Source organism: Natator depressus, chromosome 8, assembly GCF_965152275.1.
Source record: "Natator depressus isolate rNatDep1 chromosome 8, rNatDep2.hap1, whole genome shotgun sequence".
Lineage (NCBI taxonomy): Eukaryota > Metazoa > Chordata > Testudines > Cheloniidae > Natator > Natator depressus.
Genome location: NC_134241.1, coordinates 85,831,970 through 85,890,008, shown reverse-complemented (window position 1 = coordinate 85,890,008; position 58,039 = coordinate 85,831,970). Strand labels below are relative to the sequence as shown.

At 44.2% G+C, this 58,039-nt stretch overlaps 1 protein-coding gene across 1 annotated transcript; it reads right to left on the bottom strand.

Moving 5' to 3' along the window:
• Positions 1–3,833: 3,833 nt before the first annotated feature.
• Positions 3,834–57,389, bottom strand: ANKRD13C (ankyrin repeat domain 13C). The gene is made up of 13 exons (XM_074961540.1): positions 56,778–57,389; positions 43,634–43,675; positions 40,061–40,165; positions 38,082–38,167; positions 30,418–30,463; positions 29,326–29,392; positions 25,237–25,381; positions 23,127–23,258; positions 20,565–20,726; positions 12,455–12,534; positions 10,720–10,818; positions 9,656–9,756; positions 3,834–8,152 (listed from the first exon to the last, which is right to left on the bottom strand). Exons 1-13 carry the CDS (start codon positions 57,136–57,138, stop codon positions 8,022–8,024), a joined length of 1,557 nt encoding a protein of 518 aa, XP_074817641.1. The 5' UTR covers positions 57,139–57,389; the 3' UTR covers positions 3,834–8,021.
• Positions 57,390–58,039: the final 650 nt, after the last annotated feature.

Here is a 58,039-nt window from a genome sequence, read left to right as displayed (position 1 = left end):
CTGCTCCAAGGGAAAATGTCTGCAACTCATTGGAAGATACCCTCAACACTGTGCCCACACCCCTGTATCCTAGTGGACACTTACCTGAAGATCTTACTCAGATTGGATCAGGAAAGAGCCCTCGTAGCATCATCCTGTCCAAGACTTGAACCTCCAGCTCAGACTTCTTCTCCAGAAGGATCTCCTGTCACAGAACTCAGGGACCATGATCCATCCCAACATTCTCTTTAAATCTGAGAGCATGGAACTAACCTGTTCGGAGTTCAGTCAATTATCCTATCTAGCAGGAAACCTAGTACTTGCAAAACTTACATTCAAAAGAGGAAATGCTTCTACGCCTGGTCTTCCATTCACTCTTCTGAAGCCTTAATGGTTCTGCTTTCCAAAATCCTGGACTACCTCTTAGATAAGCCTTGTCTTTAAATCCATGAGCCCAGAGTACATCTGGCTGCTATAACAGCTTTCTTCTCCCCCATTAAAGGCTTCAGTCTTTGCCCATCCTATTACAGCTAGATTCCTACAGGTTGCCTCCTGTACAGAAAGCAGCACCTCCCATGGGACCTCAGTTTGGTTCTCAATGCCCTGAGGAAATCTCCATTTTAACCAATGGCTACCTGTTCTCTTTCCTGCCTCTCCTATATGGCAGCTCAGCCCTAAGAGCACTGAGCTCTTTCTTCTAGCTGAAGTGATAGCTAGAAGAAAGAGCTCAGTGCTCTTAGGGCTGAGCTGCCATATACCACTTTTTATAAAGACATGGTTACACTGCATCCCCATCCTCATTTGCTCTCAAAGTTCTCTTCAGAATCCCACACTGATAAAGAGATTCATCTGCCAGCGTTCTACCCAAAACCTCAGTTCTCTAGAGAGGAGACCAGCCTACATAAAATAGATGCCAGAAGGGCCGTTGCCTTCTACCTTGACAGGACTAAGACCTGACAGGCACCTCCTATGCTATTTGTGTTATTGCGGGGGAGGATGAAGGGTTAACCTATTTCCACTCAGATAGTCAAATTGGATTTCAGGTTGCATCTTAACGTGCTATGAATCAACTGGGATACAGACCTCCCTCACAGAGTGACAGCACGTTCCACTCGAGCTCAGTCCACATCTATCTGTCTCCTGAAGGTGTTTCCATAACTTAAATTTGTAGGCCTGCAACTTGGTTTCCCATTTTTACCTTTGCTAAGAATTACATGATCTTACCTGCGTCTAGGGATACTACCATCTTTGGTGATGCAGTCCTCTAAACTGTCTTGGACTTACCTCCTCAGCAAGATACTGCTTGGGCATCTTCTGTGGTGAAGCAGCCACAGGGACATATACTCAGAGGAGAGGTTACATACCTTACAATAACTTGAGTTCTTTGAAATGTGTCCTCCTCCTCCCGCCCTCTTTCCCTTTTAGCTCTGGAGGCTCTGCTTTGCAGTAGTGAAGAAACTGAGTGGAAGCAGGTCTGTGCCTCCTTATATGCCCTTGTTCAGAGGCACAAAGTGCTGCTCTGCAAATGTGCAAGCCTGTGGACACTGCTTTGCATTCTCTGGTTGAGTGTGCCTGGGTGCACATATAGCCTACTGCAGAGCACCCATATAGGGACAAAAATTTCAATGAACTGTTACTTTTAAAGTAAGTAACCTCTCCTTCCCTGCCCCATTCCCCCCCCAAAATCTCTTCTATTCCTGTCCACAAATGAGGACTGAAGAAGAGATGTATTCTCTTTGTGGTGCCAAAAGTCATGTGCCATTGCATTGAGTAAAGAGCTGTCTTCTGCTTAAAAGAAAGCATAAAGTATACATAAGTGTGTGCAGTGATTCCTCTTCGTAGCTCTGCAAAATGCTCCAGTTGTAATAGTTAGATTAAAGGCAGGCCTTCATGTCACTTCGACACCTTTGCAATCGTTATCTGGATAGCATGGAGATTATATTTCGGAACTGCTGCTTGCAATTAAATTGGATGCACCTCAGTATAAGAAAATGGTGTAAAGAGATTATTTCTTGACCTCAAGTGTATATACTTAGTGATACAAAAATTGCAGTAGTATCAACCTTAACTTATATTTAATACAATCAACCTGTTCTGTGCATACCTGAGACATTCTGAATAGCACTGATTGAATTTTCCACTAGAACATCTGTAGGAAAATGCCATTTCATTGAAAACAAAACTTAGAACGCTTTGATTTCAGCAGTTTTGTTCGGGGAGGGAGGGGGGGAAGCATTAGCCAATCCAAATGTTTCAAACTCTTGAAATGAAACACTTGGTTTTGTGGGAAATTGTTTCCACTCCGATTCAAAACAAAGCCAAATGTGAAGTAGTTCTTGCACAGCTCTAATTCTGAATTAAATATAATTCACCACCAGGAACTGATGTGTAACTGACATTTCCCACATTCTCATTAAGGTAAGAGTATCTCCAACTTGTTCTGCCCTGCCCCTCCCAATAATCAATTCTGTTTATTCAGTGCTGTGCTGAAAAATTGTAAATGGATTCACTAGTTAATAAAAATGCATATTACAGATAGCCAACATGCAAGGGAGCTATTTACTAACCTTGCACTAACTAGTAAAATATTCAGATTAAGGTCCAACTTTAAGCATTTCAGGATAGTTATAGTTGCACTTTTCACTGCTATTTTAAAAAATACTTCTCATAATTAGCATTCCTAGGGTTACCATACGTCCGTATTTTCCCAGACATGTCTGGCTTTTTGGGTCTTAAATTGCCATCTGGGAGGAATTTTTAAGTATCTAAAAGCGTCCGGGATTTTGCCATTATTATTTTTCCCCAAAGAAGAGTTGATCATTCAAGAAAGAGAGTGAATGTTGATCACTCAAGAGAGTGCCCGCTTTTTCCCCCTAGCTCCCAGCGTTCATGCCACAAAACAGTTGTTTCGCATGGCTGGGAGGGAGCAGGAACACAGCCCGCTCAGGGGAGGAGGCGGGGATTTGGGGGAAGGGGTCCAATGGGGCAGGGAGGGGGTGGAGTTGGGGCAGGGACTTTGGGGAAAGGGTGGAGCTGGGGGCAGGGCATGAACAAATATCCCCCCCGTGGAGTGTCCTCTTTTTTGAATGTTCAAATATGGTAACCCTAAACATTCCAGCATTTTACCATAGTGTTTGACCTGCAAAGGATCATCTTGGTCCCTGCTTTTGCTGCTTTGATGTAAAGCTTGTAAATTGCCTGCTCTGTATGTGTGTGAGGTAACGCCTCTGGCTCCTTTAAGATGTTAAGGAATCAGATAGCCTTTCTCCAAAGTGGTGTTGAAATTTACATCTATAAAGTTTTAAGCAGTGTGACTAAAAATCATTTTTCTCCTCAGGCACTGTCGCTCTAGTCTTGCAATAAAATGGTTTCCCCTCGACATTCTAGGGTTAAGCTCTACATTTTTAATGTGGGTTTTGAAAAGACCCAGTTATAGGCTTCATGTCTTGAAGGCAAAAAAATCAAAGGAGAGGTGAGGGGGGACACGAGTCCATGTTCTCTTTCATCCAGATCCATTTTAAATGACATGCTTCCAGTCATTTGTGGGGGTGACACAATTGCATACACCTAAACAGGCTCTGAAAAAAAAAAAATCTGAAAAAATAATGGGAGGCCAGGGTTTCACATATTAGACTTCACTTTCCATTCACCTACTGTTGCTTAAGTGCAGCGGGTTGGACGCAGATCCTACAAACAAACTGACTTCAAGTGGAATTATATCTGCTCAAACTAATACAGGTGTTCTCAGGATCTGAACCTTACTTGTGAAGGTAACTTTTATTCTGAATACAGTATAGCAATAAAATTCCACATGAGAGATGGGAAGGAACAGGGTTATATTGAAAACTTCATATTTTATTTAAAAACTGACCAATAAAACATCCTTACAGAATGAGCTGAAGCACTCCAGCTTTTCAACTCAATCCTTCCTCAAACATGTACAAAGTGCCTACAATGTACACATTATGTAAAGTACTGTACAGAGTTATAGTTAAAGTTTTCACATGTTCAGTTTCAGAATCAAACAGCATCTTTTGGTCTTTATTCTAACAGATGATACAACCTAAAAATTTACTATTAGTGAAGGTGAGTTAAGAACACAGACCACACAAATAGTAAAATGCAAAAAAGTGACCTTAAGTTTCCATGATAATTACAAATATCTAAAGAAAATAAATGACTCTGCAGCATTACAGGAGATTTGTTAATAAAGTTTAAATAATGTAATTATCCTTGCATGAATTAAAAAATCAAGAACAAGTACATTTAAAAATTGACAGTTGCTTTGAATATATTACCAAACTTAAGGAGGGTTTCCAGGAAAACATCAAGTTTTGTAACCATCTGTTGATAAGTACATATATCAAGAACTGCAGCTATAAAAGTGAATAGAGTGACTGGAACAGCAGGTACTTAAAAATAAAATAAAATGCATTCCCTTTTACCACAAATTAAAGTGGTGTTTTGGAAGACCAGTAAAACTGAGTTTGGTTAAGGAACAGTTCTAGGACTTCGCAAACATTCTGTTTCAGTTTGAGAATTAATGGCTTTTTTTTTTTAATATTCTGAATCAAACGTTTCAGTCCAGATCCAACTGCTAATTTTTAAAAAGTACCTAACATTTAGGCTTTCTTCAGTCTTGCTGTGAGATTCCTCCTCCTCATGCAGTGAGGAATCTTGAAAATTTAAAAGCTTGACTTTCAAACGGACATGGAATTCTTCATAACTTGCATCTCTAAATCTTGTGTGTTTTAGAATGTCCATGATAGTGGAAGATGAACATTTTTGTTGTTTTCCCAGCAGTATTAAGCTCTAGTTGATATTATACAAATAGCAAACTTCCAAAAATGTCATGCTTTTTCAAACAAACAATCAGGTAACGGCCTTTTACATTCCAGTGTATCTTTTTGTAACAAATCCCTTTACATGCATATGTAAAGTTTTCAAACTATTACATGACATGTTCATTGTTATGCTGCGGAAGCAAGCTGTGCTATATGCGTTCTGTAAAAGTACTGTGGCTGCGTACTCGACAGGGGACAAAATTATCCTTTACATGGCAGGAAGGAAACGAAAGAAAGCTATGCCTGTTTACTCCTGCTACACCACAGATGCTGGTCTACAACACTGATCTCCTGTACTCACACCTCATCCCTCATTTGCTAAGACTTATGCCTTCTGTGTATTATTTAGGAAGCCACTCTTCAAAGTGCACATTTCACTAGCTGTGTTTTGAAATTCATCACTGGGAATGTCGAGACAGATTATAGTATCCCCAAAGGATTTGAGATGCAAGCAACTCTGCTAATTCTTACTTAAAATTTGATTGAGGCTGTCACTGGAATCTAATAGCAACTGGTCTGAAACGAAAGCTGGTTACAGTCAAATGATTCCTAATTGTATATCAGGAGACGTATTAATGAATGTAAGGCTTGAGCCAAAGCCCATTGATATCATGTTTCCATAGACCACAATGAGTTTTAAATCAAACAGTTCATTAGAGGAAAAGGTAGTCCTCTCTTCAGGCCCGCTACTGATCTCACCACAGGTGGATTGTACCCTCTATTTTGTCTCAAGGCTTATTTAATGCCCCCACCCACCCCAAATAATCCAGTTATATTGCCTTTAATATAAAACGCTCAGCTTCCAGCATCTCTTCCTATGGATGCAGCTTTTATGATACAGGTTTGTGCATTGGTTTGGTTTTTTACATCAAAGTACTAGTTCCTTTCTTGTAATACTAAGAAAGATTTGATCAACTATTGATGTCTGTCATTGAGAAATATCCCAATTTGTCTTTGCAGAAATTGCCATACAGTTAAGTTGTGAGGTGTATCCATTAGTTTCAGAAATACAAATATTGTAGGAACAGGTTTAGGGTTTGTCACCCATGCTGGACTGACAGTACTGGATACTGAAGCCCTCTCACCATTTATCCTTAGAACAGTTATAGCTAGGGTAACAGTGTAAGTTCCTACAGTGGGCCCTATGGAAGCTTAACCTTGACCTACAGCGCTGACAAGATAATTCTGTCTCCATCTACATAATTCTGTCTCACTTACTGCTAAGGATTTCAGCTGATGCCAAGGGAGGATGCAAGGTAGGTACCAATTCATGTAATCAATGTCAAACCTGAGGGACTCATAATTAGCTGGAAGAACAACTCTTCACTCCTACTAAATGTTCAACACCTGTGACTGGTTAGGTACTTTGGGAATAACTACAACAATCTTACAATTCACTAGTGCTTTTTATTTTCATTCAGAACTGATCAATTTCTCTCTAGTGTATCAGTCACCAATCTGCAATGTAGATAGGCAAGTGTTAACCTTTTACAGGTTTAAAACACTACTGGAATGAAGCAACCATCCTTATTTCCTCCTGTCAGTCCATTTAGGCAACTGCTATTGAGAGTGAGACGATGGATAAATTGTGGATATTGTAATTCCCTAGGGCAGCCTCTTTGGATTTTATATAGACAGGGGCCAATGCCCTTTGAAAGAATTCTACTTTAACCATTTCCCAATAAAATCAATGTGGTTGACAAGTCTGCTTTTACTGTATCATGATTTAGCTATCTTATTTCATCATCCACCTGATTAGTAAGATTGGTTACCTTTACTAAGCACTGACGGTTCATTATAGATATTAAAGTTTAACATTTACTGTATTGACTTCTACTAAAAGTAGTTTAGCTCAGGTGCACAAAACAATTTTGAAAATTTACATTTCTGTACACTTGCACCACAGCACTGAGGCTAAATCTCATACAAACAAACAGCCAGCTGCACACATTCTTTCTAGCAAAATAAAATTAGATTACCTTCAAATTTAGGACAGTGGAATGAATAAGTTAAAGAAGCCAAAACAATTCCCGATTTTAAAGCCTATTTTAAAAAAAATAAACAAACATACTCCATTATATGGCAAGGGAAGTTACACCCTTAGTAGTGAAAAAGTGCACATTTTAAATTTTTCCATTGTGAGTCCTATTAAATGTGCCCTACAATTACACTAGGTTTTCAAGAAATAAGTTTTATTTCACTTAACCTCTCTAACGTCTGAGATTGTGTCTTAATGCATCCAATATGTTCCAGTGTGCTGCTCCACATCAATATAAGATAGCTGCACATCAACCAGGGTATTATGGAGCAAGTCTCCTAACCAAGAGTAAAATAATGCAAGTGATGCAATTTCTAGGTAGATAAAGAATCTCCAAGAATGCTAGTCAACACCATATCCATGAACACAGCAACGATTTTTAAACCAGCAGAGGGGTGAGAGGGAGGGAGTATTTGCAAATTCTTTGAAAGGAAAATTAGTAAACAACTTGCAGTGAAAAAATTAACAGTTCAGATAAGAACACGAATAGCACCACAATGGATTGCACTAAGGTGCTAAAGGAGGTACCTTATTCCCTGCAGAGTGAATGCTATTTCTGAAGTGTATTGCAATGTGTAAATGCAATTGTGTAACGGTTACCATTTGGTTCATTCATCTACAGAAAATGCATTCCTTCTAATATACGTTCAACTAACATTCAAATTACTGAACTATACATAATGTTACATAGTTTACAATTTATGGAAACAGATTGAAAGAATATTATAAGGTCACCTTGTATAAAATGGGATGTTTAAAGGGCTAATATCCAGCTAAGACATTTCAGTTTTTGCGCTAATGGTCCAAGAGTGCTTTTTGTATCACCAAGAACAAATGTAAAAAATTTATAAACAAGTGACAGTCCTCACAGCTGTTAAAGTATCCTTAGAGTCACTGAGGTGTCAAACTATTTCACTTGCAGCACTGTATGTATAAAAGTGTAAATGACACATCAGGAGACTTGCTGTAATTCAGATACTAGATTAGATGACCATTATAGTCAATTTCAGTACATCAGTCATACGTGTGTTCCCTTTTCTTCTGGATCATTTAAAAAAAGTTTCTCTCTTCCATTTTGACCCACTTCTATATCTGTGGGCTATTTGCATACACTTGCTTTCTCTGGGGTATGCTGGTATTGTTATTAACTTTCCAGTAAATCAGAGATCAGGAAAACGGCTCGGGTCCTCCTTATAGTCATCAGGAATAGTGAAGATGGATTCGTCAAACTCATCATAGCGAAACTCCTGAAACGTCACAGTGGCCGTGATGGTGGGAAACACAGGTATATCTGGAGAGAGCAGAGTGGCACAGTAAAGAGCAAAGAGACAAAGGGTTACACAGTTATTACATTATCAACTGGTTTAATAAAGTGTATCATATTCTTGTGATTAGAGACTCTAGTTTTATGTTTCTGAATTTATTAAATATTTCGAACACATTACTGGCTTGTCTACACATGAAAATTAATCCAGAATAAGGCAGAGTGTGAACTGAAAGCAGATTAATCTGAAATATTGCACTCTTACTGCAGAATAAGAACATCCCACACATGGAGTCAATCAGGAATAGCCACTCCTTGTGTAGAAAAGCCCTGAATGACTTGCAAAGCTCTAGAGGTTTGGTTCAGATGACAACCAAATTCCCAGTGCTTTGAATAAACATCTGAATTTATTAGATGAGAAAAATTGTGCTGGAAATCTCAATAAGAGGCTCTTGCAATATTCAGGTTCTGGTCTCAGGTGGACAAAATGAGTGCAAGTGCCAGAATGGTTAAATAAAATTTCAAACATCAAGATGACTCTGCCCAAAATTTAAACTAAGTCTTAGAGGTGGGCAAATCAGTTTGGATTAAAACAAAAACAAACCTAAATAGTATTTAAAAGCTATGGACAAATTTGCACAAGCAGTTCCCACTGAATAGTCTGGGGTTGTGATGTGTAACAAAAGGTAGGATTTGGTGTATTAAAAAAAAAAGTTCAAATACACCACCACCCGGGTTTATAACAAATAACCCTAGAGCACCAGAGACCGTTTATTCTTGGATCTTTGCTGCTATTTGTGAACTGAGTGGGTTTGCTTCTTTATGGCCTAAGATTTTGCTGTGGTTATCTGTCCATGCAAATTAGCAAATATGTTTTATCCCTCTGTTGAAAGAAACTGGAAACCTGCATGTAGTTTCTCATAGCTGATTTACAGCAATCACGGGGTGCAAGAAATAGTAAATGTGGAATATATTCTGAACAATCCTTGAAGAGGAAAAAAAAATCAGCCATATGAGGATGTAGGGTTAGGGGTCCTGGCAACAGTCCTGATTAGAATTAGAATTTTCACAGGACGAACATTAACAAAAGTGTATTCCTTTACTCAAGGACAAGGTCATCCCTCAATTCAAGTGATCTGCAGCTTCCCTGGGAGCACCACACCATGCAGTCTTCACTTCAGAATGAGCCCCAGCACTAGGAAAGGGTAATTTTTTATAATCTGGAGCTTCCACTGTTTGATCAGGCCCTTTAGTGACTAGTAAAACAAGTGACTTCTTGGTTGTTGACTCTTCTAATCCAAGCTATAAATATTCCTCAGTCTTTCACTAATCTAATAGGATTCTGTTTCTTCCATTCACCAAGGACTAGACTATACTCCTCTAAACACTGTGGCAGCCCATTGTAGCAGAGAATTAAGTTTCCTTTATATAACCAAAAATCAACAGTTTTACACAAATGTAGTCATTTCAATTAAACACCTCCACTTCTTGGGAATGGAGGATCTTAACAGAAGCTGAAAGTCACCTTACCTAGCTTTACAGGAAAGCCTGGTGGAAGCTTCATCTGAACGAATTCTCTAAGTTTGTTAAAGTGCTTGAAGGGTGCAATTACTTCTAAAACATTCAATAATCTGAAAAGGACAGTGCATTTTTATTAGAAGCTCTTCACTTTTGCCAGCTTAATTTTTGTTCCAAGAAAATTTAAACTGATGCAATGGATAAGTAACTAAAAGTTAAGGGACTGAAAATTAGTGCTCTAAGTTCTATTATATATATACACACACACACACACACACACGCACCACACACCCATCACTCCTGTGATGACAGAGCATTGCTGCTTTGACTTAGTCTTAGTGACAGTTTTAAAGTCCAATTTCTAGTAATCCACATCTTAACATATGGCATGTTATAAAGTGGGTATGAAAGCTTTTGTTTCTAGCCTTGGTGAATCATGAGAAATTGGATCTTAAAATCATGTTGCCAATTACTATTCTTCCCTTCTCCCAACACTTCAAAAGTTGAATTCTAACATTAATCTGGCATCATTTATATGGAGACCTAGAACTAGGAACCTAAGCTTTAAACTATCACAAAGCTTAAATCCTTAGCTTTCACCCATTATTGTCTCACTACCTGTATTCAATATCAGCTGCTAAAAAAACCTGAAGCTGCAGAAAGTGGGGAGAAGTGAGGGGCGGCGTGTGGGCAGTATGGACCAATCTGGAAAAGGTAAAGGCTATTTACAGATTTGGGTTTCATCCCATTAATATTTTTCCATATTCACTGATCATTGCTTTGTACAAATATCTGTCGTTTTAGAAGAGCTAACTCACTCCACTGTGGATTTCTGAGCGAAAGTTTGAGAGAATGAGTCAAACTGCTGCTGATAGCATAAACCATTCCTGTTTCCTTGTCCAAGAGGCAGTACAAGAAGTCAATGACATTAACGGGGAAAGAATCAGGAAAATAAATGTGCATACACCTGAGTGGAATACATGTCTGCATCCACATCTCAAAAAACAGTTGCAATACAGGTAACGTAACTGTTTAATTCCACCACATATGAATGTTTACAGACAACTCTGACTTACGATTCAATTCCCAAGGGAAATTCCTGGCTCATGGCTATTGTGGCTTTAAATGTTTTCTTGCTTTCTTTGCACACCAGCTCTCTACCCAAGTGAGGAGCTCTTTAAACAAACAAACAAACAAACAGTTAAAAACACTCGTCAATGGGATGTTTGCTTTTATGAAATAAATAAGTCAGACCTTAAAAAGAGTTAAGATGTGAAAAACATTATTTATGTTTAAGAGAATTAATATGAAATAAGAGTTGCACCTAGGAGAGAAAAGGACGGCATCTTAATTTAGCTTACCACAAGTTCTGGGGAATTCACAGAAAAGCAACAAAAACGATTAAGTAGCTGACATGAAAAAAAAAAATTAAAATAGCTGAATATGGATAGGTTGTGCTAAATGAGAACTATGGGGGAAGACATGAAAACCAGCCAAGATGGTATGGGAAAGTGTTTAGGGTTGTCCATGGAAGTATAAACAAGAAATGCCATAATGAACTTGGGACAGGAAGAGTTTAGACAGAATATAAGATTCCTGCTATGAGATCCATCAGACTGTACAATGGGCTCACAACAGAAGCCATGGAAGTTCTTTTGCGGTAGTCGTTTAAAAACAGAATGGATGAAACACTGGAGAACACAACATAGGACACAATTTTGTACTGGAACAGGACAGATAGAAAGTAACAGGCCTTTTCTATCTTTAATTTATATTCATTGGAAATACAGACTAGACATTCATATCCTCTCACGTTTGTACTTTTGAACACATGATTTATGTTTGGAATAAGCAAAAAAAAAAAAAATCTAACGTTTAATCATTTTCTTTCCCCATATTAATAGATAAGTGTGTGTGCAATTATTCACATCCTTCCTTATATACTTACTTCTGCTACACCTCTATATGTAGATCAGTTAATACCTAAACAAAATCAAGATGTTCATGTCTTATTGAATGATCCCATATTGTAAACCTTGCTCTGTATATCACCCTTACTGTTCTTCTTCTAACATCTGAATATGTATTGTGAGCTCTTTGGAACAAGGTCTGCATCTTTACTGGTTTTTGTGAAGCAACTAGGACACTTTTGGGTGCTCAAACATCAAATTATGGAAAGTCTAATCCTAGGAAAAAAATTTTTTACTCAGCTGCTGAATTTACACAATCTAAACTACAGTTAACTAGTATAAGAGGCAACAAGTAGCTAACTATGGTGTTAGATGAGGACTGCATTTTACACAAAACATGGCTGCTACTGAGCAGTTTCACACATTGTTTCAGAAAATGTGTGCTTCTGGATGTAAATAATGGGTTTGGTCATAAGCTATTTATTACATCTTGCCTGAAGTCAAAACTAAGGTCTATTAATTGGTGCTAGCAATTAATTTGATTCTACCTTAAGCATAAATAGGATTGTTGTACATAGAAAGCTTTACTAAAATGTGTTAAACACAGAGCTTAATCTTTTAAGTGTTTAAAGTTTAGGCTTCAGATATCAAGTAGACCACAATCTTACAAAATATTGCTATATTTTCAGTTGATTGCAGTGCAAGATTATATTGTCAAATTATTTATATCTTTCCTGCTACACAACCCCATTTTTTACTCATGCCAGCCTTGTGAAAAGTGTGTTTTACAGTCCAAGGCAAGAAAAATACAGATGCTATGGAGCTGTAAAAATGTAAGCTAAAGAAGGAAAGTATCTACAGCTAAAGACTCCTTGTCTTTAAAAGAAACTGATATACTTACTTTCCATTTTCAGCAGATATGTATTCTTCCCATGTAATTGTGTTGGGTGGAGGTGGAGTAAGGGACTGTCGTCTGACAGGCTGTTAAGGAAAAACAAGTGGTCACTAGCTGTAAAATATTAAGTTATTGCATGGTACTATATTGCTCAAAAGATAAAATTTCACTTTTCAGTCTATAAAACGCATCACTTCACCCCATCCAGTATGAAGCTAGCCAAGTTTAACCGTTTCACCTAATATCTCCAACCTCCTGCTCTTCTCTCCCATGATTTTTAACTTTGCATGTGGACACTTGGCTCCAAGCATTAATTCACACAGAAGTCTGCTATTTTAGTGCTGCAATAATCACGAACATCAGGATGACAAGTAACAGGAAAGAAGAGACTGATGGAAATTATGGCTAATGTATACTACAAATAAAATCTTTATGCTGATTGTTCTCATAATACACCTTTTCCTCTTGAAAATAAAAAGTACCCTTTAAACTAGATGTTTGGACAATGCTATCATAGGATATTCTTAAAAATAATCCAAAGACTTTAACTTTAAAAAACGACATTGAGGAGAGATTCCTGTACGTCAAGAATATACTGCATAAAGAATTGTTTGGGATTCCAAGAGCTGGTAAAACAAGGAGATAAGTTCCCCCTCCCGGCACTGATCCCTGGCGCTAGCAGAGGACCGGCACTGACCCATGGCACCGGGCCTTCATCCTCAATAACCAGCACCAGATACCCACTACTGGTCCCCATTGCCGGATCCCAGGCACAGGTCCCCAGTGAGATTGTCCCAGCACCAGTCCCCCACCTTGTCACGGCACCAGCCGTCGGTGCATGGGCCCTCTGCACTGCCGTGGTCCTCACAATTGGGATCTGCTTCCTCTGAGTCTGATGCCGACTTGTACTACTCGAGGCGCATTCGACATAGGTCCGAGAGGCAATGAAGGAGGGAACCACCAGCCTGGCAGCCACAATGGCCCCCTGGGTTACCATCAGGCCCAGGGTACCTTTTCAAGGGGGTCAAGATCAGTAGCATCGGAACACCGGCCACCCGACACTCCTAGGGACAGGCCTATGCCTCGGGGATCCGAGGCCACTCTGTCCCAACTATCCCTTCAGGCTCCAGTCCTGGCAGAGGCGACCCCAACACGGAACCAGCCACAGAGTCAGGCTACAGCGTCCCAGGGGCTTGCACCGACCAAGAGGAGGTCAGGGACCCGGAGGAGCAGGAAGACCCAGTACCCCCTCTGGCCACCTCATCTTCTTCCCCTGATGAAGCTGTGGCAGGGGCATCAGCTTCGGGCCTTCCTCCGATTGACCATAGGGCACATTAGGACCTCCTTAGGTCGACTGCCCGCAACTTGGGGTTGCAAACAGAGGAGGTGGTCGAGGCTGAGGACCCCATGGTGGATACTCTCACTCCCGAACGTCCATCACGGGTAGCTCTGCCTTTGATCAAAACTGCTCAAAACAATATAAAGACCCTATGGCAGACCCCGGCCTAAATTCCACTGACTGCCAAAAGTGTGGAGCACAAATACTTTGTCCCTTCAGGGCTATGAATACTTATTCTCACACCTGCAGCCATGCTCTCTGGTTGTGTCAGCGGTTAATGAGAAAGAATGTCAGGGACAGCAAGGACCAGCCCCCAGATCTAAGGAGGCAAAAAGGATGGACCAATTTGGTAGAAAGGTCTACGCCACTGCGGGCCTCCAGCTGAGGATAGCTAACCAGCAAGCTATCCTCAGTAGGTATAACTTCAATTCATGGTCCTCCATGTTGAAGTTCAAAGAACTGATCCCTGCGAATTCTAGGACTGAATTCTCCGCCATCATAGGAGGAAGGGAAGGCGGTAGCGTGGACCCCTCTGCAGGCTTCCCTAGACTCGGATTCGGCCACCCGTATCCTCTCCTCCAGCACAGCCATGAGGAGAACATCATGCCTTCAAGCATCTGGGCTACCCCCAGAAATGCAGCAAACACTGCAGGACCTTTACTTTGAGGGCCTGGGGCTCCTTTCGGAGCAGACAGACTGTAAGCTGCACAGCCTGAAAGACTCCAGGGCGACCATGAAGTCATTGGGAATGCATACGCTGGCAACCCAATGCAAACACTTTAAGAACCAACCAAAACAACAACACTCATACCCTCCTTGGCCGAGGCAGGATTTTTATAGACGAAGGGGCAGGAATGGCAGGCGGAAACCTTCCAACCCCCCTTTGGGGCAAGGTCATGGCCAGTCTAAGCCTTCATCAGACTCTAAACAGGCCTTTTGAAGATGTGCCTGAGGACGGTGCACGTGCCACACCACCGGACCCTTACCCATGTTTTCTGAATTGTCTATCCCACTTCCACCGTGCTTGGTCCCAAACAACATTGGACTGCTGGGTTCTTCGTTATTCTCTCCAATTCTGCTCCTCCTCTCCCTCCCAACTCCCTTCCCCGTCCCTCTTCAGGGACCCCTCTCATGAGCAACTCCTTATGCAGGAGGTGCAATTGCTCCTCGCCATATGGGCAGTGGAAGAGGTTCCTCAGGAGCTAAGGGGCAAGGGTTTCTACTCTCGTTATTTCCTAATTCCCAAGGCAAAGGGGGGTCTCAGACCCATTTTAGACCTGCAAGGACTCAACCAGTTCATGGTGAAGTTGAAGTTCCGCATGGTCTCCCTTCCCTGGTTCCGGGAGACTGGTATGCCGCCCTTGACTTGAAAGACACGTCTTTCACATAGCCATTCAACCTGCACGCAGATATTTTCTCCAGTTTGCGCTCAACCACAAACACTATCAGTTCACGGTCTTCCCATTCGGTCTGTCGACAGCCCCCCGAATATTCACCAAGTGCATGTCGGTCTAGCAGCCTTTCTCCGGAGGAGGCAGATGCAGGTATACCCATACCTAGATGACTAGCTGCTCAGGGGCCGTACCAGACAGCAGGTAGAGTCTCATGCACGATTGGTCAGGTCCACTTTCCAGAGATTAGGAATCCTCATCAATGTGAGCAAGTCAATCTTATCACCGACCCAAAGAAACAGAATTCATCAGAGCGGTATTGGATTCGGTACAGGCAAGTGCATTCCTGCCAGAGACCTGTTTCCAGGCCATGACAGAAATTATTCAAAGCCTCAGGTGGTACCCGACCACTACCGCAAGGGGATGCCTGAGTCTCCTGCACATACATAGTCAGGCATGCCAGAATGAGGCTCAGACCCCTTCAAGCATGGCTTGCCCAGATATACCGACTGGGGCACGACCAGCTGGACTCAGTAGTGATGGTGCCAGGACACATACTCGAGTCCCTACAGTGGTGGCTCAACCCTCAGATGGTGTCCCCTTCAACAGTGCACTGCCTTCCTTGTCCCTAGGAACGGACGCGTCAGATCTAGGTTGGGGGGCACACCTGGGAGATCTCTGAATACAGGGCCTGTGGTCGCAGGACGAGCTCCCCTTCATATCAATATCAGGGAGCTCAGAGCAGTGCAACTGGCGTGCCAAACTTTCCAGTCCCAGCTACAAGGCCAAAGCGTTGCAGCGATGATGGACAACACCTCTGCTGTATTGTACAAACAAACAAACAGGGTGGAACCCGTTCTCCCCCACATGTCAAGAAGCCCTTCAACTATGGGAGTTCTGCATAGCCCACTCAGGATGCCTCCAGGTGAATGATCTCCCACTAGCTTGTTCTGCACTCCTGGATCACCTCAGCAGATCGTTCTGCAACCACAAATGGTCCAGATGTTCTTCATTCCATCTTCCAAAGATGGGAATTTCCCCAGGTTGACCCATTCGCCACCCGGAGCAATAAGAAGTGACTTCTGTTCTGCTTCTTCCAGAAACACAGCCCGGGTTCAATCACGGATGCGTTTCTGCTACCTTGGGGAGACCACCTCATGTATGCCTTCCCACCGGTCCCACTCATACACAAGGTGCTGCTCAAGATCCACAGGGACAAACCGGAGGTGATTCTGCTGGCCCCAGCATGGTCCCATCAATATTGGTACACCACGCTTCTGGAGCTGTCAGTGGACACCACGATCATTCTACCACTCTGCCCTGATCTGATCACTCAAGACCACGGTTGCCTCCACCACCCAGACCTCCAATCCCTCCACCTCACAGCCTGGAAGCTTCATGGTTAAACCCCATGGAGCTCCTAGTAAAGGAGGTGGTTCTTGGCAGCAGGAAACCTTCCACTAGGGCCACTTATCTAGCCAACTGGAAGAGATTCACTTACTGGTGTGCCCAGCAACACACACCTCCACTCCAGTCTATACCACTCATCCTGGAGTACCTTCTGCATCTCAAACAGCAGAACCTACCTGCAGCATCCATCAAGGTGCACCTTGCTGCTATCTCAGCCTTCCACCCGGGAATGTCTGGATGCTCCATGTTCGCCAACCCCATAATAGGACGTTTCCTTAAGGGCTTGGCACACCTATATCCACAGATTAAGGGACCGGTTCCTGCGTGGGACCTTATCCTGGCTCATGGGGCCCCCTTTTGAACTGCTGGCAATTTGCTTCCTGCTCTATTTGTTGTGGAAGGTGGCCTGCCTGGTCCCCATCACATCAGCCAGGCAGGTGTCCAAATTAAAGGCTCTGACCTCCGGCTCACCCTACATGATCTTTCACAAGGACATGGTGTAGCTCAGGCCTCACCCAGCCTTCCTCCCCAAAGTAGTGTCACAATTCCACACTGGTCAAGACATTTTTCTAACTGTCTTCTATCCTAAGCCTCACACCAGTACCCAAGAGCAGAGGCTGCAGTCACCGGATGTTCGGCAAGCGCTAGCATTCTACATCAAGCACACGAAACCGTTCAGGAAGTCGAACCAACTGTTCATGACTGTAGCAGACCAGATGAAAGGACTCCCGGTCTCATCTCAAAGACTATCTTCCTGGATCACATCCTGCATCCGCACATGTTACGAGTTAGCCAAGGTCCCAGTCCCTACTCTTACGGCACATTCCACAAGGGCACAAGCCTCATCAGCTGCGTTTCTGGCCCAGGTCCCGATACAAGAGATCTGCAGGGCAGAAACTTGGTCATTGGTGCATATGTTTACTTCTCACTATGCTATCACCCAGCATGACAGATGATGCAGCATTCGGCAGGACGGTGCTCCAATCAACTATTCCTTCACTCCGACCCCACCTCCAGGGTAGCACTTGGGAGTCACCTGATTGGAATCAACGTGAACAAGCACTCGAAGAAGAAAAACGGTTACTCACCTTCTTGTAACTGTTGTTCTTCTAAATGTGTTGTTCACGTCTATTCCAATACCCACCCTCCTTCCCCTCTGTCGGAGTAGCCGGCAAGAAGGAACCGAAGGGGGGTCAGGTCGGCAGGGTCATTTATTGAGTGCCATGAAGACGCCACTCCAGGGGGCTCCATAGCCGACCCGACAGAGCTGTTAAGGGAAAACTTTTCGATGACCATACACATGGCATGCACACACCTTATTGGAATGGATGTGAACAACACATCTCGAAGAACAACAGTTATGAGAAGGTGAGTAACCATTTTCTCTACTCATCCAAGCATATTTCGAGATCAGCGTTCAACACTGTCCTGCAAATGAACTTCAAGCTTGGCTTGCAAGGGTCATTTACTTAGTAGACCGAAGCAGATAACATTACCAAACTAGGTCATTTCCATTAGCAAAAAAAAGTGTCTATTTAATACCATAAAACATCATTACACACACCACACTAGGACTTTAATTAGGAATCCAGAATGCTTGCCCAATGTTTTATGGTAGCACTCAAGTGTCAGGTTACATCAGGGGCGGGCAAACTTTTTGGCCTGAGAGCCGCATTGGGCTTCTGAAATTGTATGGAGGGCTGGCTAGGGGAGGCTGTGCCTCCCCAAACAAACAGCCAGGCATGGCCCAGCCCCCGCCCCCTATCCGACCTCCTTGCTTCTCGCCCCCTGACAGCCCCCTGGGACTCCTGCCCCATCCAACCCCCCTCCCCGTTCACTGATGGCCCCCCTGGAACCCCTGCCCCATCCACTCCCCCCCCGCTCTCGGTCCCCTGACCACCCCCGGACCCTCTACCCCTAACTGCCCCCCACCACCCCATCCAACCCCCCGTTCCTTCCTGACTGCCCCCTCCAACCCGTGCCCCATCCACCCCCCACTCCCTGTCCCCTGACTGCCCCCCATCCAACCCCTCCTCTCCTTCCTGACTGCCGCCACCCCGGACCCCTGCCCCCATTCAACCCCCCTGTTCCCCGCCCTCCGACCACGCCGACCCCTATCCACGCCCCTGCCCTCTATCCAACCCCCCCCCCCCCCCCGAGCACCGGTGGCTGGCAGCACAGCTGCACCAGGAGGAGCAGCTGCGCCATGCAGCACAGAGCACCGGGTCAGGCCAGGCTCTGCAGCTGTGCTGCCCCAGGAGCTCGCCCCTCCTGCTGCCCAGAGCATTGCGCTGCCAGCGCGGCGAGGTGAGGCTGCGGGGGAGGGGCCGGGGGCGACCTTCCAGGGCCAGGAGCTCAGGGGCCGGGCAGGACAGTCCCATAGGCCGGATGTGGCCCACGGGCCATAGTTTGCCCACCTCTGGATTAGATGGATTACTGTCTGGCTGATTTTAGAAGGTAAATCTATTCCGAGATCAGTTCTACTGTGTTTATGCTTTAAAAATCACCTATTCTCACCAATGTAAGTGCCTGTTAAAGCAATAGAAAACTAGTGAAAATGTAAAAAAGTGTCATTAATTCCAAATAAATAAATTACCACATTTATTGTAGGATTTGAGAGCTTTCCATCTACTGAAGTTAATCTCTTCCAATGGAAATTGGACATGCCTGAAGCTTGCTAAAACATTGCTTGTGGATCCCTGTTCCAGGATGATGGTGGAGGGATGCTACTCTCCATTACCATATGTATTCAGAAACTGAATGTACAATTATTAAGTTAGGGAAAGGTTTTAAAATTCATAGTAAATTCTCAAAACCCAGTATTTATAGATCTACTGGCAAGATTTTCAGAAACAGGTGTCTGATGTTAAACATTAAAAAAAAAAAAATCCTGGCTCTATATTCTTAGCACACAAGTCAAAATGTACTAGAATCCTATTCTCTGAAACACTGCGGTCCAGAAAGACACCCATATAATTGCACAACCTGGCACAACTGCACAGTCCTTCCTTACTAAGATTGAACTCACTATCCATGTAAAAATAGTAAGTTGCTTGGCTGCTCTAATAAATCCCCCAAGCAGCAAGTCCACTGTGACGAGTTAGACATTAGTAACATCAAGTAATTCCAATGCTCCCCCACCTCCACTGCCTCCCCACAAGCATAACATCCCTGCAGTCATTTTATGCTGGATGATTTTAACACACAAAAAACTCGACAAAGAGAAAATATTAAATCAATTCACCACATAGTTGAACTCCTCATGCTTTGACTTCATGTAGCAGTTTGCTTTCTTTACATTATGATCAATGAAATATTTGCTATCTATTGAAAGTAACTACAATTAACTCAAAGATAGTAAAGTGATATCCATGCCTTCCTTATATTACCACATTTTACCAAAGAGTGTAGGCCACAAAAGTTGGAATGCATAAAGTTTACCTGAAAATTGTGAGACAAAGACTAAAAACACAAAAAAGTACATTCAAACATTTAGGATAGTGCGAAGACTGTAAGTCAGTGGTTCTAACTATTTGGTGAATCATTTCCCAGTTCATGAAGGAAAGAGGAAAACTACATTTTAAGGCTAATCCTGCCCAAAGCTCTAACCAATTGGCCTGATAAGGTACTTAAAAAAGGAACCATCCAGAAACCAGGTCTTGGATAAAATCTGCCTGCCACCTCTATAAAGTGCTCTAGAGGGGAACAGCACTAACAAAATGACGACCTTCAAAGCAACATTCTAAACTAGAACCAAAAAATCCTGCCAAACAGAAAATGAAAATATTCTGATTCAGTCAGCTAGAAAGAACTCCACCTTATTGTAAAAGCCATCATGAAAGATCAAGGGATCACTCACTGAAATATTCAGTATAATCAGAAGGAATTTAACAGGGGAAAGACCATATTGATTAGAGTTATAAACCAGTTCAGATGTTTTAAACTAAGATTTATACAGATGATAAGCTAACTATACCTCAAAATTTTGTTCCATCAAGTTACCACCTTTACTCAGGCTTTCCATGATGGCCTTATTTCGAAGAATATCCTCCTCACTGAGATGTTCTCTTCTTTTCCTAGATTCTAAAACAAGTCCATTGACCAAGTAGAAGTCTGCCAAGAAGTTTCCTACTCTTTCCTGTAAGATAGATATTTGAATTAATGAACTCAAAAGCTATGGTAAAATAACTTAAAACAGGAATATTCAAAGACTAAAACGACTATTACATGAAAGGAAATAAAAGTAAGTACATAAGAATGAATGTTATTCTTTAAGTCACCTGTACAGACAGAGCACTTGCATTAACACTGAATATCTCCAACAATGTAAATGCAAGTGCAGCAGAAACACTGGTTGCCCTTGCAAGGATTTCTTTGGGGATAAAAACTTACGTTAGCAAGAAACATCTATTTATGTCAGCATTTCCCAAAGAGCAAATCTGAAGATGGCAAGGGGAAACATGGTTTTTCTTCTGTGCCTGGTACGTTCTAGAACGGCTGACTGTGTCAATTGATATTTTATACAGAACTTATTTTTTGCATATAAAATGGAAAAGTAAGTTATAAGAACATGTTCAGATATGAGCTAACTTTTGAGTGACATCACCTAATGCTTCAAAAGAAGGCAAAAATCTTACCCCACACAGGAAGACAACTGGCAGTATATCTATACCTAAGGAGGAAAAACATTCCTTTCATTCCCTTACAAGTGAGCGCTAGTACCTCACAGACAGGTTGGATTCTCCATGTGTCTAGGTTGAATAGCAGGAAGTGTTAGTTTATTTAATCCTTTAAAAAACCACTGCTAAATTATTTGCCATTACTCTTGGTATTACTGTATGCAGCTTAGTAATTTAAAATTATAAATGGCATTACTTTCTACTTTACAGCTTTGAATGTCTCTACTCTTATAGAATGAGATAAGAAATAGTAGCCCCACACAATTTTTGTTAACTCCTTTAATTGTTTATAATTCCTCAGGGCCTGATCTTAGGAAATGCTAAGTACCACCTCCTGTGTTCAATGGAACATAAAGAAGCTTGTAGGATCAGGGCCTTATTTCCCATATTTTAGCCTCATCCCTCCCAAACTGCCTTTCTGCACTAAATAATCCTCGAGTAGGTCATCTCCAATATCACAGGTAAATCCCCAACCCCATCTTTCTGACCACTGTTGATATTTTGGGGGCCTATTCTATCTCTGCTTCATCCTCTTGGAGATGACCAAACCTGAACAAGTATAAGGTACTGGCATTCTGTATTTTCACAGGGTTTACAGCTGTAAGAGCAATAACAATTGGAGAGTTTGGGGTTTTTCCCCCTGGTTAATTAAAATTAATGTAGATTTCTGCAAGCTCTAAATGTATCTTGGCAAAGTGCAAATACAGTGAGCTGTATTTTGTGTTTGTACCTGACAATGGTGCAGTCTAGTGTAGATTTTGGTGGAATCAGAAGACACAGGGGCATAAAGTGTATTGAGCTCAATTTCTACCCAGAGTTCCAAATTAGCAGGTGTTTCTTCAAAAATGATCAGCCAGAGCACAGTTAAAGTTGGTGCACCAAAGAGCACTGGGTATCTGAAGTGCCTGCTGACTAAGCTGACTTTTAACTGTTGCATTTTTCAGGTGAATCCCCATGGGATTTTTACACTGTATGCTTTAAAAAAAATTTAATAAAGTTCTATTCTTGCATAATCTTTGTATCTGCCTTTGCTGTCTGGGATCTGGAATGTCAGAGGCATGGGCAGAGCACCTAGGTCAGCTGATTATTGCCTCACCTTTCATCTTGCCTGCCCTGAATGGGGAGCTGGTAGGAGAACTAGATGAAGCAATGACTGGCTGAAAACTGCATGCTGGCAAGAGGGGAGTGGTTTGACAAGGGACCTAGCAAATGCTGTCAGCTATCAGAAATGGCCCTTGGGAGTTTTTAAGTTGAAGTGTTTTCATTAGCCAGAGATAATAAAAGGAGTGCCTGAACAATAACCGCTATGACTTCTCTTCATCCCATCCTCTGAAAAGGAATTAATATACTTTCTGCCATGGTTTTGGTTTCTATCTAATGTTTTAATATGTCAACTATTACTGTGGCATCTATAAACTGATTCTGTCCAAGCTATAGCAACATGTTTAAACATCTTCATTCTCAAGTCTTCATTACAAGATCTTAAATTTGCCTACTCCTCTACTTCAGACTTCAGGTCTTCATAATCTCTTGTTCACTCCCTACTACTACTGTGGAATACTGCACTTTTCTGTCTCCTTTCCTGTCTCTTCACAATGGGTCCAAGATCCTTTTACTACGCTTCTTACACTGCCTGCACTGTCTGGCACAGACTCTGCTTCAACCATGAACTTAAAAAAACCCTCTTCCTCCATGGCTTACAATTCAAAGAGAGGTGAGATTTAACATGATAAAAATGCTGAAGACAAATAAACACTCCTTACTCTCCTCTTTTGCATTAACACCGTCTGCCAGTGCTATTTTGAGCACAGTAACAAAGAAAGGGCTGGATAAGACAGAGAGGCTCTGTTCAGACTTACTGTTTTGTCTTCTCTGAAAAGCCATCCTGTTTGGGCACGCGTGAAGGTAATTGATTTGGTTGATAATGTTGCTGAATAAATATCACTGCTCATTAAAATGTCAACTTCCTCCTCCGTTTCCATCTCAGATTCCTGGAACAAAAGAAATCCTAAAATACTGAACAGTACTTACTGATTATTTTAAACTTTCTCATTTTTTACAAGCAGACTGTACATGAATAAGCCTTATACTTTAATTGGACAATTTTTCTCCCGCAGAAAATTACGGATGCTTCAAGAACTAGTTATTTTATTAGAATTATTCAAAAAATGTCTTATAACATTGGCATTGTAGTACCTTATACAATTGGTATTACGGAAGGAGGCACATGGTCTAAAACTGTGCCAGCCAAATGTACTAATAATTCAGTGTACGGGTACAGTCTCAACTAGTTTAACATTACTATACCACCAATGGAAAAAACAGATTTGAACACAGTTTGTCTGATACTGGGGGGGGGACCCCAAACAGCATCACTAGTCCCTAACTTCAGTGGTTGATGTGACGATACGTTTACAACTCTGCTCCAATTTTTCCCTGTTTCTGTGGAAAGGGACAGATAGCTGTCTAAAATCAGTTAAGAAGCTTTAAAGTTATTATTTGAAAGCACCTTGCCCCATTTTGTTGATTTTACATCACTATCCATGTAAACAGCAGCTTAAAGTCTTTGCTTCAAGAGGCTTAAAAGTATCCAGTATTTCGCATACTTTGTGCTGATGCAGATTGTTTGCTACATACAATGCCTAAACAGGTTCATAGGTTATAAAGGCCAGAAGATACCATTGTGATCATCTAGTCCAGGGGTTCTCAAACTGGGGCTTGGGACCCCTCAGGGGATCACAATGTTATTACTTGGGGGGGGAGGGGCGGTCACGAACTGTCAGCCTCCGACCCAAACCCTGCTTTGTCTCCAGCATTTATAATGATATTAAATATATTTAAAAAAGTGTTTTTAATTTATAAGGGGGGGGGTCACACTCAGAGGCTTGCTATGTGAAAGGGGTCAAAATTTAAGGGGTATAAAACTTTGAGAACCACTGATCTACCTAGTTGGACACATGACCGCCTGCATAACACAAGCCATAGGACTTCCTGAATTAATTCCAATTTAAATAAAAGCACGTATTTTAGAAAAAACATCTTGATTTAAAAAGGACAGTGTAATGATGGAGAATCCACCATCTTGGTAAATTGTTCCAACAGTTAAATTACATTCACTGTTAATAATCTACCCCTTATTTCTCGTCTGAATTTTTCTACCTTCAACTTCCAGCCATTGTATCTTGTTTGTCTGCTAGACTTAGGAGTCCCATTATCATATCTTGGTTCCCCATGTAGATACTTATAGACCGCTCAAGTCACCCTTTAACCTTCTATTTGTTTAGCTAAACAGATTGAGTGCTTTGAGTCTATAACTATAAGGCATGTTTTCTAATTCTTTAATCATTCTCGTGGCCCTTCTCCAAACCCTCTTCAATTTATCAACATCCTTCTTGAACTGGGAACACCAGAACTGGACACAGTATTCCAGCAGCAGTTGCACCTGTACCAAAAACAGAGGCAATATAACCTCTATTCCCACTTGAGAGTCCCCTGTTTATATTTCTAAGGATCCCACTCACTCTTTTGACCAGTGTCACATTGAGAGCTCATGGCATGTCTGGCTGATTATTCACCACGATCCTCACATCTTTCAGAGTTAAGGCTTCCCAAGATAGCATGTCCCCATCCTGTAAGCATGGCCTATATTCTTTGTTCCTGCATGTATGACCTTACATTTGGCTATATTAAAAATGCATTGTTTGCTTGGGCCCAGCTTCCCAAGCAATGCAGCTCACTCTGTCAGTGACCTGTCCTCTTGATTATTTACCATCCCCCCAACCATTGTGTCATCGGCAAGATTTCCTTGTAGAACGCTTACCTCATTGCTAAGTATTACTTAAACCCTAGTTGGGTACAGACCCTGACTTTTTAGGAGAATACCCATTTAATATAAGTATTTCATGAGTGCTGAAAACACATAGGTATAAGGTAACATGTCTAACATCATCTATATATGCAGTTGCTCACCTCATGATGTATTCGCTGGTAAACTTTTTGTTCGTTGTCTAAAACTACAAAAGATTCAGAGGGTGCTGCATCACCATTGAAAATGAAGCTTAAATCCCCTCGTTGGCACTTCATGTCAGTAAAGTCTATGAGAGTTGTGTCAAGCCTGTGGAAATATACCCATGGTAAAGCACCTTTGCAAAAGGAATTATCCAGAAATGTTCAAATATACAAATGAGTTCTATTAGCATCCAAAAGCATTGCTTTTTCTCCCCAAAGTACTTCCCCCCAAAGTAAAGTCTACATTTTCATTGTGTTTTAATACAGTTATTATTGCAAATTTCACTTCTACAAATAGGCAACAAACTACTACTTTTTGCTTATACAATAAATTCCAAATGTAGTAAAGATATCTGTATAAATGCAAACTAACAGGTTGTGGCACAAATGCATAGGAAAATGTATAGCATTCAATTATATGAATGTGGTGAAATGTACAGAATTCAATGTGACTTAGTCCTACATTACAAATACCGTTCAGGGGATATTTGTGTTACTTTCATGGCAAAAGATAATGCTTTCCCTTCGTATTGTAGGAATACAATAGAATTACAAATGGAAAACATTTTAAGAAAAGCTGCCACTGCATCCTTTTGCCCTCAAAACTGCATGGTATCAGGATACTGACTGATTTTACCTGGCAAATACACGGAGAGGAATTTCCCTAAACATAAGTGGCCACATTCTGATACATGTTACTCAATGTGAGTGAGGATTACTGAACAGTTTACTGATTGCAGCAAGGTTGCAAGTAATGGAATCAGGATCTGGCCCAAATTGAGAAAAGGACCAGCGTGAACTTTGCACTGTCTTGTTTTTGTCATATTTAGCTAGACTATTTCTAGCCTTTTAATTTTTTTTTTTTGGTACTTTCAGCAGCATAGGCATAGGGAATACTTCTACTGACCTGTCAAATTAAGAGTTGAGTGGAGCATGAAGTGTTTCCTGATATAAGTCCTGAGGGCTGCCTCCAAAATACATAATTTTAGAGACAGCTAAAGCCACCAGATTTGTTTGGTCTAACAGCCACTAGATCTTAAGTTATATTTTTAAACTCAGTTATGCCATTTATTCATCTTTTTAAGTCAAGACAATATAGGGTATTCTCGTGTAGATTCACTCTCAGCTCCCATTACCATTAATGCAATTAGAATGTGCGCAAAGAGACGAGACTCAGGCTGGTCTCAGAGAGATCCGACCTAAAAAGTCAGAACATATTTCTGTGTTAAAAGCTTTAAAGAGAGCAGCAGTTTCTCTGAATAATTTATTATTCTGATTTTTTTGATTTTGGAGCTTAAAAGGAAGAGACACTTGAATCCAACAAAGAATACTACAGCTAATTAAAGAGCTGTCCTGGAAAAGTTGAGTTATAAACCATTTTGTTTCTACCTCTTGCCTCTCAGAATTTGAACATTTGTTCTCTGAAATTATAGTAACGTTTCCCATTGGTGTTTTATAGAGCAGTCACATTTTTGAATATCTGAAATCTGCTTTAATTCAAATAATGTTTAAAAATATATTTAACTCACTGAGACATGAATTTGTTACATGACAAATAGTTGGGTACAATTGAACTATTTGTTCCTGGAACTGACTCAGTAAGAAATTAACCAAAATTCATTCTCCAACCATTTGAATTTAAGTTATAGTTATCACTGTCTAGTTAAGTTTTAGAAGCACTTCAGTAATTACAACACATGTTAGTCAAGAGCATCATCTGAGCTGACTTCTAAGAAAACCAACTTTAACACCTAGGAGAGCAGAAAGCTGCATTCCAATGGACAAGAATATCAGAAAACACTTATTCCAAAGATTTTAAAAACACACTATGCCCTGGTCTACACTAGGACTTTAGGTCGAAATTAGCAGCGTTAAATCGATGTAAACCTGCACCTGTCCACACGATGAAGCCCTTTATTTCGACTTAAAGGGCTCTTAAAATTGATTTCCTTACTCCACCCCGACAAGTGGATTAGCGCTTCAATCGGCCTTGCCGGGTCGAATTTGGGGTACTGTGGACACAATTCGACGGTATTGGCCTCCGGGAGCTAACCCAGAGTGCTCCATTGTGACTGCTCTGGACAGCACTCTCAACTCAGATGCACGATTGTTTATCGTTGCTCTGACGCAGGGAGGGGCGACTGACGACACGGCTTACAGGGTTGGCTTACAGGGAGCTAAAATCAACAAAGGGGTGGCTTTACATCAAGGAGTATTTCAGGCAGGACTTCACGGAGGGTTCCAATAAGAAATGGTGCACCTAAGTTATTGTTCTTATTGGAACAAGGAGGTTAGTCTGGCCTCTGATTGATACATGGCTAGATTTACCTCGCTGCACCTTCTCTGTGAGTGACTGCAGTGTGACCTAGAGGAATGAGTCCCCTAGACGGGGGGCGGGGAGGCGAGGGAAGCAAATGAGTACAACACAAATCTGGTCTATTTCTTGTTTTGATACACTCCATCTATCTTTTACATCTTTGGCTGGCAGCAGACGGTGCAGAAGGACTGCATGCCATCCACATCTCATGGCTGCTCGGCAGAAGATGGTACAATAGGACTGCTAGCCATCCTCATCTCTTGCCTGCCTGGCAGAAGATGATGCAATAGGACTGCTAGCAATCCGTATCACCTGCCTGCTCACCATAAGATGGTTCAATAGGACTGACTGCAGGACTAAAGAGAATGACTTGATCAAGTCACTCCAAATTTAGTCCCTGCGCCCATGTCTGCCCAGGCGCTCCTGATCGACCTCACACAGGCGACCAGGAGCACCTCGGACATGACGATGACGGCTACCAGTCCTATTGCACCGTCTGCTGCCACAAGGCAGTGGGGTTGCTGCTGCTGTGTAGCAATGCAGTACCACGTCTGCCAGCACCCAGGAAACATACGGTGACAGTGAGCTGAGTGGGCTCCATGCTTGCCGTGGTATGGCGTCTGCACAAGTAACTGAGGAAAAAAGGCGTGAAACGATTGTCTGCCCTTGCTTTCACGGAGGGAGGGAAGGAATGGGGGCCTGACGATATGTACCCAGAACCACCCGCAACAATGTTTTAACCCCATCAGGCATTGGGATCTCAACCCAGAATTCCAATGGGCAGCGGAGACTGCGGGAACTGTGGGATAGCTACCCACAGTGCAATGCTCCAGAAGTCGACTCTAGCCTCAGTACTGTGGAAGCACTCCGCCGAGTTAATGCACTTAGAGCATTTTCTGGGGGGGACACACACACTCGAATATATAAAACCGATTTCTAAAAACCGACTTCTATAAATTCGACCTAATTTCGTAGTGTAGACATACCCTAAGCTGCCTTTGGAAGCATTTACAGAATTGAATCAAATAAGAATTTAGATTTGGCCCCAAAGAATCTAAAAGGCAACAAATGGAGACGATTTATTCAGATATCTGTGTCAAAAGAGATTTTTTTCATTAGAGTGTTCTTTGATGCTTGGTCACTTGAAACTGGACAAGTTATAATGCGCTTCACCCACATCCTACAAAACACTGTTATACAACAGGTCTCTCTATTTACAGATTTTCCTTGACTAAATTTCTTCCCTTAATTTTACCCTATTACTCCTAATTATACCCCTAAGATAGAGTTAAGTACAGTTAACAATAATAGCCCACTCCTGTTTGATATTCGAATATTTGTAAATGCTTGTTTGAGTCACTTCCATACAGACCCCCGAAACCTAACCATTACATAAAGAAATTTTTAATTTAAACAGAACTAAACCTTTACAACTAGCTCAGAATGCAGATCTCAGTTATTTGCAAGGCAGTTCTATTCTGTTAAATAAACAGGTTTTCTTTGTTTTTAAAAAGGACAATGTGCAACTTAAACTCCTTCCACCTCCCACGCCCTTTTAAACAAAATCATGCAAGCATAACACTGTTTCGGAAAGCTCTACAGGCTGGAGCCATTATAGTCTTCAAACCGCTACCAAAAGTGATATTTCAGTTGCACTGTTGGAGTTCTGTAATAAACACTTAGTTTTATAACTTAAGTTTACAATAGTACAAACCAATACTGATATTACTTACCTGATATTTATACCTTGTTTGTATATTTTACACGCATCGGAAGGCAGAATTCGGGAAAGTAAAGGCACTATATGTGTAAAAGAAAAGTATTAATACTGAACAAGACATAAGAAATATAACTAAGTACTTTTGTGCAACCGTATCTCAGCAATATACATTTAATAAAACACTGCAAATTTCACCCATCTTCAGATATTGCTGTATTTTAAGTATAAAACTATGCCCATTAGTTACACTTATATCTAAAGCCTCAAGTGAACATTAAACCAGCAGTGAAACTGGGCATCAGGACAGTCTTATAATATTAATATGTGAGAAGACAGATATAACACAACTGACTGCATTTTTAAAATCATTTGTTTTACAGCAGTAAAAAAGGTAATGGTTAAAAATGCCCCAGAATGTTCTGAGTGGCATTATAAAGGCACAAAACAAATTGCAGAGTCAATTGAACCTACTGAGAAGAGGAATAATTGCTCTGAAATGCACTGTCCAGGATGATGTTCTTCTGAAACTGGATTTACACAAAGAGGGGCTCAACCGTAGATCAACAGAATGGGATAGTTTAGGGAAAGCCATTAGAGAATGCACTCCACTCAAGGCTGTGCTGCTCACCATTGTGGGAGATTGGTGGTGGAACCACAATACAGTTCTTGCTATACTCCTGGTTCCTATTTTCCCTGGCAAAGGCTGACTGCCATATCAAGGCATTGTGAACCAGGCCTCAGCATCACCACACTAGGAAGGCCCAGTTCCCTCCCTGTCTGGCCCTTTCTGATACTGCACACCTATACAGAAAGGTGCAGGTGCCAGCTCGACAGACAGAGCACAATTTACTTTGTAACATACCAAGTTGTTGCTACATGTACATCTGCTCAACAAATTTTCGTAGCTCAGCGGATGCTTATTTTTCCATGCTTCAATTCCAAATTGGCTTTGAAATTCTGCACACAACATCTAAAAGGAAGGAGGGGTCTCCGTGGGGTTTAATTTTTTTCTTTCAACAATGCTGAAGTCTAATTTTAGGGGGATACTACAGATTCCCTTTCTGTGCACCTACCAGAACATAAAGATAGGTAGTACAGCTCTTACCCCAACTTTGAAAATCCCAGTGAAGTTCTAGATAGAAGTCACCTAGCTGTGAAAAAAATATGAATATATCATTAGCTTGACAGCTGTTTAACATTTCTGGGAAGACACACAAAATGCAAATTTCATCTTGGGAAAGGCTAGATAAAATGAAGACAGGGTATCAGCGAATAAAAAAAAAAAATCTAGCGTTCGTTCCTCCAATGTTATCACCTGAAAAACAATTAAATTAACATTTCTTAATTCCAACTAGAGCAGAGCGAATATGATGAAGTTACAAACTGAGAGGCTAAACTGCCCATTAGTACCTTTATTTCTGAATTTCTTTATTTGCAATCATTCAAGCTTTTCTTGGCCTGGGGACAAGCAGTTTGTTGTAAATATCCAATATTAAAAATTCAGGCTACGTCAGCTACTTTGATTGAACACCCCAGTCAGGAAGCACTGCTTGTCCCATGATTAGGGAAGTATAACTCTATTATAGTGAGAAATATAACTATTATAAACATTCATATTTACAAGTTCAAAATTGTGCTTTTTTCAAATTTCTGCATCAGAATAGTTGCAGAAAGCAAAAACAAAAAGGGATAGGAGTAAAGTACTTTTTCAAGCAATTTTTTTAAACAACAACTTGAGGTATTCATCCATTTCTAATCTCAACATGGAGATTAGAAAAATGATCTTGTGTCAGCGTGAAAGAGGAATACCCCATGTGACAGGGTCGGGCCGGATGGCTACAGGAGAGTAATTTTTTTTTTTAAAGCAGAAAAGAATTTTATTTGTGTAACACTTACAAAAAATCACCAAAAGGGATAAAGCAAAACTATGCGACAAAACAAAAGCAAACGCAAGGTATGACACAGCAGCCTTCAGGAGGGAGAAGCGTTCAGGCTAGCCTGGGCCCAGAGCGGGGGGGCTTCCTCGACACTCATGGTCTTCCACCCTCCTGAGTTACCTGGTGGCCTAGAGTGGGGGGGCTTCCTCGACACTCCTGGTCGTCCACCCCCTTGAGTTACCTAGTGCCACGCCCAGTGTCACCGATTATTCCTCTCCTGAGAGTGCCCAACAAGATGGGCACGGCTGTGGGGTGGGCGGTTTGGGGGTGGGGGGGATGTACACCCACGTGTGATAGGACCCCTCCTAGGTGACAGTGATGATGGTATCCACAGCGGCAACGGCTGGGGCTGGGGCCTCTTGCTCTTCCCCTCAATCAAAGGGTCAGATGGAGGGAACCGGACAGGATCACCGAGCAGAGAACCTCGGACAGCGCCCACCGCTCCTCGAAGGCGTCAAGGGAGTCGGTGGACGCCGCCCAGAGGAACTCCGCTCGGATATGTGAATGTACTGGAAAACGGCCCTACAGTCGCAGGACGCTTCATTGGCCAGCCTCCCCTCTCCAGTTTTATAAATGGCTGTTTTAGCTAGGGCTAGGAGGAGGTTAACCAGGAGATCCTGCGACTTTGTGGGGACCACGGATGGGGAGTGTGTAAATAAAAAGGTGAGGGGAAAAGAGAAGCCAAAAGCGTAATAAAATATTCGTGAGGAGCCGGAAAAGGGGCTGCAGCCTGGCACACTCTAAATATAAATGTGCCAGGGTTTCCCTCACGTTGCAAAAAGGGCAAGTATCCGGGATGGGGGTGAACCGCGTCAAAAACACGCCCGTGCTCACAGCTCCGTGAAGGAGCCGCCAACTAATGTCCCCGATGGGCCTCGGGACGAAGGTGGAATACAGGCTGGCCCACCGGGGCTGCTCACCCTCCAAAGGTGGCAGGAGGTCCCACCACTTTGTATCGGGGTGGGACACCAGGGTGTGGGCATGAAGGGTGTGAAGCCTGAGTGTGTATAGATGTTTCCGTGGCGCAATTTGGAAGCTGACCAGCTGCAGTTCATGCAGCCGGCTCGCAGGTGAAAGGGTGAGGGGTTTGTTGGGATCTACGGGGTAGGGGCCCAACTGAAAGGTCCGGCGGGCCTGGGGTAGAGGGTGGGCGGGGTGTGCCCTCGCACAGGGCTCGATTGAGATAAGCCCGAGCAGCGGGCGTCAAGGCGGCCTTCACCTCCTGAAGTACGCGCCGGGGGTATGAGGTCTGGAGAGCCCCATGCGCCGAGCGAGCATCAAGGGATCCAGCCAGTCTCCCCGGTCGTAGTCCAGGAGGTCTCCAACTCTCGTGACTTCTGCCAGGTCCAAACTCTGGCGCATCGAGCGGGACTCCGCCACCTGCAGACGAAGCTGGGTGTTGTGTAGCAGGGGCTCCGCGAGGAGATCTGCTCCCACGGTGGCCGCCACGGACCTGGTCGTTGAAAACAGTTTCCAGGTCCGGAGGAGGTCCTGGTAGAAGACCGGCAGCCTGGAGAGGTCTCGCGGAAAACCTCTCGGACAGAGATAAAAGAGCTGCCAGTCGAATCGGAGCCCTTGGAAGCGGCGCAGGAAGGCGTGCGCTAGTATGCTCCACGTCGAACTACCTGCACTATAAAGGAGCCTCTGCAGAGCCTGGAGGCGGAAGACACAGACCTGAGTGTGCAGAAACTTCAGGCCCTGCCCTCCTTCCTTTAGGGGTAGATGAAGAACCCCAATAGGGGCCCAGTGCATTCCTGACCAAAAGAACTCTAGAATCGATGTCCGGAGGTTGGTCAGGAAACCCGGGGCCGGGACCAGAGCGTGGACAGGACTAGTTGGTTAAGCACCAGTGCTCTCCCTCAGAGGGAGAGACATCGGAGTAGCCTCGTCCATTTCCGGAGCTGCTCTATCACCCCGCCTTCTAAATTTTGCCAGTTCTCCAGCGGAGAAGGGTGCGTGGCAGAAAGGTAAATGCCTAGGTAGAGCAGTGGACCCGCACTCCACCAGATGGTCTGAAGCGCGGGCGGGAGGGAGCTCACCTGCCGCCAGTCCCCCACCGCCAAGCCAGAGCTCTTGACCCAGCTGACTCGGACGGAGGAGGCTGCCGAATAGATGGCCTGGCAAGCCTCCACCCGCGCCAAGTCGCCCGGGTCCTGGACCACGTCATCGGCGTACGCCGACAGGACCAGCCACAGCTTCGGCTCCCGCAGCACCAACCCTGTCAACCTCCTTCGGAGGAGACAGAGGAAGGGCTCGATCGCCAGAGCGTACAGCTGGCCCGAGAGGGGGCACCCCTGCCGTACTCCTCGCCCGAAGCTGACCGGTTCGGTCAGTGTCCAGTTGAGCCTAACCAGACGCTCCACGGAAGCATACAGCACCCGGAGAAAACTCACAAACTGAGGTCCGAATCCAAACGCCTGCAGAGTGCCCACGAGGTACCCATGGTCCACTCTATCGAACGCCTTCTCCTGATCAAGAGACAGGAGGGCGAACGACAGACCGTCTCTACGCCCGAGTTCCAAAAGGTCTCGGACTAGAAATAGGTTGTCAAAAATGCTGCAGCCCAGGGCAGTGTAGGTCTGGTCTGGGTGGATCACGTCCACCATCACGGACCCTAGCCGCAGCGAGATTGCTTTTGCGACGATTTTGTAGTCCATGCTTAGGAGCGAGACGGGACACCAGTTTCATAAATTGCGGAGGTCCCCCTTCTTCGGCAACAAGGCGAGCACCGCTCGCCTGCATGAAAGAGGGAGGACCCCGCCCTGCAAAGACTCGGCCCAGACAGTGGCTAGGTCTGGGCCAAGGATGTCCCAGAACGCGCGGTAGAACTCCGTCAGCCCGTCCATGCCTGGAGATTTATTGGTAGGCATGCGACGGAGGGCTTCCGAGAACTCGGCCAGGGTGAGAGGCAGCTCTAATCTGTCTCAGACGCCCACGCTGACCGTGGGAAGTTCCTCCCAGAGCACCCTGCAAGCGCCAGGATCGGTCGGATCCGGGGAGAAAAGGCTTGTGTAGAAGTCACGGGCCCTCCCACACATCTCCACCGGATCCGTGAGGGGGGTGCCATCTTCTGCTAGAAGGCAGGTGACGTGTTTCTTGGCCCCCCTCGTTTTCTCCAGGGCGTAGAAGAAACGGGAGCCGCTATCCATCTCCCGAAGCAGGTGGATGCGGGATCAAACAAAGGCACCTCAGGCCCAATGGTCCTCGAGGGCCCGGAGCTCCTCCCGCTTCTCCCGGCACGCTCTGCAGAGGAACAGGTCCTCAGGGCGGCGGCCAGACGCCTCTCCATCTCTAAGACCTCCCGTTCCAACTGCTCTATCGCTGCATTTCTCCATCGGCTGGTGCCCCGGGTGTAGTCACGGCAGAAGAGCTTGGCGCGCACCTTCCCTAGATCCCACCATCGCCACGCTGAGGGAAAGGCACGCCGCTGCTCTCACCAGGCCAGCCAGAACTCCCGGAAGGACGTCACGAAGCCCTCATCCTCCAACAGGCTGTTGTTAAAGTGCTAATAGGCCGGTCCCGGCCTCTCTGCAAGGAGGGAGGCTGTTATGGTGGCTAGATGGTGGTTGGAAAAAGGGGCCGGCCGAATGTTGGAGGAGTGGGCTCGTGAAAGATGGAAACGGGATAAATAAAAACGATCCAACCGAGAGTGGTGTGACCGATGGGCCTCCACCTGGACAAAGGTGAACGTGGAAGTGTCATCTGGGTGGTGGTCACGCCAGACGTCCACTAGGGAGTGATGTTCGACTATTTCTTGGAGAATGTTCAGCACGGCCCCTGAGCAGTCCTGCTCCTCGAGGGTGGTGTTAAAGTCCCCTCCCGGGACTAGGCACTCATGAGAATCTAGGGTGCCAAGGAAGTCGGACACCCGCTGATAGAATTGCGGCCGCTTCGGGCTCATTGTCGGGGCATAGATGTTAACGAGGTTGACCACGAGCCCCTCCATACGGACTCAGAGATGCAGCAGGTGGCCCGGCACGGCCTCAGTGACCCCTAGCACCTCGGGCCGTAGGTTGGGGGAGAACACGGTCGCAACTCCAGCTTGTTAAATCGCGAAGTGGCTAAAGTAGACCCCGTTCCCCCCACTCCAGCCGCCAGCTGTCCTCGGCGGTTGGATCCGTATGGGTCTCCTGCAGGAAAACCACAGAGTACCCCCCTCCCGAAGGTAGGAGAGCACCTGGAACCTGCAGAGAGCCATCCTACAGCCCCTAGTGTTCAAAGTTGCGATAATGAGAGGCGTCATGCGGAGGGCTGGGGGTTCCTTGTTGGCGGGGGTGTTTGCGGCCCCCGGCGGGTCGCGCAACAATCCGTGACCCATCCTATAAGTGAGTAAATCATCACGGAAGCTGCAGGCCCGCTCGTAGGCTGCGGCACCGTGCCTTCCTTTCCCTCTACCCTCCTTTATAAGGCCCCTTGTGGCCTGGAGGATTTGATCAAAGTCCCCCCATAGCTGGAGAGCTAGCTGTACCCTGTTGCGGGAGCCACGGATGTCTTCTAAAAACTCCCACAACGCTTTTCGTAGCTCATGAGGGGGTGGGGTTGCGATTTCCCGGTTATTCCCTGGTGGGGCTCTTGGTACAGCCTTGTGGTCCGCTGAGGCGGGCAGGCAGGGTGTGGACAACCGACGGGGCGTCTGACAGGCTAAAGTTATTAGGTCCATCTCAAGCCTTGGGGTAGAAGGGGATGGCGGAGGGAAGATTGCAGCTCCTAATGGGTCATGGCAGGAAAATGCAAAGGCTGCTCCTTGGGGGGAATCTGCAAAAAACGGGAAAGAAATAACCCCGGGGCGGCAACAGCATTGCAGGAGGAGGTGGATTGGGCAGGGACAGGGGTGGGGGCGGGGGCAGAGGCGAGGCTCTGGGCTTCGGGAGGCAAGCAGCTGAAAGGTGGCACCTCCCGAGCAGATTCGAGGGTTAAGTGGGGGGAGGGGGAAGGGGGCTCCCAGTGATGCTAGGCGCAGGCTCTGTGGTGGATTTGGCAGCCACGGCATCAGGTGGTGGACCACCTTCTGTAGGGTGCCCGCCCGGGAAGACGGTTAGGCAGAGGGAGCACGGGGAAAGGGGACTGGGTGAGGTTGCCCAGATTGAGGCCAGCCGGCAATAGGTCATCCTCTCCCTGGGTGACCAGGGTCAAACCTAGGGCCTCGATCTCCTCATACATGGAGGAGAGGTCGCCTTCCACCACCCCGGGGGTCTCCCCTCTGGCGCCCGTTTCGACGTTCGCTTCGGGGTTCGTGGGGGGTTCGGGTGATATTCGGGCAGAAGGGGCTTCCTCAGGGGTCTCGGAGGGAGGGTCTCCCGTGGAGGGGAGATCCTACCTTCCAATGCTATTTTGTCTTCCCCTCCCAACACCGGCGGATGGATCTCACTCGTGGGCATAGCGGAAGGCTCAGTATCAGTGCCTCCCTTCCTGGTCTTCCAGGGGGCCTCGGAAATCCGCATCGGATGGGTGCGGCTGAGCTCGAGCCTTCCGCTTGCCTCGCTTCCCCTGGACTAGGATCCAGCCCTCCATAGCATCGTCTGGGGGCTGGTTAGCAGGGGTTGTTTCGGGGGGCAGAGGCGATGGTTCAGGGGTTCGGGGGGGTATGGTTCAGGGGGGTACGGTGAGGCAGCATGCGGGGGGCGGTTCTCCTTGGGGCGGGCCCTCTCCTATGCCCGGTAATATCTTTGCTGCACCCTCCTCCATAGGCTCTGCCAGATTGTTAACAGCAAGGGTGGGGCTTCCTCGCTCATCTGGGCGTTGTAGGGGAGGTGTCTCTTGGGCCCGGGCAGAAGCAGCAGTGGATCGAGCAGGAGGAGAGGTGATTTCAGGTGCCGGGCGGGCAGGGGCGTTGGCAACGACAGAGCGATGTCCTGCCGGGTCTCGGGTGCCCCTCCCTGCTGGGTCAAAGGGCAGTCTCTTCGGACATGCCCCGCTGATCGGCAGAGGTAGCACCGGGCCTCTCCTGTGGAGTAAAAGACCCGATAGCGGGCTCCCTGGTAGGGGACTAGGAAAGACCCCTCGAGCGCGCCTCTGTCACGCGCTGCCGGCGGCGGTAGAAGCTGCACTTGCCGGCGGAACGAGAGGACGTGACGGAGGGTGGGGTCCTTGCAGCCCAACGGGAGAGGGCTGATGACAGAAACAGGTTTCCCCAGGGTGGAGAGAGCGGGTAACAGGGCAGCATTGGGTAGAAAAGGAGGGACGGAGGTCAGGACTAGGCGGACGCCCAGGTCCTCTAGCGGCTCCAGGGGAACAAACACCCCCCCCCCCCCCCCCCACCGCCAGGCCCTTTTCCACCGCCTCCTGGGCGGCAGCCTCCGATGCTAAGAAAAAGACGACCTTCCCCTACATTTTGGAGGCCACCACAATAGGCGTGGGTCCTACCACCCTCGCCAACGCCTGCACGTATGTCTCCAAGTGGCGTGAGGCGGGCACCAGGAGGCAACGGACGCCATGCTTCCTGGTCATGGTGGGAAAGGGGCCCCGGCCACTTTTGATGGTAGCCGAGGCGGTGGGTGGGCGAGATGACGAGGCGGCAGGCAGGGGGTGGGGGGGCTGCCACCGCCTGGGCATACACCCTGGGGGTCGGGGGAGGGACGCTCACAGAGCTGGTGGAGGGAACAGTGGGGAGGGCTCTAGAAATGTACTGCCTCCATAGGTCCCTACTAAGAGATTATCTGTACCACCATGTGGTGACCATGATCTCTTTCAAGGCAAAGAAAACATACTTCCTCACCGGGTTACATGGTCTGAAATGGGCTCTGCTGCAGAGTGGCAGGGACATGATAGTGTAGCTCAGTGTCATCATCATAAAAGAATAATTGTCATTTATCAATAGTTTCCTTAAGCTTACCTCTTTGAGGGCTTTTAATAATCGAGGTCGCTTTTCTTCAACACTTTCCCTGGACTGCTGCTTCAGCTTCCTTAGGAGTGCTGTAACTAAACAGAAGTGTACCGTAAATCAAATATTTTGCTCAGATTGTGAACCCCTCAGGGCAGGGACTCATCTTCCAGAGCTTTTCAAATACTGAAAATTGTAAGTAAGTGTCTGTTTCATCAGACATTTTAAATATGTCATATATAATATATATTATTTGAATCACAGCAGCAAGAAAGCCTCAGTAATACTGCTTTGCAACGAAATCGGTATCTGTAAATTCATGGTGACATTTCTAGCTGCATCCCATTTTTGCTGGCACGCTACTGGACATGTGTCAGTGGAAGACATTAACATTTACTTCTGTGGGGAGAATCCCTCAGCACAGAGGAATGCCTTGTGTTTAAAATGCTGGTAGTATTTACAAACGAGCAGGAAAACATTAAGGGCATGGTTACGCTGGAAACTTCAAAGCACTGTCACGGGAGCGCTCCCGTGTTTGAAGTGCGAGTGTGGTCGCGTGTGAGCGCTGGGAGACAGTTCTCCCAGCGCTCCTGGTAATCCACCTCCACAAGGGGATTAGTTCCCAGCATTCAGAGCCTATTTACACTAGCACTTTAAAGCGCTCTGACTTGCTGCGTTCAGGGGGGTGATTTTTCACCCCCCTGAGCCAGCAAGTTAGAGCACTATAAAATGGAAGTGTAGCCAAGCCTTAAGTTGTGTGCTATGAGAAGCAGCAAAAAAAGCAAATAGTGCAGTACTTAACTGCTATCTACTAACAGTTGGCAATGGGCTAATTTTGACCCTTACTGCTTCACTTGAGAGCAGAATGGACAAGTAACTCACTCAACACAGTTTGTGACTTAGAGCTTGTCTACACTGGCACTTTACAGCGCTGCAACTTTCTCCCTTTGGGTTGTGAAAAAACACCCCGGGAGCGCAGCAAATTTCAGCACTATAAAGCACCAGTGTAGACAGTGCACCAGCGCTGGTAGCTAGGCCCCTCATGGAGGTGGTTTTTTGAGAGCGCTACATCAACCAAGTAATCAGCTAAGGTTTCTTACTCATTTGTCTCTCTCCCAGCACTGTGCCGCGATTAAACAGCACTTTAACGTTGCCAGCGTAGACAAACCCTTAGTCCGTCCATCTCCCCCCCCAGCAGAGAACCAATGACAAAAGTAGTATCCCACTGCCAGTGGTTACATGTTATCTGCACACACATTCCCCCCCATTAATCACAACTAGAAACTGCATTTGATGTATTTAACACATAGCTGGTTGATTATTAACTTTTAAGAGGCATTAAAATGTCCCAATGGTCCACAGTGAAGGAATAGCAGAATGTGAGTGAATCACATTGCTACCTTGGTTTATGATTTCACTCTTATTTAGAAAAGGTCAGTTTGTGGTTTTCACATTCACTGAAAAACAAGGTCTTAAACAGTATATAATGTCTTCTGCAGTTTCCACGATATGCTATGCATCCGATGAAGTGAGCTGTAGCTCACGAAAGCTCATGCTCAAATAAACTGGTTAGTCTCTAAGGTGCCACAAGTACTCCTTTTCTTTTTTCTTTTTACGAATACAGACTAACACGGCTGTTACTCTGAAACATTTCAATACAGTTTATCTTACTACCATTCTGGTGCTATTGGGACTAGAAAAACTGTTTAGCAGAGATATTAACTAACAGGGCTTTTAATAATCGAACAGAAAGGACAGAAAATGCATTTTAAAACACCACAGTGTCCAGGGTAGACAAAGGCAGTAGCATTTTAAATAAACGTTAACTAGTTGCAGTCAACCTTAGAGGGAGCCTTAACAACCAATTAACACTGTCTTTGTCGACAGGAGGTGCCAAGTAATACTCTTCATGACAGCTAAACAGACTTCATTTCCTAGGCTAAGTAAGACCTTTGTTTACATCAACCAAGTAATCAGCTAAGGTTTCTTACTCATTTGTCTGTCTCCATAGCTGATGGCTTCTGCAAGAGGACTCCATCCCTGAGCATTTTTCACCTTTACTGGAGCATTGTGGGCCAAAAGTAAGTGTGCACATTCTGTAACAGAACAAGAGGTAATATTTATTTAGAGCAAACACTATAGTTTCCTTTAACTATTCTGTAAGGGGTCATTAAAAATAACCCGTATTCCTCTTCCCTTCAGCTGTCAGATTTTTATAGGGAAAAAACCTTGTGACAGTCTTTTAGATGGTAATAATTAATTGTCCTTTCCGGAGAAAAGCAGTTGAGATGGGCTGGAACTGTTGCTGTTAAAGTCTGATCCAGATTTCCCCCCCTCCCCTCTCTCTCTCTCTCTCTCGCGCACACACACACACACACACACAAAATAACAGCAAGGACAGAAAATGCAGCTTCTGTCTCTGGTACTGACTTGTAAATGTTTCTTACTTGCAATCTCACTGCTAGAGAAACATGGGCACAGCACTGATCTTATCAGCTACTCTGAGACTTGGCAAACTTGTACTAGTGTCAGGCTGGCTGTTTAAATCATTGCTGTTAACTGCCCTCTAGTCACAGGCTCACTGCAGTGCTGTGAGACAGACAGACTTGGCCAGCTAAAACTTTTATTAAACAGAAGGCACAAAATAGAATAGAAAAGAAAAGGTGGGAAAGAAAAATGACATGAGGGTGTGGGGTGACAGCGGGAACCAAAGTCTCATATTCCAGGTGGTGTTCAGAATGCAGGCAGAGCCACTGGAGGTGAATGTCATCTAAGTCTCCCTTCCTCTCTCTGACCAGATCTGATCGGATCATCTCAGAATTAGGCTGATGGAGACCTAATGGTGTCAAAGTGCATCCCAGCGTACCAGGAGATGGTGAGGGTGGCAGCCATAATGGTACAGATCACTCCTTTCAGTTCAACCTCCTCTCCCCATCTGCAAGTAGGAGCGATGGGTGGAACAGACCATCGCTAATTTTGTTCACAAATCAGACCTAGTTTCCAATGCACCAGTTTCACAAAAATAGTGTCACCCTTGATGACCAGGAATTGTCAAGACTATAGCTTTCTCTCTCCTCAAAAGCTATAAAAAGGGCATTGGTTAAGAGAGAACTTTGCAATCTACTGAATTACCCAGACCACTTTCTCTAGACCCCTGAGGTTTTCCTTGTCCCATTCAAGTACTGACCAGGCTAAATCCTGTTTAGCTATAGAGATTTGAAATCACATCTCATGATTGAGAGCATACCCAATTTAATTTAAAACCAAAACAGCTAGTTTCTTCAAACTGATGTTGTTCAAACCATCATTTTACATTTACTCAAGATGCAGAGACTGTACACAAATAGAAAGATTAACTGCATTGTGCCTCTAATGTCTATTGATCTAAAACCCAGATTCCCAATGGGCATACTATCATGTTCTTGATGGTTATGCTTCTAAAGACATCTGTCACTTCTGGATGATAGAGATTTCTCTGAGTTCACTTAGCTGATGTGTTGAACACATCCTCTTGCCTTAAAAGCAGTCTTAGGAGATAAGAATCACAGGTACCCACCTCTTACATATAAGCTTCCAGTTTAACTGGTACACCAGCAAAAGCCTGCCAAAATAACTATGATAAATGTTTCAATGGAAAATTTCCAGGGTGTCTTAGTGACAGCTCAATGCTAAAGTCATTTGAATCATATTCTTAGTCTTATACTCCAAAAGGAGCATCCTGAAAAGGAATTCTTTCCAGTTCTACTACAATGCCCCTACTGTCCAAATAAAAGGGAAGCAGAAATGCTCTTAAAATGGGTCTGGTTTCACTTTGGTTGGAACTATGATAGCTATCATGCAATATATACTTTAAAATGGACAAAGGCTAATTGTGTTACGTTTGCCATTTCTCATTATTTACAACAGACACTTTGGGGTCATTTACAGGCAGTATATATATTGAGAAGAGCTACTAGACACATCTGGCACATATATAAAAATGAAATTGAGAAACTAATTTTGCCCTTAGTTTTCAGAAGTTGAAAAAATATTTTTAAAAGCATTCACACTTCAATAGCATGGTCACACAGTTCATACAGCCTCCTCCTTCTACTTTCTACCCTTAGTTTTGCTTTCATTATTTACTCAAACCTATGTTTGAGGCTTCTCTCCCATTAGCATTCCATGTGCTTAAATGATTAAATACCACAAACAGGTGCAATTATGATGTGTTATACAAACAAACACCAAACACCAAACAAAGAAGATTAAAGTTATGCAGTCACCTGGTATACGAGAGCCTAAAAAATCATGATCTAATGGACAGACCACAAGGCTATAAGCAAAGCATTCTTGAGTTTAATTCATGCTATGATTTGCTATGTGGCCCAGGGCAAGTCACAATCTTTAAAACAGTGACAATACCTACCTACACAGGGGTCTTGTGAGGATGAGTCAACATTCATGGAGCACTGATTATTAATAATGCAACCAAGTGTTCAACTACCAAAAAAAATCTTCTTTAAAGACATAACCAGATCAGACTTTAGAAATTGATTTAATTTTAAAATTGCCAAACTGCACTGATATTTACTCAAATAATGGTAGAGGACATAACTATCTAGAAACACGCTGGGTTAACACCCATTTATCCCACTGAGATTATCTTAGTATACAGTGTATGCTATTTATGGCGAAAACTTTGATAAAAAGCTTCCCTAAGAAATTTGGGGCTACCTGTCACATACAACATCTTCAGATATTGGTATCAACAATTAGTACACATGTATAATGGGATTTTAAAGCAACAACAACTAAAAGAACTAAACTAAACAACACCCAACCTACCTAAAAATGATCAAAAGCATTAATCTCAGCTGGTCCTTGATTTTTTTCCCCTAGTTTTGTTGGTTTTTTTTTTTTTAAACAAGAGTTTCCCCTCTCCTGCTTTCTGATATACAAGTAGCCAGCTGGGAAAAACACTCTGGCGTCTGTTGCTTAGCTAACTCACGTGAAGCAGCCCACCTGTTTCAACAGCCCTTCCTCTTCCTGTTCCCCTGTAGAGGTTTAACTATGCAAGAAGAAACGGCAGCACCTTTTCCCACCTGCCAGGAGGACTACTTCCTGTCTTAGTTCAGGGTGAAGATGGAAAAGCACCTCTGGTCATGCCTTTTTTCCTCTCACCTTTCTAATTCTATGACCCTCCAGGTCTCACTGTTTTCGGATAGCTCTATAAGAAGAGGAAAGCCTTCTCCACCTATTCTCTTACTAGACTCTCAGAAGAGTGCCCAGTGAATGCCCACCTATTATAGCTCATTTTCCTGTTTCCAAAGACCTCCAACCTGCTCCCATTCATCCCTCAGCTCCCTCCTACAACCGTGGTTTTGGCATCTTTACCCCCAGTCTCTCAAGTTTTTTTTCTATTCTCACGTATCCTCTTTTTTCCTGAAAGCCTTCTCAACTTGTAACTGAACACATTCAATTAAAATCGTTTTTTTAAGTCTTCAACTTTTTGAACCATTTCTCTTCCCTAAAATCTTGAGAGAAATCTGAGAACATATGATACTTAAAGTAGTTTTACCAACCTTTATGTCCCAACATCACAGCAAGATGTAACGGAGTGTTTCCTGCAGTGGAAAAAAATGGAAATCATTAGATTCACAGTACGAGAATCCATGAGAGACTTTCTTCAGGAGTTGGCTCGTGTCTCAAGGAAGGCTCATAAGTAACTTAATTTTAACAATGTGAAAATGTAACCTATGATACCATAAATATATAAAAGTTACAAGGTTATTCTTTTTTAATGAATGATTCCTTTGATACAAAAACTGTAAGGTGTTAATATACATCAACATCAAAAGTGTTTCAAGAAGAGAGTTTTCTGTATCATTTACACCTTGAAATTTGCTTCTAGCAATTCAAACAGGAAAAAAAAGTCTGATTCTATTTTTAGGAAAGTAAGAGAACTATAGCCCAAACCACCTTATTTGTTGAAAAGTCTCAAATCTTATCAAGAATAGCAGATCTAGGGCAACAACTACACATAAGAAAGTTATTCTGATAAAATTTTAAAGAGTATGTGTGATGCTACCAAACAAGGTGCCAGATCATGCCAAAGCCCCTAGGCCTCCCTGAACACTGACAAGTGCATAGCTGGAAATCAGTCTGGTTCACCTGTGTGTTAGTACTATTACAACAGACGTTAAGTTTATAAGAATGTGTTTAGACTTTATGAAATGCTTGTAGGAGGTTGCATCTAAAAATTTGGTACTCCATGTTATAAGGTTACATTAAGTGTTTGCACTGTAATTGTGTCATTCATCTAACAGGAAAGGAGCATTAATTAATATCGGAATGCTGGCTTGCTACAAAGGTGTTCGGTCCTGCCCATGAAGAAGGCCCATTGAAACCAAATGAGATACTGTGAAGCGTTAAAGAACAAAGGCTTTGTTGATTACTCCCCCAAATACCCATGAAGAGGAGACTGCAGGTGAACGAGTCCCATCAACTTGAACTCTGGGGGAAGGGAATAAAAATCCCTGGCAAGAAGGAATTCTATCTCTATGGTGCTTGAACTCTGAGGGAAGAAGATTTCTAAGCACAAGCCAGAGATCCCCAGCTGTTTGGCCTGGGTTAGCCCTAAAGGACATATAGGGCTTGCATATTACAGCAACTTCTATTACCCTTTTGGAAACTTAGACTAAATCATTTGTGTATTTTTACTGCATTAAGCTTGTAAATAACTTTTTTTTCTTAGTTAATAACTTTAGTTAATTTATGATACGATTGGCTACAAGCATTGTCTTTGGTATAGGATCTAAGGTACAATTGACCTGGGGTAATAAACAGTAAGTAACCTGAATATTGTTGTGATTTTTGGGGTAAGGGACCATCTATCACAAAGGAAAGCTTGCTTGGATAGCAAAAATAGACCAGAGTACCCAAAAGAACTCTCTGTAACTCCATGTTAAGCCTGTTATAGCGCTTGAGGAGTTCACACTTGATTGGTGAAATCTACATATAGAACTCAGTCAGTTTGGGGTTTGTGCACTGCTTCTTCAGTCTGTCCTGAGATTGGTACTCACTCTTGTGAGCAACTTTAGACAGTCTGAGAGCACGTTTTATTTTTTTTTTCTCCAGACATGAAGCAATACTAAACCAGTTTTACTAGTATGGAATTAGACAGCTAGTGAAATGTAATACTCCACCCTTCAGTATAAAGGCAGTGCAACTGGTTAGAGCAGAGGTCCCCAAACTATGGGGCGCACCCCCATGGGGGCACAGAGAAACACTCAGGGTGTGCGAGGAGGGAGCACCACCCAGCTCCACTCCTCGTCTGTGCCTGGAGTCTTAGCTGCCCTGGCCCTCTTACCACGTCCCGTCCCCTCCCCTCCCCGAGCCTCGGTAGGGGGAGGGGCACGACAGGATAATGGGGGGGGGGGGCGAGGTAAAAAGTTTTGGGACCACTGGGTTAGAGCAATATCTGTTATTTTTAAACTATATATATTAAACCTCCTTTAAAATGTAACAAAAAAAGTCTCTGTGGTCAAGCAAACATAGTAAGACCATCAACAACACTTGATAAGTCTCAAATCCGCATAACTTCCTACTTTGGGATGAGGGGAGGGGAGGGCAGGGGAGACAGTATTGCTAAAGGCAGTCAATCCTTCAGGTTACTTAAAAGGCTTAAAATAGACTCGTCACTAGATACTTTACAAGAAAGCATAAGAATAAACTGCTACTAAAGAACTGGAATAGCAAGTACAACATTTCCAAAGAAAAAGGGAAGAGAGAACTGTAATTAGACCTCTGGACAGTTCCAACAACAAAATAAACACAATTGTAATTTTAAGTATTAAAAATTCCCAGTTCTAAATTTACACTTTGACAGGGATTTCTTAAGTATTGAAAAATACCAGGGTAAGGAAGATACATTATCTTGAGTGCCTCTAAATATGCCACTATATACATTATTATATATACAAAATTTCCCCTACTATGTTGCAGAGTGTAGATTCTAAGTGCAGGCACTGGAAATGTTTACCTTCTAGAAAGGCAATGATCTTTATAACCCTTTGAGACACTCTACACCCCAAGGGAATGCCCTGTAACCCCCAAATTCATCATTTGTATATAACTGTGATATTGCATATAAAGCATGCCTTGTAAGGTATCAAGGGAAAAGTTACGATCTGCTGAAACCCACTGTTCCATCTAAATATGTACAAAAAGAAAAGGAGTACTTGTGGCACCTTAGAGACTAACCAATTTATTTGAGCATAAGCTTTTGTGAGCTACAGCTCACTTCATCGGATGCATCCATGCATGCTGTAGCTCACGAAAGCTTATGCTCAAATAAATTGGTTAGTCTCTAAGGTGCCACAAGTACTCCTTTTCTTTTTGCGAATACAGACTAACACAGCTGTTACTCTGAAACCTAAATATGTACATCATTAATGCATATGAAGTTATGAGATTGTGTTGTACGTTTCTCACTACAATATGCTGTGGGTCTGCAAAGCGCCCAGATACTAGCTCCCCAAAGACAAAACCAGGGGGATAACCAATGACTGGACAGGTGTTCAACAGCCATTATCCACCAAGGGAGCTACAATGCAATGAGTCACTTGCACAAGGCCACACCAGGGGAATCACTCAACCTTGCCTAGTGGTGACTCAGCAATGCCCACCAGACATGCCTGGATTTGTGTTCTCCAAGCACATGTAGTAAGGGTATAAAACAGAACACAGGGGCCTCATGCTTGGCCTTTTTTCCTCCCCCGACCTATGCTGCAAGCAACAAGGACTCTCAGAAGACTAAAGACTCCAACAGAGGAGACTAGCCCAGGTCTGAAATATGAACTGCAATATCCAGTGGGGTGAAAAAAACCCGCTTAATCTAGATGTTGCCCAGTCTCATAGGGTTGAGAGTTTAGACGAGGAGTCTCAAACATGTGGCCTGCGGGTCTATTTCCTGCAGCCCACCAAGCTCCCCGCCCCCCACCTACCTCCGGGCTGGGGTGGGCAAACTGCAGCCCGCGGGCCAAGATTGCCCCCCTGCCCCCCCCCCCCGACTGTGGGGCGGCGGGGGCACGCAGAGGGCTCCATGCATTGCTTCCAGGCACTGCCCCCTGCAGCTCCCATTGGCCGGGAACAGGGAACCACAGCCAATGGAAGCTTCGAGGGAGGTACCTGGAGGAGCGGCATACGGAGCCCTTTCCACCCCCCCCACCCCCCTCCCCGGAGCAGCAGGGACGTGGTTCCGGCTGCTTCCCGGAGCGGAGCAGAGCGGAGCGGGGCCAAGGCAGACCCCAGCTCCCTGCCCTGAGCCCCCTCCCACATCCCACACACCTCCTGCACCCCACACCCCTCCCTGGGGGTAGGGAGAGGCGGAGTTCAGGTGGGAACTTCGGGGAAGGGGTTGGAGTGGGGGCAGGGAAGGGGTGGGGGCGGGGCCGGAGGCAGTGAGGGGAGGGTGTCAGTAATGCAGCCCTCGGGCCAATGCACTAGTCTTCATGCGGTCATTTGAGTTTGAGATGCTGGTTTAGACTACGTGCTTATATTTTATTTTGGTAACCACTCTGACTTTTTGCCTATCACTTAAAATCTATCTTTTGTAATCAATAAACTTGATTAACTCTTTATCTTTAATGGCGAGTTTGTCTGAAGTGCTTGGTAAATCTGCTCAGGTTTTCAAAAGCTGGTGTATATCCACTTTCCATTGATGAAGTGGTGAACCAATTAATAAACTTGCATTGCTCAAGAAAGAAAATACTTCCCTATTTTTCTTATTTTCTTATTTCTTATTTTTCTGATGATTTAACTGGGAATTGGTCCTGCTTCGAGCAGGGGGTTGGACTAGATGACCTTCTGGGGTCCCTTCCAACCCTGATATTCTATGATTCTATTGCTATACACATTTCAGTGACAGTAGAATTATACTATCTGCTCAAGAAAGGGTCTTGAGCAGCGCAAGACGGTATATTCCTAGGGTACAAGGCTGGGAGAATTTGGCTGGTGCCTCTCTCTGAGATTCATGAGTGACTCTGGGAGCATTCATTCAATCTATCTGGGTGTGGGGCTCCACATGCAGTTGTAGTGAACAGTAACCGCACCTGGATGGGTTTGTGCTTGTCACTAGCAAAGCGTTGAGAGAGACAACCCAGGCTGGAGAGTTAAGGGGTCACAGCGCTCTCACAGTCCCAGGCTGCACCCCGGAGATCCCGTCACACCCTTAACCTCCCATACTCCATTACCCTAGCTCTACTATAGCTAATTCGGATTGTAGTATCCTCTGGGTAGGTGCCTCCCAACTTTTTTTTTTTGGGGGGGGGGGGGGAGGGGGGGCCTGTCAAGTATCATACTCACCTATGAAGCTGTATAACCAATACTCTAAATAGACTGTGTTGATCTAACAGGCTCCTGGAATCTCAAATAGCTGAATGGTATTTATAAAGTTTTGCAGAATGATCAAGATGATTACACCAATGAGTGCCAGCAAAATGCCTATTAAAAAAGGGACGCAACAATAGTTCAGGTCTCAAATGTAGATTCTAAGTAGTTTATAAAACTTAATAATAATAGAAGTTTTCCACTAATTCGAAGTCAACACTTTTTTTCATTGAAATTTAATGTCCTCCAACAGTGTTTGCTACCCAAATATCGCACCTTTGTTAGTGCATAAGAACTAGAAAGGGAGACCAAGAAAAAAATACTTCCCTATTTTTCTTATTGCTATACACATTTTAGTGCCAGTAGGTCTCAGCACTTTGCCAAGCTATAACAAAATGAAAACTAACCAGAGTCTTACTACTTTTCATAAGTGCTATTCAGAACTCTGACCAATTTCATTCTATCCGTGACTGAGAAAGCTCTCAGCAACAGATGCAGTAACTGGACATAGTCAGCAGGGAAAGGGACTTAAAAAATAAATTAAAAGATCATGGAAGAGTAGAGTAGAGCCTCAGTCAGGGACCAGGATTGTGCTAGGCACTGTACAAGAACATAACAAGTGGGGTCCCTGCCCCAAAGCTCTTGCAGACCAGCTATAAGACAATAGAACAGGTTGATAGGACAGATGAGGGACAACAAGGAAAAAATGAGATATACACATTACATTAGCCAGGAAGCTAGAGGAGTGATAAAGTAACAGATTCTCAACGGTCATTACAAAAGTCAGGAGGTTCTAGTGTGAGGAAAGTCTGGGGTAAGAAAAGAGAAAGTTCTCCTTTTTCCCCAGCAGCCAATTTATCAGACAGAGGCTGAAGTTCCTTAAGCAAAATCCAGGAACAGTACTCTAATAGGAATCCCAGCACCCTCACCTTTGACAGCAATTTGTTCAGAAAAATATCTTTGCTTCTCACCTGGGCATTGCCTTTGAACAATAAGGCCACCATTCTTTCACATTGGTCCTTAGTCTTCTTTCCATTAGCTGCCTGGCCTATGTTTCTGTGAGTAGAGGAGCATGGAGGGACAGAGAACGCTGATGGGATACGTTAGAAAAACTTTGGTAGAGGGGGAGAGTCATGAAGGAGAGAAGTAAGGGGAAAATGGGGAAACAGTTCAAAGCACAACATAGGAAGACACAGAAGGTAATGAAGAAACATTGTGATCTATTATGAGAAGAGTGAAAGCAAATGGAAAGGTAGTATAAAAGCAAGAAATGCAAGTTACATTGTAAAAAAATTATATCGATACCTGCCTAACAATGTAGAACATTAGATGAAGTGCACAAACAGGACATTATTTTACTACTGTAAATTGAAAAGGGGTTGCTCGAAGATGGGATAGGAGTCTGTTGGCACAGGAATCTTCCACACTGAACAACAGCTGAGAATTTGTTTTTAAAAGCCATGGTACTAACACCTTAACATTCAAAAGTATGTTGATATATGGCCAAATTTTGAGGGCCTTAACTCACCCTCCCGTCTTTTATTTTTTAAATCAAGCCCATTAGGTTAGATTGTTAGTTTCCTAAACTTATTTAAGAATGTGAACATACTGCTTAAAAGTGCAAGGAATATTTACTTGAAAAATGCTTTAGTTTGGAATTAAGCATTCATAATACTATATTATGCGCACAGCACTAGTAAATGAATGAAATCAGACAAAAGTGCTTTTTTAAATGTTAAAAATACTGAAGCATCTTCTACACAATTATCACAGGATAAGACACTCTCAAAAGGGGCTGTGGTGATGAATCGGTTTGAAGAGGGCACAAGTGAAGAGGCTGTGGAGTAGAGTAGTATTTCAAGAATATAATATCAAAAGACATGGCTGGCCCTGGACCGGATTACGCCAGTAGGGGCACTGAGGTTGAGACAGCTTGAAAAGATAGCAAGAAATTTTTATACTCGTTTGCCATTTCAAATGCAAGTTCAATCATATGACTAATGGAATGATATGAAAAACAAACTGACTTATTAAAATTAAGTGATGGGGTCCTGAATAAGCTATAAACATGGTAGAAACAGCCAAGAGAGCACTGAAGACCAAAAATAAAACAAAAGCTCATGCATGTTGTAAGGTTTTACTTACAAAAATGCTTTACATAACAGCAAGAAGGTGTGTAAAATTATTCACTTGTTATTGCCTGAATGTAAGTGTTCATGCAAGGTTCTGGGTGGTAGTCCTAAGAGCTGAAGTCTTCTATTTTGTTCACCACAAAACAAGTTCAGTACAGGAAACGGCAAACTTTTCCCATGCCTCCCAGTCAGTGTGCCTCAATTCTGACCTGGAAAGACCTCACCTAGTGTTGAAAGGAGACGTCAACCAACAACATGATTAAAACATTTATATTGTGGTAGCACCTGAAGGCCACAGCTAGGTTTGGCCCTATTTTACACGACACTGTACAAACACAAAAGTGACTGTCCCTGCCCCAAAGAGCTTAATTAACCCAAGAGATCCTGTTTCTCCCTCCCTTACCCCAAATATGGATTTCTTAAGTAAACTTAAGCCTAAAGGATCTGAAAACAAAATTAGAAGCAGAGGATAACTCAGCAATCAATGGATCCTAAGACTCAGCAGATACAGCTGAGATAAGTTTCCCACTAGGGAATGAAAAAAAAGCAAGAAGCAAGTTTTGAGTCCCAGAAACTAAAATACTTCAGCTCTGTATCAAAAAGAGTGAATACATGTAAATTATGACCTGATCGAAACAGAACAAGGTGTGACCAATGACCTGAAAGAAACTAAGAATTCAGTTTGATTTCAGCATGAACAGTGGAAAGATGACAAAAATCCTTGATTGCAGTAACAACCCACAGAAGAACTAAAGAAAGTAAAGAAAAGAAACTTGCACCCAGTGACAATACACACTTACAACAATGTTTTAACGGAAAGGCATCTAACAAATATTCCGTCCGCCCTAAAAAAGGAGAATAACTATTTCAATACGAACTACGAGTGACTAGTTTGTAACAGATTATCACTGAAAACGAACCATGGCACAACTTTTTGCAGAGCACCTCCACTAGCCAGTTTAGCCTAATCTAAGAAACCTACAGGGCCTGACTTTGGCTTGTCGGCAATCCTAGCATACAACAGTCTTATTGAACTCCATATTAAATGTGCCAGTCACCTTAGGCTTATTAATTATGGCACTGAAAATAAGGCTTCTCAAGAGTATCATCAAATATTATGTCTAGGGAAGCTATAATATAGATTTTTTAAAAATAGTGTTAGGATTGCTACAATCTAATTACAACTAAATTAAATTACAACTACAGTTGACAACTAAAAGTCTAAAATTTTACCCATTTTTAGAAATTCTAATGCAAAATTAGTAGCAATCAGAAACCATCTGTAACAGCCATGTAGTAAGATTAACTTTTCTTACTCTTACTTTTTGTACACCGTAAATTATGACACGACTAAAACCAGCTTTTTATGATACTTTACTGTAAGGAATTTTGATTTAATGCTATTAGAGCACTAACATATGCAACACTATTGTAAAATCTGTGTTGTAAGAGAACCCATTTTATAACAGAATCCATTCTACAACAGAAGCACCACGCAAGTCACTTATGAAATAGGAAGTTACTGTAAAAGGCTGTAAGACCTTGCTTTTTACAGTGATTGATATCACATACACGAAAGGACAGAGACTAAGCAGCCTATTACTGGAGTAATACAAAAAGAGGAAATGAAAGTAGTACAATGTAGTATATATAAATAAAGAAGGAGGAGCCTCATGCAACATCCTTGGACTTGATGCAATTTAGAAGAAGCAGGAGGTATGTTTGGAAGAGAATGAAATACCAAACATGTGACAACATCATAGTATGCAGTACTGTTGTAACTGTATTGATACCACGATATTAGAGAAACAAGGTGGGTGAGGTAATATCTTTTATTGGACCAACTTCTGTTGGTGAGTCAAACAAGCTTTTGAGCTTACAGAGCTCTTCTTCAGGGGCAGTTACTTATGGAAAATACAGACTATCAATGATCAGATTCATTCTCATTCCACACTTTATTTTTGCAGCCACCACCTTAGTTTGTCCTAAAAACTGTCATGTATACCATGCATCCGATGCCACAAGTTCTAATTAATGTTGCCAGCTTTGGAAAATAAACCACTGGATCATTATAGTTTTGCAACTATTAAGGGTCCGACATGCATAAGAAGTCATTTGTACTAACAGCTATTTAAATGATTATGTAAACATCAAGTGGCTGTTGTGCGTATTAGTGCAAGAATTTGGAAAGAGAGAATCAAATTAGTTTGCAACCTGTCACCATAAAACAACTGATGACAGACCAAATTAAGAGACTGAAGTTCACTAGATATTGAGTTTTTGCACATTTAGGATCAGACTTTCACTGGGGGCTCATCCAAGCTAGCACTAGTGCACATGCATGTTTTAACATGTTTTAGGTTCCAGGGTTTGCATGCACAAAACATTTTTATAAGCACATATGCAAAATCCAGCACCTGTACAAGCAGAGATTCAAAGGCTCTAGCTGCAAGTGTTTGTACACTTTTGATTCACTATTATGAAGATGATGAAGTCTAAAAACCAAATTAATGGTTTTCATGGAACAGTTCAGCACAAAAATCCAACTTTTCCCTTAACATGATGCCACAATGCATATACAAAAAGCCATAAAGCAAGTGTGGACAACAAGCTTCTGACAACAAATGAAGCTCTTTTGGTATAGTAAAACCTATCTTACACAACTATCCAAGGAACCAGAAAGAAAGTTACTTAGAGTCTGTAAGGCTGAATAAAGTTGTAGATTAAAATTTGTATATATAGAGTCACCCTCCCTAGAGGCACGTGCAGATCTTGTAAGTGCAGGCAGATCCCTTCCCTTTCTTCCCTGCCATTTTTCCAGATTTATCCTCTATTTGTTTAATCGGAAAACTTCAGGTTTAAGATAATACTGGTATTTTAGGGACCTTGATCAGGCTTTGAAAGTCCAAACCTTATGAATTAGGGAAGGAGGCAAGTCTTTGCCATTGCTCTTGTATATCTAGAAACTGTATTCTATTAGGCTACATCAGTAGGGCAGTAGTACATTTGTTTACATTATGATAGCTGTATCATAGCAAAGGAAAGATTTTTTATTTAAAAACAAAATGAAGAATTTGAAAAGTGTACATCACAAGTTACAGGCCCTACACTTGCATTAAAAAAGAAATCCTCATATTTCCCCCCACATATCCTATTTTTTCCTATCCACAACTTTACAGAATCTTTTTGGAGGATTGTTGTTTGCAAGAGTTTACATTACAATCACTCATCCAGAGTGTCCTTCAGCTGGGAAAAAACTCTGCTCAAATCCTTCCACTCAAGTCTTAGAGCATGCGTGGAAGTGATTTTTCAATCACTTCTGACTATTTTAAAGTTTTTCCCCAGCCAAAACTGATGAATGTCCAGAGGTGAATTTGCACAAACATAGATCGTCGGCAAGTTATGAGCATGTGAAAAGATGTTACATATTGGAAGCTTTTCCAGCCTTACACTACAATGCAGCTCACTAACCTGTGTTTACATCAATAGTTTCAGGATGAAAGGCTTCACTCTCTGCTGTTGTGGGGCAGAAGGAGGGAGAGAATGAATCCTACTTTTGCAAAGAGATAGAAAAATCATAGTAAGCAAGTCTATCGCTAACTGCCAGGTTCCACACAAGACTACCACAAATAGAGATAGCAGAAGAATAGTGTCAGGGAATCCACTTGGATTAGAAGTAGGAAAGAATCTGGCCCCAAAGGATCTATCCTGACAAACCGTAATAGGAAAGCTTGAAAGGAATTCACTATAAAGGGGGTAGGCAAGATGATGAGGGCCTCACCACAGGGGAAGGGAGATTGGTTCAATAAGAAGAACTGGCCATGATTATTCTTCTACTCAACCCCATGGCTTCTGGCTAATCCAGTGCTTCTGGATGAGAGGAAGGCCACCTAGGGAAGCAATATCCCCAGGATTCTCCTCCAAATTCTGAACTGTCCCAATCCCACCAGTCCTTAAAGTGGGCATGCGGTAGCTGTACTCCTATGTTCACCTCTTTTACAGGACTATAATAAATTTGGTGCAAAGTATGCCTTGTGAGGTATCATTTGAAAACTCATAACTTGCTGATTATTATTGTCCAGGTAAAGTATGTGTGGCAACATTGCATGTAAAGTTACAGTTATACTCTGTATGCTATTAGTCAACACGTTCCAAGTCTGGGGGGAGCACCCAAAACCAGTTCCCCAGAGACAAAAGGCTATCCAATGCCTCAGCCAGGTATCATCAAAACCAAATGGACTATCATCTGGTTAAGTGGCAATACTTTGGCAGGAAAGAGGATGTGGGTGAAAATCTACATCTTGACAAAAGAACAGCTGGGGGTTCCAATCCACATAGGCTGTCTCCTGAACCACAGCAGGAGATGATTCTCAAACAAGAGAAAGAGCTAGAGAGGGGAGATGAACCAAATTATTTCTCCTCTCTCTCTACCCATGGCATCCAAAATACCTAAAGAACAAAGGAAACAGCTTTGGACTTGGGGAGGGATCCTGAATGAAAGGTTCAGCCAGTAAGAATGCTAAAACATGTGGTGAGAGAGATCTTTGCTTTGATTTCACTCTAGCTTGTTAAGTTAGGCATTAGTTGAGATTTACTTTTATTTTCTTTTAACCAATTCTGACATTTATATTTCATTACTTATAATCACTTAAAATCTATCTTTCTCTAGTTAATGAACTCGTTTTATTGTTTTATCTAGACAAGTGTGTTTGGACTGAAGTGTTTGGGAAGCTCCATTTGGGATAACAGGATTTGTGCACATTGTTTTCTATTAATAAAATGATGGACTTTATATGAGCTTGTATTATCCAGGACAGTGCTGGGCAGTACAAGAGGTACACTTCTGGGGGAAAGTCTGGGGCTGGGAATTTGCTGGTGTTGCTCTGCAGTGTGATGCAAGGGTTACTGGCTGTAGCACTCTTGCAGTATAATTTAATGAGGGAGACTGTGGCTTTGTCAACACTGGAAACTGAATAATAAAGACATTTATTGTTCGGGGTGTGAAAAAAACGACCCCCCTGAAAGAGAAAAGTTTTGCCAACGAAAAGCTTTGAAGTGGTTTGTCAAAACTACCACCGCTTGTTGGGGGTGGAAGTTTTCTGTCTGCAGGAGAGCTCTCTTGCCAACGGTGGCTACACTGCATGCCTTTTAGCAACACAGCTGTAGCGGCACAGCCATGTTGCTAAAATGTGTGCAGTGTAGACAAAGCCTTAGTGTGACCAGACCAGGACTGGTAGCTCTCACAGCAAAGCAGGGTAAAAGGCAAGTTAGAGAACTGAGAGGGGACAGCTGTTCATCAGTCCAGACTGTAATGTAATGTCACAGGGTGTCTGAATAAAGACTCTCCCCCCCCTCCCCCCTGAGTATATGGGGAAGAAAATTAAGAAACTCACTGTCATTATCTTTCTGACTGATTCTGTAGTTTCACATATGGAAAGGTTTTTTCCCCCAGGGAGGGGAATGGAAGCCAAGATAATGTATCACATAGGTAAATGGGAAGGAATAGGGGAGTCTCTCTATAAGCAGAGTGGGGTGGAAATATCTCCCCACTAATCCATCTGATGCATCCCATGGATGCAGATCAATGCTGAGAGCCTCATCCAATGGAGAATGGGATAGTGGGGAACCTTCCCAAGACCTTACCATGGTTTATCATATAAACCTTTGCCCTGGGTGCAGATCACTGTGGAAAATTTCCTCCTAGAAAGTACTGGTAGTTGGGCAGGGAAGAAAATGGAAGGGAAATGTCTCTCCCTGGCACTGTGGTTATCATTCTGCACTATGCTCCCAGTTGTGGACCACCGTTTGGGGAAGCTTCAAAGAAGAAGAACCCACTATGATTGCTTTTCTAAGGTGCAACCCCAAGAAATGGGAAACGTGGCTGTCCTTCTGACCAAATGTCTGGGGTCTGGATGAGGGGGTTCCTGAAAGTAACTTGGGAAGCAACCTATGGCCCACTGCTCATGGCCATCTTTCTGGGAGATGCCCTGGCTGTAGATGACAGACGGGTCGGTTCGGGAGGGTGCACCCACTGGGCTAGCGGGGAATTCCCAAAGAAAGCGGTCAGCCCGCCTGTCCTTCCGGCAGCTCGAGGGCGGAGCACAGGGACGGCGACGGTGGGCTCTCTCCTGGGAGCGGAGGGTGAGGAGAGGTCTCTGCGAGGCCCTGGCTGCTGTCCGCAGGCGCGGGTCGGGGCAACACTCACCGTGACTGTCCTTCTGGCCGATGCCCTGCGTGCGGATCAGTGCCGAGAGCCGCCTCACGTCCCCCTTGAAGACGCACTCGTGAACCGGGAAGTGCCCCGGGCACTTGTCGGGCTCCGCGGCGGGGCTGACTCCCCCCGGGGTGGCGGGGGCCGGGGCCCCCTTCAGCTGCAGCCGGTGGTGGTGGCTGCTGAAGATGCGGTGGCCCCCCGCGCGGCCGCCCTTGCCGCTGCTCCCACGGCCCCCCGTGAAGACGCCTCCGGGTGCGGGCGCCGCCTCCTCCTCGCCAGGCTCCAGCAGGTCCCCGTCCTCCTTGCTGGGCTTGTGGTCCCTGCGCAGCGAGCGCAGCTTCTCTCCGGTCATCGCCAGCGGCGGCCCCGGGGACCGGGGGGCCCCGCCGGGGAGACTCGCCGGAGCCGCTGCGGGGGGGACGAGGCACTCAGAGCCGCGGCGGCGAGTCCCGTCCCGTCAGCATCCCCCACGGGAAACAGCCCGGACACAGCAGGCTCAGGGTAGCCGACAGCCTGCCTACCTCCCCTCCCCTCCGGCCGCTCCGCTCAGCGGCTCGGCCGCGCCGCCATCTTGTCGAAGCGATCTCGCGAGAGCACCGCGGCCTGACTGGGCGCGGAGAAGTTGGCGTGGAAGGAGGAGCAGCGGCAGCCGGCCGAGGGGCGGCTGAGTCGTCGGCGCCGCCGCGGGGAGCGGGTTGGGCGGGGCGTTGGGCGGTATGGGGGCTCCCGCGGAGACAGGCAGGACGCACGCTGCCGGCTGCGGCCCCCGTCATGGCTACGGTAGTCACGGCTCAGCCGAGCGGCCATGGCCCTTGTAACCCTGGGTGGCGCCCCCGCCCCTACGGTCAGCGTTGTTACAGCGCCAGCCTTCCGCAGCTCCGGCTGTCCCGGCTTCAATCCGGGGGGCCCCGCGGGCAGTGCGACTCCGTCGGCCTTGGGAGCGCGGCGGGGCTCAGACCCGAGACAGCTCGCAAGGCCCTGGTAAGGGGTGATCCAGGGAGCCCCTTGCCCGCTCCACACGGCCACCGGCTCCTTAGGTAAAGCCGCTGCTGCTCTTAGTCCAGGCTGTTGCCAGGTCAGTCCCTGCTGTGGTAACCTAACTGGTCACACTCCTACTAAAAAAAAAGTTCCTACCTCGTAGCTAGGCCTGGTAACCTACTTTGCCTACAGTAGGAGTTTAACACACTTATTAATACAGCTTCCCCCTCCTCTAGGCATGACCTGTGGGGAGAGAAATAGAAGTGTAGGACTGT

Bases quoted from the DNA above. Each gene is read 5' to 3' on its own strand.
- ANKRD13C (XM_074961540.1), bottom strand. From the start codon at position 57,138: ATGACCGGAGAGAAGCTGCGCTCGCTGCGCAGGGACCACAAGCCCAGC. The intron at 38,168-40,060 runs GTAAGAAACCTT...ACTTCTGTTTAG, and splicing joins CTATGGAGACAGACAAATGA to TTACAGCACTCCTAAGGAAG. The intron at 30,464-38,081 runs GTAAGCTTAAGG...TTTTTTTCACAG, and splicing joins TATTAAAAGCCCTCAAAGAG to CTAGGTGACTTCTATCTAGA.